The sequence below is a fragment of the Macaca thibetana genome, chromosome 9 (genome assembly GCF_024542745.1).
Source record: "Macaca thibetana thibetana isolate TM-01 chromosome 9, ASM2454274v1, whole genome shotgun sequence".
Lineage (NCBI taxonomy): Eukaryota > Metazoa > Chordata > Mammalia > Primates > Cercopithecidae > Macaca > Macaca thibetana.
The window spans coordinates 90,395,685-90,467,773 of NC_065586.1; the positions used below are offsets into that span (position 1 = coordinate 90,395,685).

Below are 72,089 nucleotides of genomic sequence, written 5' to 3' on the forward strand. Positions count from 1 at the left end.
GGGGGAAACTGCCGCCATGATTCAATTATCTCCCACTGGGTCCCTCCCATAACGTGGGAATTATGGAAGCTGCAATTCAAGATGAGATTTGGGTGGGGACACAGCCAAACCATATCAGAATTCAAAAGAAGGAACAAGGAAAGGTTTTTCAGCACATTAGGGAAAACCCCATAAAACGTGTTTCAAAAGTCAAAGGGAAAGAAATTTTGGAGGATAGGTTGGTAAAAGGGCAAAAAGGGCAAAAATCTTTTTTTTTTTTTTTTTTTTTTTTTGAGATGGAGTCTCGCTCTGTCACCAGGTTGGAGTGCAGTGGCACGATCTTGGCTTACTACAACCTCTGCCTCCCAGGTTAAAGTGATTCTCCTGCCTCAGCTACCCTAGTAGTTGGGATTACAGGTGTGCACCACCACACTCAGCTAATTTTTGTATTTTTAGGAGAGATGGGTTTCACCATGTTGGCCAGAATGGTCTCGATCTCTTGACCTCATGATCCACCCGGCTCGGCCTCCCAAAGTGCTGGGATTACAGGCATAAGCCACCGCTCCCAGCCCCAAAAATCTTAAGTAGAGTGAGGGTGGTGGGTAATGTGGCTCATGCTCTGACATGCCTGTTATTTCATACTCTGGGAGGTCAAGGTGGGAGGATCCCTTGAGCCCAGGAGTTCAAGACCAGCCTGAGCAACATAGCAAAACCCTGTCTCTACAGAAAAATTTTAAAAATTAGCTGGGTGTAGTGGTATGTACCTGTAGACTTAGCTGCTCAGGAGGCTGTTGTGGGAGGATCACTTGAGCCCAGGAATTTGAGGTTGCAGTGAGCTATGATTGTGCCACTGCATTCTAGCCTGGGCAACAGAGCAAGACCCTGTCTCAAAACATAACAAAGCAAATCTTAAGTAGAATGAAATGGACAGCTATGCTTTAGATTAGAAGGAGATAGGATTTAAGAGTAGCTATTAATAGAGGCTACATTTTATCTTGAAATAATATTGAATGAACTAGGAGTAAAAATGTTATCAAGCAAATGGACTCACTGCCCATTACACACAAAAGCCAATAACTATGGCACCTGCCTTTGAGAAAAGAAAGGCTTTATTGCAAGTGGTCAGCAAGGAGATAGGAGTGGGCTCAAGTCTGTCTCCCTGATTTAGGGTCTAGGGCAAATTTTAAGGGATCAGAGAGCAAGGGAAAAGATTTAGGAATGTTGGCTTGGCAGGGTCTGATTGGAGGGCTTCAAATTGTCCCATTTAACATAAGGTGCTGTTACAGAACTGAACTTTGGTCCACTCGCCTGGCTCAGAAAGACAAGACTTCCACACTGAGCTTTTGCAGCGGTAGGAATTGGGGCAGCTCATGCTTAAGACCCAAACTCCTTGCAGGTAAGGATTTTTAAAGGCAGGGGTAAATTTCAGGAAAGCAGAAATTACAGGGAAAGTCATCAATTAATACATGGAGTCTCTTTTGTTTTGACTGCCATCTCAAAGGGTAGGGGAATGGGGCTTGGGGAACAGGTCATAGATGGATTAAAAGATTTTCTGATTTGCAGTTGGTTCAGGAGGTGAAGTTTTGTCTAAAAATTTGGCGAGCTGGGTGTGGTAGTGTGTGCCTGTAATCCCAAAATTTCTTTCCCTTTGACTTGGGAGGCTGAGTGGGAGGATGGCTTGAGCCCAGGAGTTTGAGACCAGTCTGGGCAACAGAGTGAGACTCCATCTCAATTTTTAAAAATTAAAAAACAAAAATTTGGGATCAGCGGAAAAGAACGCTAGCTCTGCTTGTGTGTGTGACCTCCTCCAGGCCCCTAGGAATAAATTTAGAACAAACGAGGCAAGAGAGTGCCAGCAGATGTGTTTGGTGGGGCTTGGGGTTTCTAAAAAACATCTTAGAGACATGTGTTAAGATATTACCTCTAGTTTTAACAGAGGAACCAAACATCTCCTGAATCCAACTTCCTGGGCTATTGTTTTAGGCTACTGTTACCTTCTTCCTTATCAAGTTGCTTATTTACCTGTCAGGGCTAGCTAGGTTCCTAGAATTTCCCTTGAAGCAACTCAAGATTTTCCTTTATTCCCAACGTTGGGGGGCCCATAGGCCCCTAGAGAAAGGGATCCCTACTCCATCTCAGTATGTTGAGGACTTTTTTTTTTTTTTTTTTTTTTTTTTTGAGACAAAGTGTTGCTGTATCACCCAGGCTGGAGTGCAGTGTTACAATCTCAGCTCACTGCAGCCTCGACCACCTGGGCTTAAGTGATTCTCTCACCTCAGCCTTCCAAGTACTAGGACCACAGGCACCCGCCACCACACCCGGCTAATTTAGGAAATTTTTGTAGGGGCCAGGCACAATATGTCACGCCTGTACTCTCAGCACTTCCGGAGGCCGAAGTGGGAGGATCCCTTGAACCTAGGAGTTCGAGACCAGCCTGGATAACATGGCGAAAACCCGTCTCTAGCAAAACACAAAAACACACAAAAACCCTAAACCAACAAAAATCAGCCTGGTGTGGGCTAATGTCCACCACTAAAATGTCCCGGCGTGGTGGCGTGCACCTGTAGTCTCAGCTACTTGCTAGGCTGAGGTGGGAGGATCAACTGAGCCCAGGAGGCGGAGATTGCAGTGAGCAGAGATCGCGCCATTACGCTGCTGCCTGGGCGACAGAATGAGACCCTATCTTAATAAAATAAAATATAGAGACTAGGTTTCGTTTCTATTTTTTTTTTTTTTTTTTTGAGACGGAGTCTCTCTCAGTTGCTCAGGTTGGAGTGCAATGGCGCGATCTAGGCTCACTGCAACCTCTGCCGCCCGGGTTCAAGCGATTCTTCTGCCTCAGCCTCCCGAATAGCTGGGACTACAGGCGCCTGCCACCGCGCCCGGCTAATTTTTGTATTTTTTAGTAGAGACAGGGTTTCACCATCTTGGCCAGGCTGGTCTTCAACTCCTGACCTCGTGATCCACCCGCCTTGGGCTCCGAAAGTGCTGGGATTGCAGGCGTGAGCCACCGCAGCCAGCCGGTAAACTCTTAAATTTTGTGCAGACACAATCATACAAGTTTTGGGAAGTCAAAATGAAGGAAACAGGTGGTTACATGGCAGGTATATTTAATGCCATACGTCCTAGGAAATTGGAGGTGGGAAAGGGAGCTCTGGAGAGGGAGACAAAGGAAATAGTTGAAAAGGAATGCAAACAAGAAAAGGAGGAATTGAAAGCTGAAGTGAAAACCAGGGGCAAGAAAAGGTCCACTCCTTCCTTCACTGCCCACTCGAATGAATGAATCCTGTTTGGTTTCCTGAATCTTCCTTCTGCTGGCCACTCCGCTTGGTCCATCACTGCTTTCAGCTCGCCCTTACCCTAAACAGCTTTCTTTAACCCAGTCATAATCTTAATATCCTGTTCCTTCTCTCTCCCGTCCCACCCACAAAAAAGCCCTCCTCTTGGTCATTTTTGGGGGATTTTCACTCAAGATGTGAGCCGCGCGCTGCGGGTGCGGCGAGGCTGGCCCTATAAAAATGTTTCTGACATCCTTGTGCGGATACGCAGACTTCTCCACCTATAGGATCACGGGCTAGGGGGTGCTCGATCACAGCTTCGTGTGAAGCCGCCTTGCAAAGTATTAACAGCGCTATCAAATTTTAATTGCGTAGTTCGGAACCATCAGTTAGGTGAGGAAACTGGGTCCTCCACGATCGGCCGCCTCGCCCAATCTCAAAGGATAATTACAGGCTGAGTTCGGCACCAGGACCCAGTTTCCTCCTGGCAGAGGTCCAGGTACAGGCTCACGGTCGCCACGGGTCAGTCTGAGGAAAACCGCAAGCTGCGCCAAATCTCGCGCAGCGGGGCTGGAGGGCGGGCGGGGAATGTAACGTATCGCGAGATGACAGGATTTTCCCGCGAAGTAGAAGCGCGCTTTTTTCCCTGGCGGGGGATTTGGCGAGAAGGCTGGGCCGGCAGAGGCTGTGAGGAATTAGCTCGCGGCATTGCAGGCGCTGAGTGGAGGGGACCCGGTTCCCGGGTGCGTGTCGAGGCATGCCAGCGGAACGGCCCGCGGGCAGCTGCGGTAAGTGAGGAGAACCTTCTTTCGGGCGCGGGTGGCGGCATGCGGGGCTGAGGTGGGCAAGCATGGAGACTGCGGCGGAGCTTGGGGGAGGGAGCCGACCCCGGGCAGGGATTGAGGAGGAAGAGAGGGTTGGGAAACTGCCACGGTGAGTGGAGGAGACCCCGGAATTGCACATATTAGCATGCCGGTGAAGATTTCACATAGGGAACTGCATTTTCCGAGCATCCCGAGTTGTAAACTGTGGTCCAGGCACTTGTAGACTTTGCGAAGACCTACGGTGTCTTCTGAGAGGTGATGCTGGCGTCCCCTGGGTCTTCACCTTGTGCTCCAGTGCATCTCGGGTGGGAGAAGGGCTGTTTCATGTTGGAGTTGAGTAGTTAGTAATTTTTTAAAAACTGCAATTTGGAAGCTTTCTCTCCCGTCAGGCTCCCAGGCTCCAGCAATGGTTGAACAGCTGGACACTGCCGTGATTACCCCGGCCATGCTGGAAGAGGAAGAACAGCTTGAAGCTGCTGGACTAGAGAGAGAGCGGAAGATGCTGGAAAAGGTAATTTAGGCATCAGGTTCGTCGTCGTGAAAGCCCGTGGTAACCTCGGCTTTTACCCGGAGGTGTGGTTTGTGTTCTTTGCTTTCCTATTTAGTGGGCTTTTTCGTAAACTTGAATGAAAACAGCTTTATTACTTGTCGTTTTTGTGTGTTTACAGATACTGCCTTTGAGAATCCTTTCGCACGTGCTTTGAATGGTGTGTTTCTATGAGATGTAGTCTTCGTAGTCCTATCTATTTTAAGGGAGAATTTCAGATTGCTTGTTTAGCCATGAAAAGTCTTTCAAAGTCGATAGTGAGTTTTTTCCTTTGCCATCCTTATTTCCTTTAAAAATTACCTTAAATGTATGTCTAATGGCAAACAGGAATCGCCAAAACCTGCAGAAGTGATGTACTAGACTGAGGGCAGGAGAAGTTAGCATCAGTCAAAGGCTGGGCTGAAATCCAAGTCTAATGATTTCCTTTTAGTGTAGTGCTGTTTTCCACCTAAGTGATCAACTTGCTGTTTGTTTTCCTTTTGGTTTCATGGCCTGTGTATTGCTACATAAGATTCTTTAGCTAAAAATGTGCTGTACTTTTTCAGTGACAAGTTGCTGTAGTTTTCTTGTAGAGAGTATTTTGTAAATTACTAAAAGCAATGTTTAACCTGAAAAATTCTTGTTTATTCTAAAGTCCTACCCTGCTGCTTGATTCAGTCATATGCAAGAAAAAGAATGATAGTTGAGTCTTTAAGTACTGCCTAATAGGTGGTTTTCTTGTGCTTTATTAGCTTATTAAACTCTACCGATATTATGATATAGGTTATTTTTTGTTATCTTCTTTTATATAAGAGGAAACTGAGGGAGAAGGGCACATAGTAAGTGTTGACATCAAATTTCAACTCAGGCTGCCTCCAGAATTTCTGTCCTTAATAATAGTGAATTAACTCATGATTTATAAAACTACTTAAGTTGGAAAATAATGCAGTCCAAAAACGAGTAATGAGGCCGTTGGTTCCATTATCTCAACAATAATTTTTTTGTCAGCATTGTTAATACTTCATGAACATCTATTAGGAGTCATGCATTTTGAATGCTTTATATGTATTTACTCATTGAATCCTCAACTATTCTGTGAAGTAGATGTTCACTATTACTATTACTACTATTAAACTTACTAGTTGAATTACTAGTACAAACAATTGCTATTATTGAACTGCACAACCAAATAGGTTTTATTAGTCATCTTATTTTATAGATGAGGAAACTGAGGCACATAGAAGTTGTTTGGGAGCTACAGTTAGTAAATGGCAGAGCTAATATTCCAGTGTAGGTCATGTGGTTCAAGAATGCACATTTTTTAACTACCATGCTATGCTTTCACTCCAGTAATACTCCTTCTGTTATTACTGATGCTCTCTGGTTGGCTATAACCAGCTAAGGTAATATATTAACACATTTTCTTTTAAGTAAAATCAATACTTTTTGCTTCAGGGTAGATGTGAATTAATAGAATCGAGAGGTCTGACCTGAACCACCTTTGCTCATTCTTTGAATTTTCATAGTACTTTATTACACAGAATTTACCATGATCAAATAAGTAATGATAAATACTTCATATTACTTTTTATTCTTTCTCACTTTGTTTCTTAAGGATGCATCACTTGCTGTTTTGTTTTTGTAGGCTTTGCTCCTGGCACATAGTAGGCAATCAGTAAATGCTTATTGAATAGCTAACGATGATAAAATAGTATTTTATAATATACAAGATTATATACATACACTAAATATACTTATTAGCTATATAACCAGGTGAATTATAAAGTATAGATTCTGGGGCAAGTGACCAGAATGGAATCAACTGAAGAGGTCTAAGATGGATGTGATAATTTTGTTTTCAGTAATGTATCTTCACTTTTATCTTGTTTCTTCTTATATCCATGATGAGTGTTGGGTAGGGAAATAGCATTTAAAGAAAGATATGCCTGAGATTTGACAACAGTACATTTTCAGAAGGCATTATTAGTTCAAGGGATGAAACACTTCATTCACATAATTATGCATCATAGAACCTAAAGAGTAATTTTTAATCCATGTTCAATCCTTCCATTAAAAAAGCATATAGCTGTTTTCGTGGCCTGGCGTGGTGGCTCATGCTTGTAATCCCAGCACTTTGGGAGGCTGATGAGGGTGGATCACCTGAGGTCAGGAGTTCAAGACCAGCCTGACCAACATGGAGAAACCCTGTCTTTACTAAAAATACAAAACTGGCCGGGTGTAGTGGCACATGCCTATAATCCCAGCTGCTAGGGAGGCTGAAGCAGGAGAATCGCTTGAACCTGGGAGGTGGAGGTTTCGGTGAGCCGAGATCATGCCATTGCACTTCACCCTGGGCAACAAGAGTGAAACTCTGTCTCAAAAAAACAAAAAAGTGATTGCCTAGGTGACACTAGAAAATTCTAAGAAAAGTTTTCAGTCTCTCACTACTTGAGATTAATAAACATGTCTTTGGAGGCCAAACAATTCACTATGCAAAGGTAGAGATTCCTTTTCTTTTGGGAGAATGCAGTCTGTATGGGCATGTATTTAGAAGTACTTAACAGAGGAAGAGAGCTATCTTAAGTTCCTTAATGAGAAGCATTTGGCTTTAGGAAATCCTAAGTTTTGTGAGGAGCCTAGAAAATGACTTTGACATTCATTTGCTACAGTTATTTTCTTTGACTTTTCACATGTATTTCCCTTTAAAAGAAGTCATTGTTAGTCTAGGAGATTTGAGTACCGATAATGCCTGTGAAGTGGCGGAGGGGGAAGGCTGGAGTCAGGAGATTTCTTAGAGAGGTAAAAGGATCATAATACGTGTAGGCTAAAATAGAACTCCTCCCACCCCCCAGTAAAAAATCTGGGACTGGTGTTGGGAGAGATAATGGGGTAGATAATGAGGAATTTCTGCCCTCGGTGTCCATTGGCATACTCTGTACTGTAGTTACCCAGAGTTGTTTCCTGCCAGGCACTCAGTGCTTTCAATAGATGAAGTTGCAGTTTGCCATAATATAATAATCAAATTGATAAGAAAAAACAGTGATAGGAAGATATTGAAATACAGACCAGGTTTAAGGATTAACCACTTATATGGTATTATTCTAATATTAATTGTATATTATTGTTCCATGATGGCATCTTAAAGCCTTAGTGATTTTTTTTTTTTTTGAAACAGAGTTTCACTCTTGTTGCCCAGGCTGGAGTGCAATGGCTCAATCTCTGCCTCCCGGGTTCAAGCAATTCTCCTGCCTCAGCCTCCTGAGTAGTTGGGATTACAGGCATGTGCCACCAAGCTTGGCTAATTTTGTATTTTTAGTAGAGATGGGGTTTTTCCACTTTGGTCAGACTGATCTCGAACTCCCGACCTCAGGTGGTCTGCCCGTCTAGTTCTCCTAAAGTGTTGGGATTACAGGCATTAGCCACCATGCCCGGCTGGTTTTTTTTTTTTTTTTTTTTTTAAGAAAAATTTTCTCAGGACCACCAGGCAAGTATTTAGGGTTTGTTTGTTTGTTTGTTTTGAGACGAGTCTCCCTCTGTTGCTAAGGCTGGAGTGCAGTGGCATGATCTTGGCTCACTGCGACCTTCGCCTCCCCGGTTCAAGCGATTCTTCTGCCTCAGCCTCCCAAGTAGCTAGGACTACAAGCACGTGCCACCACGCCTGGCTAATTTTTTTTGTATTTTTAGTAGAGACGTGGTTTCAACATACTGACCAGCCTGGTCGCAAACTCCTGACCTCGTGATGTGCCTGCCTCGACTTCCCAAAGTGCTGGGATTACAGGCGTGAGCCACCGTGCCTGGCTGTATCTAGTTATTTTAAAAATATGTGCTGGCCAGGCACCGGCACATACAAAAATTAGCTGCGCATGGTGGCAGGCGCCTGCAATCCCAGCCTTACTAGGGAGGCTGAGGCAGAGAATTGCTTGAACCCGGGCGGAGGTGGGGGCGGGGGCGGAGGCGGGGGCCAGCCAAGATTGCGCCACTGCACTCCAGCCTGGGCAGAAGGAAAATGTAAGGCAATATAAAATGATATCTTAGAGATATTGACAAGCTGGAGCAGCAAAACTACCGAAGTGCTAGGGCATCATTTAGAGTATAAAAATGAGCTTATATCCCGCATTTCAAACACTCTGTAAATGCTCAGTTACTTTTCTCTAAGTTGAAACCACCAATTACTGGGGAAAGGGGCAGTTAGATTTTATTGGTTGACTTTGTGTTTTCATTTATCCTTGTTGAAAAGTAGGGGAGTTGGTTTAGTTGAGAAAACAAAATACTAAAAAATCTGCCACTAAACTCTTTTAAGAGTTTGTCTAGACTGTATAAAATGAAAGATATCTACTATGTAATCTCTGAAAGTATTTTTAATTCTAAAGTTAAGTGTGATTTTTAGTGCTGTTGCTGAGGCCAATGTTGCTGAATTCAGGAACTTCTACAGTAATTGACAAAACTTGAGTTCTTCTGCTCTCATTTATCTAATCCTTCAGACCCCTCAGATGTTATCTATTTCCTGAAATCTGACTTCTCTGATCTTAGTGATTCTTAGACTTTTCCAGGATTTAGATAGTATTGTACAGTTTGCTGCTATGTGTATCTGTCTTTAATACTTGTTGTTTTCAGATATATTAATGCCTCATTTGTTGTATAAATCAGACTTTCTGTCTTCTACCAGTTATGTAATTTATATAATTGTTGCAGTACATGTTTGTTGATTTACTAGGCTGGATTGATGTTACAGAATTGGTAATCTTGGTTGGGCATGGTGGCACATGCCTATAATCCCAGTACTTTAGGAGGACAAGGCAGATGAATCTCTTGAGTTTAGGAGTTGGAGACCTGCCTTAGCAATAAAGCGAAACCCTGCCTCTACAAAAAAAAATACAAAAATTAACAGGGCATGGTGGCATCTGCCTAGAGTCCCAGCTACTTTGGAGGCTGAGGTGGGAGGGTCCTTTGATCCTGGGATTTCAAGGCTTCAGTAAGCTGCAATTGCACCATTTACAGCATGAGACCCTGCCTTAAAAAATGGGGTGCGGATGTTTTTTTTTTTTTTTTTTGAGACGGAGTCTTGCTGTGTCACCCAGGCTGGAGTGCAGTGGCGCGATCTCGGCTCACTGCAAGCTCCGCCTCCCGGGTTTACGCCATTCTCCTGCCTCAGCCTCCGAGTAGCTGGGACTACAGGCGCCCGCCACCACGCCGGGCTAGTTTTTTGTATTTTTAGTAGAGACGGGGTTTCACCATGTTCGCCAGGATGGTCTCGATCTCCAGACTTCGTGATCCACCCGCCTCGGCCTCCCAAAGTACTGGGATTACAGGCTTGAGCCACCGCGCCCGGCCTAGGGTGCGGATGTTAATCTTGGCTAGATGTCTGTTTTGATTGTTAGGATGAATTGTGTTCATAGTATTTTTCTAAAATGTTCTATCCAGATAAACTTGTTTATTCATCTCAAACAGGGAGAGACTCTGAAAACTTGTCTTAGAATTTCCTAGTGTCACCTAGGCAGTTACTTTTTATGAGGGTCAAGTGCAAAATTAATCAAAAATTTCTCTTCTCTGTACGTAACAAGGTAATGTAATAACACGGAACCACAACATCAGTGTTTTAGCAAATTACACACTTAAGATTGAAAATGGCTACATTTTTTTTTTTTTTTTTTTTTGAAATGGCGCCTCTTTCACCCAGGCTGGAGCGCGGTGGTATCATCTCAGCTCACTGCAACATCGACTTCCCGGGTTTAAGCAATTCTCCTGCCTCAGCCTCCTGAGTACCTGGGACTACAGGCATGTGCCACCACGTCCAGCTAATTTTTATATTTTTAGTAGAGATGGGGTTTCACCATTTTGGCCAGACTGGTCTCAAACTACTAACTTCAGGTGATCCATGCTCTTCGGCCTCCCAAAGTGCTGGGATTACAGGTGTGAGCCACCGTGCCTCGCCCCAATTTTTTTTTTTTTTTTAATTGATATAGAGTTTTGCTCTTGTTTGGAGTGCAGTGGTGTGATCTCAGCTTACTGCAACCTCTGCCCCCTCCCCGGGTTCGAGTGATTCTCCTACCTCAGCCTCCCAAATAGCTGGGATTACAGGCATGCGCCACTACGCCTGGCTAATTTTGTATTTTTAGTCGGGACGGAGTTTCTCCATGTTGGTCCGACTGGTCTCGAACTCTCGACCTCAGGTGATCCTCCCGCTTTGGCCTCCCAAAGTGCTGGGATTACAGGTGTGAGCCAGTGAGCCACCGGACCCGGCCTTCAGTTGTTTTTTAAATAGACCTTCCAACTCAGTAGATGCCAGAAACCATGTGTTCAATATTTGAAATTATAATATTTTGATATACAAACTGCATCTATCAGATTGCCTGTTGAACCCAAAAACTTTTCTTTTTAACAGTTATTCCAGTTTTTGGTTTGAAAAAGTGTTTGGTTTAAAAGTTACTTTAGCCATTTTTATTAAACTTTATGCCAAAAAAAATCAATGTATGTCAGAAAGTGTTCATAATTATGGAAGTTTTCTCTTTGGATAGGCTCGCATGTCTTGGGATAGAGAGTCGACAGAAATTCGGTACCGTAGACTTCAACATTTGCTTGAAAAAAGCAATATCTACTCCAAATTTTTGTTGACGAAAATGGAACAGCAACAATTAGAGGTATGTATATGTAACTGACTATAAGTGAAAGCTTAAAAAAATTTAAAAATAGCTTTATTGAAGTGTACATTATATACACTAAAATATACAGATTTTAAGTGTACAGTTTGCTGAGTTTGACTAGTAAATATATAGATCTGTGTAACCACCAGCACAATCAAGACACAGTGCATTTCCATGAACTCCAAAAAATTGTCTTGTGCTGATAGTGATCCCAATGGCTGGTGTCCAGCAACCACAGTGCTTTCTGTCACTATAGACCAGTATTGTTTTTTCCTAGAAAATTGTATAAATGAAATCATGGTATTGTGCTTTTGTGAGTAAATAGTTGGTCTTCATCACCATTTGCTGGTATACAACTCTTAAAATCCTTGGAATCTTCAACGTTGTGTTTTTTTTTTGTTTTTTTTTTTTTAATGCTAATGATCAGTGGCTAGCAGCCCTTAGGTAGCTTCAGGATGGAAGCCTATGAAAGAGAAAGCCTGGATTAGAGGGTTGGGATTTAGCCTCACCCTCAACCTTGAGGGAAAAAAGGGGGACTGAAAGTTAAGTTGTTCACCAGTGGTCATGATTGAATCAATCATGTCTATGTTATGAAGCCTTCATTAAAAACCCAAAAGGGCTGGGCGTGGCTCATGTCTGTAATCCCAGCACTTTGGGAAGCCTAGGTGGGTGGATTTCTTGAGCCCGGAAGTTTGAGACCAGCCTGGGTAACATGACAAAACCCTATCTCTGATAGACAGATTAGCTAGGTAAGGTGGCATGTGCCTCTAGTCCCAGCTACTTGGGAGGCTGAGGCAGGAGGAGGCTTGAGCCAAGGAGATTGAGGCTGCAATGAGCTGTGATGGCACCACTGCATTCTAGCCTGGGTGACAGAGCAAGACCCTGTCTCAAAAATAAAACACAACAGGCTGGGGGCTGTGGCTTACCCCTCTGATCCCAGCACTTTGGGAGGCCATGGTAGGTGGATCACTTGAGCCCAGGAGTTCGACACCAGCCTGAGTAACGTAGTGAAAACCCGTCTCTGCCAAAAATATGAAAATTAGCCGGTCATGGTGGTGTGTGCCTGTGACCCCAGCTACTTGGGAGGCTGAGGCAGGAGGATCGCTTGAACCTGGGAGGCGGAGGTTGCAGTGAGCCGAGATTGTACCACTGGAGCACACCATCATGTCTGTCTTATTTTTGTATTTTTGGTAGAGACACAGTTTTGCCGTGTTGCCAAGGCTTGTCTAGAACTCCTGGGCTCAAGTGGTCTGCTTACCCTGGCCTCCCAAAGTGTAGGATTACATGTGTGAGCCACTGCGCCCGGACTATCATATTCTTTATAATAAACCAATAAACTTTAGTGTTTCTTTGAGTTCTGTAAGCTCCTCCAGCAAATTAGTCAAACCCAAAGAGGGGCTTGTGGGAACCCTGATTTATAGCTGTTCAGTCAGAAGCACAGGTAAAGTGACTTGGGCCTTGTGATTGGCATCTGGAACTGGTAGGTAAAGTCTTGGGGACTGAACCCTCAACCTATGGGGTATGGTGCTGTCACCCGGTAGATGATGTCAGAATTTAATTACAATAGAGGACACCTAGCCGGTGTCACTGCAGAAATGCTTTTTGGTGTATAGGGAAAACCCTCACACATTGGGTCACAGAAGTCTTTTGTGTTGATTGTTGAGTGTGTAGGGAGAAACTGAGTTTTTTTTTTCTCAATATTCTTGCACATATGCATTCTTTGTCTTGTTACTTTTGCTCAGTGTATTTTTGAGATTAATTCATGTCATGTTTTTCTGTAGGTTATTCTTTTTATTCCTGAGAAGGATTCCATTAAGAAATGTCGTTATTGGAGTGTAATTGACATACACTAAACTGCACATATTTAAAATGTACAATTCCCTAAGTTTTGATATAGGGATATACTTGTGAAGACATAACAATCATGATAGTGGACATACCCACTGATTCCAAAGAATTCTTTCGGCTCATTTATAATTCTTCTTTCCCATCCCTACCCCATGTTCTATCCACAGATAGCCAATTGATCGGTTTTCTGTTATTATAGGTTCATTTGCATTTTCTGTTGGTGATGTGTTCTTTTAGCTTTCATATATCTGAATGTCTTCACTTACCTTCGTTTTTGAAATACATTTTTACTGGTAAAGAATTGTTTTTCTTTAGTACTTTATTTCTTAGAGTACTTTAAAGATGTTTCACTGTCTCCTAGCTTATGTTGTTTCTGAAAAGTGAAAGTCCTGATAATATCTATATGTCTGTAAGCAGTTTGATTGCCTCCCTCAATCCCATTACCTTTCAGACCTGTCTCCAGATGTGTTTCCTGTCTTGGGCTTTTGCCCTTGCTATTTTATGCCTGGAACCTTCTTCCTCTAAATAACTGCATGGCTTAACTTCATCTTCAAGCCTTGACTTAAATGGTTTCTAGATGAGACCTGCCCTCACAATTTTAAGAAAGTTGCTGACACACCTGATTCTCTTTACCTTGTTCTGTTCTTCCCATTGCACTTTTCATCTGATATACATCTTTTTTTGTATTTATTGTTTGTCTTTCTACTAGACTGTTATGAAGATTTAAAAACTTGTGCAAATTGAGAGAATACAGTAAGTCCCTGTGTTCCCATCACCCACATTTACCAATTATCAGTTTCAATTTTGCTGTGTTTATAAAATCTCCTTTTTCCTTTGTTTGAAACCCTTTTATTGCTTTTTTATGATAAAGTAAAACAAATGGAAAAACAAATATTCAACTTAATGAGTTACACAGCATCTACCCCTTTCATCACCTCTTGGAAATGGTTTGAATTTTTGGTGTCTTTTAAACATTTGTAAGAGTATGTCTAGAATAGCTTTTAGTCTAGGAATAAGTTGATCCCTTTCTTGAGCACTCTACTTGATGCCCTTTATATTAAGAGGACTTTCCACTTTGGCTGAGAGAATGTGAGGTATACCTTATTATGCCTGACCCCTTGGAACATGAGCCTTTCCACCTACTTCTTTCTGGTGACTTTTCTCCTGGCCTTGGTTACCATGCACTTACCAGTAGTCAGCCCGAGAGAGAGGTAACAGTAGTCAGCCCGAGAGAGAGGTAACAGCTGCCTTTGTGCAGCTCTGTCCTCTCTGGTACTTGACCCTGGGAATGCTACTGCTTTGTTTTTTAAGTTTTTTGTTTTTTAAGTTTTGGGTTCTGTCTCCTCAACACAAAGAGACTGTTGGGCTCTGTTTGGAGTTTTCTCCATTATTTGTACTTTAAAATTGTATCAGGCAGTAAGCTGGGCAGTCAGAAGATTAACCTTGTTTCCCTTTTGTCAATGTTTATAGTTCGTTACTGCATGTTGTCTGAAAACCACTGTTTAATAAATTTTATCTGGATTTTAGTTTAAGGCAGGATGGTAAATCTGTCCCATTAGTCCATAAAGGCTTGTTGAAGTACAAGTTCCTCCCTGTTTTTTAATTATGATAGACCTTAGTTTCTCATTGTAAACATAAGTTATTTGATAATTGATACGCGTTTTTTTTTTTTTTTAATGGTGCACTTCCCACTTGTGACATAAGAAAAAATTATCTTACAGGAACAGAAGAAGAAAGAAAAATTGGAGAGAAAAAAGGAGTCTTTAAAAGTTAAAAAGGTAATATAACCAGCCAGAATATTTTTTTTTTTTTTTTTTTTTTTTTTGAGACGGAGTCTTGCTCTGTAGCCCAGGCTGGAGTGCAGTGGCCGGATCTCAGCTCACTGCAAGCTCCGCCTCCCGGGTTCACGCCATTCTCCGGCCTCAGCCTCCCGAGTAGCTGGGACTACAGGCGCTGCCACCTCGCCCGGCTATTTTTTGTATTTCTTAGTAGAGACGGGGTTTCACCGTGTTAGCCAGGATGGTCTCGATCGCCTGACCTCGTGATCCGCCCATCTCGGCCTCCCAAAGTGCTGGGATTACAGGCTTGAGCCACCGCGCCCGGCCCAGAATATTTTTTATGTCATTTAAATATTGAAGAAATACTTTTGTATTCTTCTGACTTTTTTGATCATCTGTTTAACTTTAACTTTTTTTTGGTTTTTTTTTTTTTTTGAGATGGAGTCTCGCTCTGTCGCCTCATCTCACTGCAAGCTTCGCCTCCTGGGTTCACGCCATTCTCCCGTCTCAGCCTCCCAAGTAGCTGGGACTACAGGCGCCCGCCACCACGCCCGGCTAATTTTTTGTATTTTTAGTAGAGACGGGGTTTCACCGTGTTGGCCAGGATGGTCTTGATCTCCTGACCTCGTGATCCACCCGCCTCGGCCTCCCAAAGTGCTGGGATTACAGGCATGAGCCACCACGCCCAGCCTGTTTTCTCTCTCTCACAACAGTTCTTATTAGGTAGAGGTACTTTTCTCCCCCATTTTACATAAATAGGCTGATGCAAGGAGATAAAGAACAGTCATTCTTCATTATTCAAGGATTCTATGTTTGTGAATTTGCCAACTCACTTAAATTTATTCGTAACCCCAGAGTCAAGATTCCTAACACCGTCATGGTCATTTTTGGACATGCTTATGTTCAGAGCAGCAAATAATTTTAGTCTTCCAATACATATGTTCCAAGCTCAGCTCAAACATGGGTTGCTACTGTATGTATGTCAAGCATATGTCCTTCTCATGGTCTTCATTTAGCACCATGATTTTTGCATTTTTGTGTGCTTTTCCTGGTGATTTTGCTGTTAAAATGGCCCCCAAGTGTACCAAAGTGCTATCTAGTGTTTCTAAGTACAAAAAAGCTGTGCCATATGGAGAAAGTGTGTCTTGGGTAAGCTTCATTTAGGCATGAGGTACAGTGCTGTTGGCCATGAGTTCAATTTTTATTTTATTTTATTTTTATTTTTATTTTTATTTTTTTGAGACAGAGTCTTGCTCTGTCGCCCAGGCTGGAGTGCCGTGGCGTAGTCTCAGCTCACTGCTACCTCCACCTCCTGGGTTCAAGCAATTCTTCTGCCTCAGTCACCCGAGTAGCTGGGACTACAGGTGTGTGCCACCATGCCTGGCTAATTTTTGTATTTTTAGTAGAGACGGGGTTTCACCATATTGGACGGGCTGGTTTCGAACTCCTGACCTCGTGATCTGCCCACCTCGGCCTTCCAAAGTGCTGGGATTACAGGCGTGAGCCACTGTGCTTGGACATAATATGTTCAGTATTAATCAACATATATATTAAATAAGATATCTTTAAAAACAGAAACACAAAGAAAACAGGGTTGTGTATTGTTGGTTGAAAATGTCATAACCAGAGTCAGGAACCCAATTGTATTTTTCCTAGGGGCAATAAGTCATTAGTCATAGTGATTTTATTGAACCACAAGTACTGCAGATAATGAGAGCTGACTCTCATTATCTGAAATGAGAATTGCTGAAAATTATGGATTTGAACCCAGGATTAGTTTAAGAACTTCTACTTAGCTTCTATGCTAAACTGCCTTTATTTTTATTTATTTATTTTTTTGAGATGTAGTCTCACTCTGTCACATAGGCTGGAATGCAGTGGCGTGATTTCGGCTCACTGCAACCTCCACCTCCTGGGTTCAAGCAATTTTTTGCCTCAGCCTCCCAAGTAGCTGGGATTACAGGCGCCTGCCGCCACACCTGGCTAATTTTTGTATTTTTAGTAGAGACAGGGTTTCACCATCTTGGCCAGGCTGGTCTTCAACTCCTGATCTCATGATCCTCTTGCCTTGGCCTCCGAAAGTACTGAGATTAAGTCCAGTTATTTGATTCTTAGGCTAGTTAATGGTGATGTTAAAATGCCTGATAAAGTATTTTGCAGACTATTTTGCAACAAAACCCATTATTTAAAACTGGTAATACTGCTAGGTGTGGTGGCTCACGCCTTTCCCAGCACTTTGGAAGTCTGAGGCAGATGGATTCCTTGAGGCCAGGAGTTCGAGACCAGCCTGGTCAACATGGTGAGACCCTGTCTCTGCTAAAAATACAAAAAATTAGCTGGGCGTGGTGATATGTGCCTGTAGTCCCAGCTACTTGGGAGGCTGAGGCACGAGTATCACTTGAACACAGTTGGCAGAGGTTGCAGTGAGCCAAGACTGTGTCACTGTACTCTAGTCTGGGCCATAGAGGGAGACTCTGTTCCTAAATAAATAAATAAATAAATAAAACTGGTAATACTGAGTCTACTGAGAGAGAGTATTAAAAAAATAAAAATGGGCTGGGCATGATGGCTCATATCTGTAATCCCGGATCACCTGAGGTCAAGAGCTGGCGACCAACCTGGCCAACATGGTGAAACCCAGTCTCTACCAAAAACACAAAAATTAGACGGGTGTGATGGCAGGTACCTGTAATCCCAGCTACTTGGGAGGCTGACAGGAGAATCACTTGAACCTGGGAGGCGGAGGTTGCAGTGAGCTGAGCTCATGCTACTGGACTCCAGCCTGGGTGACAGAGCAAGACACCATCTCTAAAAAAACAAAAAACAAAAAAACCGCTGATTCTTGACTCACTTGCTAATTTCAGAGACCTAGAGCTTTTCAGATTTTTATTTTCATAGAGACAAGGCTTCACTGTGTTGCCCAGGCTGGTCTCGAACTCCTGGGCTCAAGCTGTCCCCCACACCCACACCTTGGCTCCCAAAGTGCTGGGATTACAGGCATGAGCTAGCACAACTGGCCTTACCTAGGGGTTTTGAACAACATGTTTTTATTTATATGATAATTTTACTGGCTTAGTCATTTATTCCCTGCTCTTGAACCTGTTAATTTTAATATATCCTTCACTTAATTCCACCTAGCTGTTTATATAAGGGTTTTGATTTTTTTCCCCTCTGCTTTTTTCTTAAAGGTGTCAACTGTTCTGCCTACTCTAATGGCACCAGTCCTTTTTCGGTATTTTCTTGTTTAATCTTCAGACTTTGTAACTTAATTTAAAAATTCATTATATATATATTTTTGTCATTTTATCATACATATTGTTCACCTATTCTTGATATAATAGTTTCCCAACTCTTATTTTGAAACTTAAAAAAATTTTTAGAGGCGATGTCTCAGTAGCCCAGGCTAGAGTTCAATAGCTCCATAGTAGTTCACTACAGCTTTGAACTCCTGGGGTCAAGCCATCTTCCCACCTCAGCCTCCTGAGTAGCTGAAACTACAGGTGCACACCACCATGTTCAGCTAATTTCTACATTTTTTAAAGAGATGGGGATCTTGCTTTGTTGCCCAAGCTGGTCTTGCACTCCTGACTTCAAGCAGTCTACTACCTAGTCCTTCTAAAGTGCTGGGATTATAGGCGTGAGCCACTGCACCTGGCCAGAAACTGTTTCTTAACATCTCATTTCCCTTACCTTCCTCACTAATAATTTTCAGTTAGTATTCTCTTTTATTTCTGCTTTGGGTTATATTTAATGTATGAATTTCATTCACAATGAATATTCCTTCAATTCCCTACCTATTGAATATCTTTAGCGTAATGTATAAAGATGTACATGGTATTTCTAAATAAAAATGCCAACTGTGGGCTGAGCGCAGCGCCTCACGCCTGTAATCACAGCGCTTTGGGAGGCCTAGGCGGGTGGATCACCTAAAATCAGGAATTCAAGAGCAGCCTGGCCAAAATGGTGAAACCCCATCTCTACTAAAAATACAAAAATTAGCCGGGTATGGTGGCAGGTACCTGTAATCCCAGCTACTCGGGAGGTTGAGGCAGGGGAATCTCTTGAACCTGGGAGGCAGAGGTTGCAGTGAGCCGAGATTGTACCATTGCACACTAGCCCGGGCAACAAGAGTGAAACTCCGTCTCCAAAAAACAAACGAAATGCCAGCTGTGTTTAATTTTGAAATTTCTCTTCTAAATGGAAAAATAATGGACAGAAGTAGAACCGTTGGGAAAAAGCAGAGATTATGAACAAGTTGTAGTAGGGAAATACCGAAAATATTACATGTAGGTAAGTATAATAGTGAAAAACTATATGTGAATGTGGCTCAACTGCAAGAAACATTTTTTCCTCAAGTTAATCAGTGCCTTTTAATGTATAATATTATAAAGTTCATTAGTAAAATCAGTATTCTGAATCCTTGTTTTGTAGGGTAAAAATTCAATCGATGCAAGCGAAGAGAAGCCAGGTAAACATCCTTATTCTAGTTTTGAATAATACATGTTTATATTTCTATTTTAATTGCTATCAAAAATAAAATTTTTTTTTATAGTTATGAGGAAAAAAAGAGGAAGAGAAGATGAATCATACAATATTTCAGAGGTCATGTCAAAAGAGGTAAAAATAAAAGGGAGAGGGTACCTAACATTTGATGTTGAGTAAAATGTAGGTTTTAAACTACCTTAAAGCTGTAAGGATTGAATATTCAATATCACATCAAATATGTTTTTAATTTAATATTATATATCATTTATAGATGAAGTTGCCAAAATGTTTGAAGCTATCTACCAACCTACAGTAGACTTGAGACTAATCTGAAACTAATGTCATCTGACCTTCATAGACTTTTTTTTTTTTTTTTTGAGGTGGAGCTCTGTGGTCCATGCTGCCTTGGCTCACTGCAACCTCCACCTCACGGGTTCAAGCGATTCTCTTGTCCCAGCCTCCCAAGTAGCTGGGATAACAGGTGCCCACCACCACGCCTGGCTAATTTTTGTATTTTTAGTAGAGATGGGGTTTCACCATGTTGGCCAGGCTGGTCTTGAACTCCTGACTTAAGGTGATCTGCCCACCTCGGTCTCCTAAAATGCCAGATTACAGGCGTGAGCCATTGCGCACGTCCTCACTTAAGTGGCAAATAGATTTACACCTTTAGGTTGTTCTGGTTTTCTTTTCTTTCCTTCTTCTGTTTCCTTCCTTCCTTCCTTTCTGCCTTTCTAGCTTCCTTCTTTTTTTTTCTTCTTTTCTTTTTTTGAGACAGGGTATCACTCTGGGACTCAGGCTGGAGTGCAGTGGCACAATCATGGCTCACTGCAGCGTCAACCTCGGGCTCAAGTGATCCTTCTACCTCAGCCCCCTGAGTAGCTGGGACTACAGGTGTGTGACACCATGCACAGCTGGCTAATTTTTACATTTTTTGTAGCGATGAGGTCTCATGTTGCTTAGGCTGCTCTTGAACTCCTGGGTTCAAACGATCCTCTTGCTTTAGCCCCCCAAACTGCTGAAGAGTACATGTGTGAGCCAGTGTGCCCAGCTTTATGCTGGTTTTCTTTTTTTTGGGGGAGGCGGGTGGGGGTGAGACAGAGATTTACTGTTGTTGCCCAGGCTGGAGTGCAATGGTGCAGTCTCAGCTCACCGCATCCTCCGCCTCCCAGGTTCAAGCGTTTCTCCTGTCTCAGCCTCCTGAGTAGCTGGGATTACAGGCATGTGCCACCACGCCCAGCTAATTTTGTTTTTTTAGTAGAGATGGGGTTTCACCGTGTTGCCCAGACTGATCTTGAACTCCTGACCTCAGGTGGTCCGCCTGCCTCGGCCTCCCAAAGTGCTGGGATTACAGTCATGAGCCACTGCTCCCGGCCTATGCTGGTTGCTTTATTTGGGTTATTATAGAAAACAGTAATAGCTTTGACTCTACCAATTATCTTGTGGTTGTAAAGTACCTAGTAGACTTGTATTTTGCAAGGAACAGTGGAAACAACAGGCGTGGCCATACAGCTTAAAATTACATATAATATGTTGTGGAGAGGTGGGGGAAAAGGGTAGGGTAGTAAAGACACTGACCAGAGCAGAGAAGTGTTTTAGGGAAAAAGATGGTATCTTGTTAAAGGAGTCTGAGCCTGGCCTAGTCAGAAATTGTTACTATAATTTAACTTTTTGTAACCCCTAACCTTGTCTTAAGAACTTTATTCTTGTTCTTTGTTGAAGACTTTTACGAAACTGAAATCATATGCTCATTTCTAAAACCAACTTCTTTTTTTCATTTCTCACTTTTTGCTTCAAAATATGAATGAATTAGAGCATCTTCAGTTCTGACAAACCAATTCCTTAGCATGTTTTTAATGTGTCACATTCTCTTTTTTCTTGGAGACAGTCTTGCTCTGTCCCCAGGCTGGAGTGCAGTGGCACGCACGATCTAGGCTCACTGCTGCAAGCTCTGCCTCCCAGATTCAAACAATTCTTATGCCTCAGCCTCTGAGAAGCTGGGATTACAGGCGCCTATTTGTATTTTTAGTAGAGACAGGGTTTTGCCGTGTTGGCCAGAATGGTCTTGAACTACTGACCTCAGGTGATCCTCACGCCTTCGTCTCCCAAAGTGCTGGGATTACAGGCGTGAGGCACCACTCCCGGCCACATTCTTATATTTAATAAAAAGCACAACTCTATTGTCTACTGTTGTTCTTTTACCTGAAGTTCAGACTTTTTAGCTCTTCATAAGAAAAATTTACATAATACTTTTCCTTTAGGGATGCAGCGATAGTTTTTCATTGAAAAATAATTGTCAGGGGGCTGGGAGCAGTGGCTCACGCCTGCAATCCCGGCACTTTGGGAGACTGAGGCGGGTGGATCACGTGAGGCTAGGAGTTTGAAACCTGTCTGGCCAACATGGTGAAACCCCATCTCTACTAAAAATACAAAAATTAACTGGGAATGGTGGCTCGCGCCTGTAGTCCTAGCTACTCAGAAGGCTGAGGCAGGAGAATTGCTTGAACCTGGGAGGCAGAGGTTGCAGTGAGCTGAGATCGTGCCACTGCACTCCAGCCTGGGCAACGGAGCAAGACTCTGTCTCAAAAAAAAAAAAAAAAAAAAAAAAAAAGTTAGGGCCCACCGAAATTGATTATGGTATCCATTCAACTTGCAGTTTAAAACACTTTTAGGTTGGGCGCAGTGGCTCATGCCTGTAACCCCAGCACTTTGGGAGGCCAAGGTGGGAGAATCACCTGAGGTCAAGAGTTCCAGGCCAGCCTGACCAACATGGAGAAACCCCATCTCTACTAAAATTAGCCGGGCGTAGTGGCACATGCCTGTAATCCCAGCTACTCGGGCAGACTGAGGCAGGAGAATCGCTTGAGCTCTGGAGGCGGAGGTTGCGGTGAGCCAAGATGGCAGGTACCATTGCACTCCAGCCTGGGTAACAAGATTGAAACTCCTACTCATAAAAGAAAAACCACTTTTAATATGCCATACTGAAGTTTAGCCAGTCATACAGCTGTTTATTTAATTTGTTAAATGGTTGTGGAATATTGGTTTGGAGCAAACTTTGTCATAGGTGGATGAAATCCATTAGTAAAGAAAGGTAAACGCTGTCTTCACCTTAGCCTACATACAGAGAGATATATAGGAGTAAGTAGTAAATGAAATTGAATTTTTTTTTTTTGAGACAATGTTTCTATTACCCTGGCTTGAATGCAGCTGGCATAATCTCAGCTCACTGCAGCCTCAACCTCCCAGACTCAAGTGATCTTCCTATCTCAAACTCCCCAGTAGCAGGGACTCTGTGCATGTGCCACCAGGCCTGGCTGAGTTTTGTATTTTTTGTAAAGATGGGGTTTTGTCATGTTGTTTACGCTGGTCTTGAATTTTTGGGCTCCTGCCTCGGCTTCCCAAAGTGCTTGGATTACAGGTCTGAGCCACTGTGCCCGGTTGGTAATTGGATGTTTATATACCGTATTAGAGGGCCTCTTCACTCAGGCATGCAGTTCCTGAACGTTTTCATCTAGGAAAAGGAAATGATATCTATGTTGTGACTTGAAGGATAAAAGTTAAATTATTTAAAGGTGGGATTAATAGGGAAAGAGTAAATTAAAGGGAAGATAGTAGGGGGGGCGTGTTTTAGGAAGAAATTAAAGCATTGAACAAATGTCCAGGGTCAAGAGAGACTGGCAGTTTAAAAAAACTTGAAGGAAATTATATTTGCCTCCAATTTGTATATAAGTGAAAAGAGTGATGAAGGAAGGATGAAGCTGTAGATGTAAGCATGGTCAGGAGTTTAAGGCTGCCCTAAGTAAAGTAGGAAGCTATCGAAAGATTTTAAGCAATTTTCATTTTGGTGAATCACTTGGCTAGTGTGTTCAGAGATCTGTGGGCATATCAGTTTTTCTTTCTTTCCTTTTCTTTTTCTTTTTTTTTTTTTTGAGACAAGGTTTCACTGTGTGGCCCAGGCTAGAGTGCAGTGGCGCGATCTCGGCTCATTGCAACCTCCGTCTCCCAGTTCAAGCAATTCTGTTACCTCAGCTCCCTGAGTAGTCCAGCACCTGGGACAACAGGCACGTGCCACCACGCCTGGCTAAGTTTTTGTATTTTTGGTAGAGAGGTGGTTTCACCATGTTGGCCAGGCTGGTCTCAAACTCCTGACCCAAAGTGATCTGCCTGCCTCTGCCTTCCAAAGTGCTGGGATTACAGGTGTGAGCCACCATGCCTGACCCTATACCAGTTATTCTTTCATTTACTGTTATTTCTTTCTTCTGTGTATTTACTGAATTTCCTGCTCTCTTTTCCTCTTTGCCTAAATTCTTTTCATTGTTTGCATCTCATGTTACTTGCTGAAGAATCTCTAAATCTACGAATACATTTGGAGATGTGTTACCCCTATTGAATGTTCTGTCACTGTGAACCCTGCTCCTCCAAATTATCCCATCTATTTATTCACCTTTTCCTTCCTCACTGGGTCTTTGCCTTTCAATTATAGATACATTGTTTTCGTGTCTGCAGAACAAAAATTTTTGAACCAGTCTTTCTAGATTGTCCTGTTTTCTATTCTTTATTTCCAAGTTTTTTTTTGAGACAGAGTTTCGCTCTTGTTGCCCAGTCTGGAGTGCAATGGCACCGAATTGGCTCATTGCAGCCTCCGCCTCCCAGGTTCAAGTGATTCTTCTGTCTCAGCCTTCCCGAGTAGCTAGGATTACAGGCATGTGCCACCACGCCTGGCAAATTTTGTATTTTTAGTAGAGATCGGGTTTCTCCATGTTGGTCAAGCTGGTCTCAAACTCCCGATCTCAGGTGATCCACCCACCTTGGCCTCCCAAGGGATTACAGGCGTGAGCCACTGCACCACCCTATTTTTAAGCTTTTTAAGAGTAGGCTGGACTGGACATGATGCCTGACACCTGTTATACCAGCACTTTGGGAGACCAAGGTGGGAGGATCACTTAAGCCCAGGAGTTTGAGACTAGTTTGGGCAACATGGTGAAATCCTGTCTCTACAAAAAAAAAAGAAATTAGCCAGGCGTGGTGGCGTACAGCTTTGGTCCCAGCTGCACAGGAGGCTGAGGTAAGAGGATCACCTGAGCCTGGGGAGGTCAAGGCTGCAGTGAGGTGAGAATGTGCTACTGCACTGCAGCATGGGCAAGAGAATGAGATCCTGGTTTTTTTTGTTTTTTTTTGTTTTTTTTTGGAGGCAGAGTCTTGCTCTGTTGCCAGACTGGAGTGCGGTGCTGCAATCTTGACTCACTACAGCTCAACTCCGCCTCAAGCGATTCTCCTGCCTCAGCATTCCGAGTAGCTGGGACTACAGGTGTGTGCCACTACACCCAGCTAATTTTTGTAGTTTTAGTAGAGATGGGGTTTCACCATTTTGGCCAGGATGGTCTCAATCTCTTGACCTCATGATCCGCCTGCCTCAGCCTCCCAAAGGGCTGGGATTATAGACGTGAGCCACTGCGTCCGGCCCTTTTTTTTTTTTTTTTTTTTTTTTTTTTTAAAGAGTAGCCTGTACATATTTCCTTACACATTGTGCAGTTGAGCAGTTTTACGTCTGTCAGTTGAATTTATTGGGATCTTTGAAATTGATAATCTAGCCCAAAGCAAGCAATTTATCTTTTCCTCTCTTTCTTCCCAATCTTGCTCTTTTGTTTTCTCTTTGATGTTAGTGTCAGAACCAGTATCTACTGTGTCATTCAAAACAGAATTTAGGAGGTTATCTGAATTTCCTTATATATCTAGATTTTTATCGATTTCTGTGAGTCATTTCATTCGCTGCTACTCTGGTGTTTATGCCCTTACTCTGCCCTATTGTTAGTAGTTTCTTAATTGATTTTTATAATCCTAGTATAGCTCTCATTCATTGTCAAGAGTACCAGATTGGTTTTTCTGAAGCAAATTTAATCACTCATAACCTCCATTACTTTTTATGGTTTCACAAGGAATTGCATTTTCTTGTAGAAAAATTTGAGACTAAACAAAATACAAGAAAATCACCTGAAAAGCTGTCAAACAGATAATCACTAACATTTTCGTATATGTATATTCTTTTTCTTTGTATTATGGAAAATCTGAAAAATTACAAATATTTAGAGGATAGTAAATTGAATGTCACTTTTTTTTTTTGAGATGGAGTTTCCCCCTTCTTGCCCAGGTTGGAGTGCGATGGCATGATCTCGGCTCACTGCAACCTCTGCCTCTCAGGTTCAAGCAATTCTCTTGCCTCAGCCTCCCGAGTAGCTGGGATTACAGGCATGTGCCATCACACCCCGCTAATTTTATACTTTTATTAGAGACGGGGTTTCTCCATGTTGGTCAAGTGGGTCTCGAACTCCTGACCTCAGGTGATCCGCCTGTCTTGATCTCCCAAAGTGCTGAGATTATAGGCATGAGCCACCCTGCCCAGCCAATCACTTTTTAATTCTGGGATATTTTTAGAAAAAGCTGAGCAAGACTTTTTTTTTTTTTTTAAGATGGAGTCTCACGCTGTCACCTGGGCTGGAGTGCAGTGGCGGGATCTCAGCTCACTGCAACCTTCGCCTCCTGGGTTCAAGCGAGTCTCCTGTCTCAGCCTCCCAAGTAGCTGTGATTACAAGTGCCTGTCACCACGCCCAGCTAATTTTTTGTATTTTTAGTATTGACACCGTGTTGGCCAGGCTGGTCTCAAACTCCTGACCTTGTGATTTGCCCGCCTTGGCTTCCCAAAGTGCTGGGATTACAGGCGTGAGCCACCGTGCCCGGCCAAGACTTTTGAACCATAACCACAATACAGTTATCACACTTTTGAAAGTCAATGGTAATTCCTTAATATTTAAATTTCTCAATAGGCTAATTTTTGTTTTTAGGGATGGGGGCTTGCTGTATTGACGAGACTAGAGTGCAGTGGCTATTCCTGAGTATTGTCATAGTGACTACACCTCAAATACCTGGGCTCACATGATCCTCCTGCCTCAGTGTCCCGAGTAGCAGTACAGGGAGTATAGGCACTTCCCACTGTGATCTGCTTAGCTCATACCTTTTTAAAAAATGATTGGTTCAAATCAGGATCCAAAAAAGTTACATAAATTGCGTTTGATTAATGTGTGTCTTAGTTCTCTTTTAGATCTAGAGTGTCTCTCATCTTTTTTAAGAAACATTATTTGTTGAAGAAAATGAGTAATTCTGTATAATTCCCCACATTCTGGACTTTACTGATTGTATCCCCATGATTTCTCTGCCTCTTGTGTTTCCTGTTAACTATAGTAACTATAAGTTAAATACAGAAGTTTGTGATTAAGGTTTTTTTTAATTTTTGTTTTTTTTTGTCGAGGGAGGTAGGGTCTTGCTCTGTTGCCCAGGGTGGAGTGCAATGGTGCCATCTTGGCTCGTTGCAACCTCTGACTCCTGGGCTCAAGCAATCCTCCCACCTCATCCTCCTGAGTAGCTGGGACTACAGGTGTGCACCACCAAGCCCAGCCAACTTTTATATTTTTTTGTAGAGATGGGATCTCACCATGTTGCCCATGCTTGATTTTTAATAAGAATACTTCATTGGTGCTATTTATAGATTTTGATTTATTTCTAAATTGTTCTTTCAAGTTTCATTTTATCTAGTCATTTTACAGGACAGCTTTATCAGTTCCTGGTATAAATTCCTTTTAGCCTCAGCCTTAGAATATGAATATGTATACGTACATAATACTTCATATGCACACGATATACACATATTCCCGTGTGTATATATGTGTGTGTGTCACCTACTTACATGTCCTGTTACTCTTCTGTGAATCTTAAATTTGATAATGCTGTTTTGAATCTACTTCATCCCCTATACCTTCTGTATTCTCTCTGCTTGAAATCTACCCTCACTATCTTGAATGATGAAGCCTGGTGACAACTTTTTAGATCATTTTATGTAAGATAATTATTTGCTAAGCCACCCAGTGACACACTCAGGTATTGTCTCCTTACCACCAGCATCTAGTAGGTACTTCAAAATCAGAGTACTTTATTCTGTATTTTTAATCTATCTGTCTTTGCCTCTAACCCAGGAATGCAAACTCAGATGTCTATCCACAGAGGTCTAAAGTGGGCTGTAACATGGTTTGCCAGACTTTTTCTGTAAATAGCCAGATAGTAAATATTTTTAGCTTTTGAGTAGTTTTGTGGGCAACTACTTAACCCTGTACTTTGCTATTGTCGTTTGAAAGCAGCCATACACAAACCGTAAACAAGTGAGGCTGACTTTGTTCCAATTTATCCCATTTCTTTGCTTTTAAAAAAGTACCTATGTATTCGCTTAGCTGGAGTTGGTGTACAGGCTGTAGTTTGCTGACCACAGGACTAGAGGTTTGTTGCCATGTGTGAATTTGTACTTAATCTCAGACTAAAAGAAAGAAAAGCTGGAAAACCACTGTATTTGATGAAATATCCCATTGTATAAATGTTCCCAAATTAGCTTAGAATGTTAGGAAATATTATGAGCCAGTAATGTTTATAGGCTTATTTCTGCCTGAAGACCACTAGTTTTAGATCTCTATATTTTAATTATCTTGAGAATCTCATCCTCATTGCCTGGCAAAATAAGCACAGAACAAATGCTTGTTGAATAAATAAATAAATGAACCTCATACATTATTAATTTGTTTTTGTTTTCTCAAACTATTAGGAAATTTTGTCTGTGGCTAAAAAAAATAAAAAGGAGAACGAGGTAAGAGATTTATGATTAAGTTTAGAAGTCATATTTACTCCCCAGTTATTAGTCCTTTTTCTGTAATCACCAGTGTACGTTTTTCTCACTTTATCCCGTTTCTTTGCTTTAAAAAAATACCTATGTATTCATTTCTTCCATATCCAACATTTTTCTTTTTTATGTATCAACTTTAGTTAGGTATTTTATTGCATGATTATTGATGTATAAGTGTTAATTTATGGGTCTAGCAATGTTGCTTTTAACTTGTGAATCTGGCAGTGATACAACTGCTCGTAGCCATGTGGATATAAACCATGAGTCATCTTATGGAAGCTGTGAGGGGTGCCTTTGATGAGGGATGCCTTAATCTTGCTTCAGACCTTAAAGATTTTTTAAGTTTCTTAAAAGTTCTGTTTGAGAAGGCTTGATTTTCGAGCCACCTCTTCACTTATCCCATTTTATGTAGAGAGGTTCCTTGTTATCTCACTTTTTTATTGCTCAAGTACTTAAAATTACCAGGTTGCATAGGGAAGCAAAATAATCATGACGTGAAAATATTCGTGAATGGATGTGAACTTCAAGTAGTTAATTTACATATTAAAAATTTTTAGGCCTTTGAGAAATTAATGTAATGTTTATAAAATGAGAGATACTCTATTTGGTCATACAATTTTGTCCAAAATTTATACTATAAAACTGTCTTGATTTTTATTCTTTTGTTAAGTATAAGGACTGGTTTATGGGTGCAATTTAATTGGATTTTTCAAGATTTAGTTAGATAAATATTTAGTTGGATTTTTAAGATAAAGTCTTGATGTAATCTTCTATAATTTACCATGTGATTTTGGCTTCATTTTATAACTTACAGTCAGTCAGGAAGAAATAATTGTTAAGTACTGTATTTTAATGAATTTTGACACTTGCGTACACTTGTGTAACTGCCATCCAAATGAAGGTATAGAACATTTCCATTGTAGAGGGATCTCTTCTGTGTTTTTCTAATTCTTTTTCCACCCCTAAACCTAGAGGAGGCCACTTTGTACACCTTTTATAGGATAACTTATTATTTCCTTTCCACTCAACATGTCTATGATACTCATTTATGTTGTTGAGCATTTTAGTGACTGGTTTCTTCTTATTGTTGACTAGTATTCTGTTGAATGAATGTTACAATTTTCTCATCCATCCCCTTATTGATGGGCATTTGGGTTGTTTGCAATTTGTGACTTTTATGAGTAAGGTTGCTATAATAATTTGCATGCAAGTCCATGTGTAGACATGTTTTCATACTTTTTGCCTGTGTACCTGGGAATGGAATTGTTGTGTTACATGGCAAATGTATGTTCATAAGAAAGTACAGATTTGTTCCCCCCAAGGTAAATGCATCATTTTATTCTCTTGCCAGCAATGTTTGAAAATTCCAGCTTACATTATTGTCAGCATTTGATAGTCTTTTTAATTTCAGCTATTTTATTAAATGAGAAATGGCAGTGTGTGTGGTTTTTAACTTGCATTTTCCTAATTACTACTGAACATAAAAATATGTTCTTGATGACTGTATGTTTTCTTTCTTTTTCTTTTTTTTTTTGAGATGGAGTCTTGCTCTGTCACCCAGGCTGGAGTGCAATGGTACGATCTTGGCTCACTGCAACCTCTGCCTCCCGGGTTCAAGCGATTCTCCTGCCTCAGCCTCCCAAGTAGCTGGGATAACAGGTGCACGCAACCACGCTCAACTAATTTTTGTACTTTTAGTGGAGACAGGGTGTCACCATTTTGGCCAGGATGGTTTCGATCTCTTCACCTCGTGATCTGCCCGCCTCGGCCTCCCAAAGTGCTGGGATTACAGGCGTGAGCTGCCATACCTGGCCTATATGTTTTCTTTTGTAAAGTATCTGTTAGTATCTTTTGCCCGTCTCTTTTGCCCGTCTTATTTATGCATACTGTATTTTCTGTGTAACAGTTCAATAAATTACTGAGTGTCACAATATTAGAAGTTTGGAAGAAAGGTATAATTCTAATGATCTTTTCAAAAGTATGTGCCTGATTTTAATTTGTAAGGGTTATTCTCAGATTTTTTATATTTTATTTTATTTTAGTTTTTTGAGGCAGTCTCCTGTCACCTAGGCTGGAGTGCAGTGGTTGTGTTCTTGGCTCACTGCAGCCTTGACTTCCTGGGTTCGAGTGATCCTCAGCCTCCTGAGTAGCTGGGATACAGGCAGTTGCGTGCAACCACACCCAGCTAATTTTTTGTATTTTTAGTAGAGACAGGGTTTCGCCATGTTGTCCAGGGTGGTCTTGGACACCTGGATTCAGGTAATCCTCCTGCCTCAGCTTCCCAAAGTGCTGTGATTATAGGATTAGCCACTGTGCCAGCCTGTTATTGTTTTTTTTAGTAGCTTTTCATTTGTAGAGGGATGGAGATGTCTGCAGTTTTTTAATCCAGATGTAATCTTAGTCTTCTGTACTTAATGATTATAGGACTCAGTAGGGTTTGTTAGTTCCATTTTCTGATAAATGGTGGCATACAGCAGCATTTTGTATAACATCTTATTAAACTTTTTTTCTCTACAGGATGAAAACTCCTCTACTAATCTCTGTGTAGAAAATCTTCAGAAAAATAAAGATTCGAATAGTATAATTAAAGATAGATTGTCTCAAACGGTTAGGCAGAATACTAAATTCTTTTTTGACCCAGTCCGGAAGTGTAATGGTCAGCCAGTACCTTTTCAACAACCAAAGCACTTCACGGGAGGAGTGATGCGATGGTACCAAGTAGAAGGCATGGAATGGCTTAGGGTAATGAATTGTAATTTTTAATACAACATATTGGTTTTATTTCTATAGTAGCCTAATAATGTGATGTACCACAAGTGGAGTCATTTCTGTCATGTTTCATTATTATACATTTGTGTGTGAATACCTACTTTCTGATTTCTTTAACCTGAATTTTTAGACGTGGAAATTACCTTGTTATTGACTTCCAACACTTTTATGGCTTTAATAAAGGATTTTCCACAGTGTTGTTATAATTTATGGTGTGAATATATCAGTTTTAACATAATTCTCATCTTTGGGTGTGATTTTTTTTTAAAGAGAAGAAATGAAATATTGTAACCCTGTAGTTGCTTATATCCGAGTTTAAATACAGTATCTATTATTTCATCCAGATGCTTTGGGAAAACGGAATTAATGGCATTTTAGCAGATGAAATGGGATTGGGTAAGACGGTTCAGTGCATTGCTACTATTGCATTGATGATTCAGAGAGGAGTACCAGGACCTTTTCTTGTCTGTGGCCCTTTGTCTACACTTCCTAACTGGATGGCTGAGTTCAAAAGATTTGCACCAGATGTAAGACATGCTTCCTTATGTTAAAATTATAATTTTACATGTTTTTTTATGCTTCGTTGTTGTAGGAATTAAATTGTAGAACTCCTATAATTATATTGGTTCCTGTATAAATATTTTGTCTGATTTGACTTAATCTGTGGAGTGCCCTAATTTAAATTTATATAGTATAGGTTTTGGAAATCCCTGACATCTTTCCTAAAATATTTCAGAATGATTTTCATTGCATTGGTTAATTTGATTCAACTGAGACAGACTTAGGTAGAGATTTTATTAAAAATTCTGCTTATTCTTCACTTGATCTTTGCCAAAAGGCTGAGAAGAGAGGAAGAGAGTTTTCTGTTTTTTGTAACTTTTTTTCTATACACGTTACCTTCTGCGTTTTTTTTTTTTTTTTTTTTTTTTTTTTTTTGAGATGGAGTCTCTCTTGCCCAGGCTGGAGGACAGGGACGCAATCTTGGTTCACTGTAACCTCTGACTCCCATGTTGAGTCGATTCTTGTGCCTCAGCCACTCGAGTAGCTAGGACTACAAGCATGTGCCACCATACCCAGCTAATTTTATGTTTTTAGTAGAGACGATTTCTTGCTGTGTTGGCCAGGCTGGTCTTGAACTCCTGGCCTGAAGAGATCTGCCCACCTTGGCCTCCCAAAGTGCTGGGATTATAGATGTGAGCCACCGTTACCCCGCACCCAGCCCTTCTGCACATTTTTGCCTTATGAGAAATTCTAGAAGTAGTGTCACCATCTGCCTCATTTTTTATATATATATATATATATATATATATATATATATATATATATATATAAAATTTATTTATTTATTTTGAAATGGAGTCTCTCTGTCACCAGGCTGGAGTGTAGTAGCTGGGACTACAGGTGTGCACCAGCACACCTGGCTAATTTTTTGTATTTTAGTCGAGACGGGGTTTCACCATGTTGGCCAGGATAGTCTCGATCTCCTGATCTTGTGATCCACCCATCTTGGCCTCCCAAGTGCTGGGATTACGAACGTGAGCCACCGCGCCCGGCCTATATGTATTTTATGTATTTATGGGTTTTTGTTGTTGTGTGTGTGTGAGAGAGAGAAGAGTTTGGCTCTTGTTACCCAGGCTGGAGTGCAATGGCACTATCTCGGCTCACTGCAACCTCTGCCTCCTGGATTCAAGCGATTCTCCTGTCTCAGCCTCCCAAGTAGCTGGGATTACGGGTGTGCACCACCACGCCCAGCTAATTTTTTATTTTTAGGAGAGACAGGGTTTCTCCATGTTGGTCAGGCTGGTCTGGAACTCCCGACCTCGGGTGATCTGCCTGCCTCAGCTTCCCAAAGTGCTGGGATTACAGGCATGAGCCATCCCGCCCGGCCCTTGTATTTATTTTTATGACTTTATTATTTTTATTTTTTCTTCAGACAGGATGTTGCTCTGTTGCCCAGGCTGGAGTGCAGTGGCGCCATTCTGGCTCACTGTGGCCTTCACCTCCTAGTCTCATGTGAGCCTGCTATCTCACACCTGAGTAGCTCATGTGAACCTCCCATCTCACTCCACTGGGTGAGTAGCTGGCACTACAGGTGCGTACCACCACACCCAGCTAATTTTTGTATTTTGTGTAGAGATGGGATTTCTCCATGTTGCTCAGGTTGATCTTGAACTACTCGCAGACTTTAGAGATCTGCTTGCCTTGGGTTCCCAGAGTGTTGAGATTAGAGGTGTGAGCCATTGTGCTCGGTCTGACTTTTTTTTTTTTCCATTTTTCTCCCATAGTAGTTCAATGATTTGTTAGAATTGCTTGGCTTATTTTGCTATAGAAAAATAGAACTGAAATTTTAAATTATATTTTTTCCCTCAGAATGATTTATATTCTCTAAATAGTCAATTTTTACATTTTGTTCTTAAGTTTGATATAAATCAATATAAAATTTTTCAGATCCCTACAATGTTATATCATGGAACCCAGGAGGAACGTCAAAAATTGGTAAGAAATATTTACAAACGGAAAGGGACTCTGCAAATTCATCCTGTGGTAATCACGTCATTTGAAATAGCCATGAGAGACCGAAATGCATTACAGGTACAAATGATCTTCATTGGTTTCTTTGTAATACATAAAAGATGTTTTTCTTAATTTATAACACTTTCTTACCATCTGGGAGCATTTGTCTAATTTGTTGTTGAAATTATAGATTATATTGTGCATATACCTGTAGAATCTGGAGACTTTTATTAACAGAATGATTGAGATGAAGGCCATCATTTGTAACAATATAATTAAAGCTTATGGCAGTTTAACATATGGCTTAGAATCATCCAGAAATAGACCTAATCTCTGAATGTATTACAGATATATTTGTGACAGTTACTTTGAATATACAGAATTTACCTATCTATTGTATTTTAATCAAATAAGAGTATTTGAAGACAAGTTATTTTTAGAGTATCTTATTGGACTATTTGTTAACATTTTCATTTGTTTTCTTGATGTTGTAGCTACTTACTTAAATAATTTCCTGTTAGCATAACACAATTGAAAAATTGTGCCTTCTTCTTTTGTGCCTTCTGTTAATTCATTTATTGATGTTTTGAACTTCTTCCTCAATGCTCTACCTCATTCATTTATAATTCTTGACTGCTTTGTTTTTCCTTTCTCTGGCTGTGTGAGAACCCTCTTAGTGCGGTACCCTGAGGTTTATCTAATTGCTTGGAAATAGGAAAGTACTTAATGGTTTCAACATAAAATTAAAACACATAAGTCGTAAGTGGAATAATTATGACTTGCATAATTATGACGAGTATTGTCAGGTTTTGTGTGTGTGCTGGTAAAACTTTGGAATATGATTTGCAGAAATCTTAGCTCAAGAGTTTAGCAAAGTTGACACGTGTACAGCATTAAAAAGTATTTAAACCAGGCTGAGCTTGAAGGCTCATGCCAGTAATTCCAGCACTTTGGGAGGGTGAGGCGGGCAGATCGCTTGAGGCCAGGAGTTCCAGACCAGCCTGGCCAACATGACAAACCCGTGTCTCTACTAAAAATACAGAAATTAGCTGGGTGTGATGGTGCACATCTGTAATGGCACGAGGATTGCTTGATCCCGGGAGGTGGAGTGCAGTGCGCCACTGCACTCCAGCCCGTGCTACAGTGAGAGTCTGTCTCAAAAAAAAAAAAAAAATTCAAACCAGCAGTCTGCAACCATTTGGCACCAGGAACTGGTTTTGTGGAAGACAAGTTTTCCATGGACCATGGGTGGGGGGTGGTTTCAGAATGATACAAGTGCATTACAATTATTGTGCACTTTATTTTTATTATTACAAAATTGTAATACATAATGAAATAATAGGGCCGGCCGTAATGGCTCATGCCTATAATCCCAGCACTTTGGGAAGCTTAGGTGGGCAAATCACTTGAGGTGAGGAGTTTGAGACCTTCCTGGCCAACATGGTGAAACCACATCTCTACAAAAATACAAAAATTACATGGGCACAGTGGCCCAGCTCCTTGGGAGGCTGAGGCAGGATAATTGCTTGAACCCAGAAGGCAGACATTGCAGTGAGCGGAGATCACGCCTCTGTACTATAGGCTGGGCAACTGAGTGAGACTGTGTCTCAAAATAATAATAATAATTTTATAACTCACCATAATGTAGAATCAGTGGTAGCCCTGAGCTTGTTTTCCATCTAGGGATGATGGGAGACAATGACAAATCATCCAACATTAGATTTTTATAAGGAGCGCACAACCCAGATCCCTTGGATGTGCAGTTTGCAATAGGGTTCATGCTCCTTTGAGAATATATTGTCTCCTGATCTGACAGGAGATGGAACTCAGGCCATAATGTGAGCAGTAGGGAGTGGCTGTAAATATAAATGAAGCTTCCCTTTGCTGTAAATACACATAAAGCTTCCCTCCCTCACAGGTGCTTACTTCCTCCTGTGTGGCCTGGTTCCTAACATGCCATGGACCCCTACAGGTCTGTGGCCTGGGGGTTGAGGACCCCTGATATAAACCATTTCTTTACAGTAAAAGTAATATATACCAATTTTTTTAAAGGGTAGTGTACAGGAAGATGTAAAAGCACCTGTAATTCTACCTGAGAACTACTACTTTTTTTTTTTTCCTTCCTGTTTTTGAGACGGAGTCTTGCTCTGTCGCCCAGGCTGGAGCGCAGTGGCGCGATCTTGGCTCACTGCAAGCTCTGCCTCCCAGGTTCACGCCATTCTCCTGCCTCAGCCTCCCAAGTAGCTGGGACTACAGGCACCCCCTGCACGCCCGGCTGATTTTTTTGTAATTTTAGTAGAGACGGGGTTTCACCGTGTTAGCCAGGATGTTCTCGATCTCCTGCCCTCGTGATCTGCCCACCTCAGCCTCCCAGAGAACTACTTTATACTCAATAATTATAGCTAACATGTAGGTATAATTTACACATATGATCATACTATACATTCATTTTTTTTTGGTCCGAGACAGGGTCTCACTTTGTCACCCAGGCTGGAGTCCTGTGGCACGATCTCAGCTCACTGTAGCCTGAACCTCCTGGGCTCAAGTGATTCTTCTACCTCAGTCTCCTGAGTAGCGGGGACTACAGACGTCTGTCACCACACCTGTTTCTTGTATTTTTTTGTAGGGACAGGGTGTCTCAAGCCATCCACCTGCCTAGGCCTCACAAAGTGCTGGGAGTACAGGTGTGAGCTACTGCTTCCGGCCTGCATTCACTTTTGCAATTTGTGTTTTCTACTCAGTAATATAACATGAAGACCCTTCTAATCTGTTTTCCGTACCCGTCCTGTAATGAAATAGTTAAGCTTCCATGTCCATTTCATTTGCTAGTGGCTAGAAACTTTCGAGGTTTCCATTTCAGTGAGCTTATGTTATCATTTCAAGGATCTTAGCTTACTCTGAGTGTGAGGTTCCAGGGCTTTTGTTGCTGAGTGCTAGCGGAAGTGACTGAGTTCACTTGCTAATTTGGCTTTCAGATTGCTCATCATTTGTTTCCTTGTTTTTTTTTCCCTCTCACCCATTATAAAAGGATATATATACATATACATTTTTTTTTTTTAAATTGGAGACGGAGTCTCGCTCTGTTGCCCAGGCTGGAGTGCAGTGGCGCAATCTTGGCTCACCGTAACCTCCGCCTCCCAGGTTCAAGTGATTCTCCTGTCTCAGCCTCCCAAGTAGCTGGGATTACAGGCACTCACCACCACGCGTGGCTATTTTTTGTATTTTTAGTAGAAACGGGGTTTCACCATGTTGGTCAAGCTGGCCTCGATCTCTTAACCTTCTGATTCCCCTGCCTTGGCCTCCCAAAGTGCTGGGATTACAGGCATGAGCCACCATGCCCGGCCCGATTTTTTTTTTTTTTTTGAGACAGTCTTACTCTGTCACCCAGGCTGGAGTGCAGTGGCAGGATCTCGGCTCACTGCAGCCTCCGTCTCCCTGGCTCAAGCAATTCTCCTCCCTCAGCCTCCTGAGTAGCTGGGATTACAGGCATGTGCCACCACGTCCGGCTAATTTTTGTATTTTTAGTAGAAATGGGGTTTAACCAAGTTGGCCAGGCTGGTCTCAAACTCCTGACCTCAGGTAATCTGTCTACTTCGGCCTCCCAAAGTGCTGGGATTGCAGGCCTGAGCCACTGCGCCCGGCAAAGGATATTTTATATTTTTATCTGGCATTTTTAGATAGCTGTCTTACAGTGAGAGATAATTCAGGTTTTCCGGTTTTACCATATTGCCAGGAAAATAAATCTCTTCCTAGTTATTTTAATAAAGAAGACACAATACTATAAACTGTTTTGATTCTTTTGGGATATATAAAGCAAAATGCAAAACATTCTCTATACTCTTTCCTCAATTTGTCAGTCCCATTTTTTAAGGGTACCTATATTTTTCAGATTGTTATTTATATTTCCAGAAATACTTTGTATTTCTGTATGTTAATATAAATTAGATTAATTATAAATTTTCCTGATAAAGATACCTGAGAAATCACAGATATTAAAATGAGAAAGTTAAAACATTTTCATGATAACTTTGTGAAAGTAAATGGGTGACTTTCTGTGAAAATATGAATTGCTTAAATAAAGAAGGGAAAATTCTAGTGCTATTTGATGTTTCAGCACGTATGGAACTAATAAAAACTCAATTTTTAGTAGTCTAGCATAACATTAATATCAAAACTTGGGAAAACATTAGAAAAGAAAGCTACAACTGCGTTGACTAAGGTCTGAATAGGGAAATCTTAAATTCAGAATAGGTGGAGTTCAAGCTTTATAGCGTATTTTAGTAGATAACTCTTCCAGGAACTGAAATTATCAATTTTAGGAATCCTTGTAAGTGGATCAAATGAAAACATGATCATCTCAGTAGTTACTGAAATTACATTTGATAAAATTCAACATCCATCCTTCATAATAGATGTTTTATTTTTAGAATTCTTGTTAGAAAAATTGTGAGATCATTGTTTAAAAATCTTTTTCCTCAATTCATTTTCTAGCATTGCTATTGGAAATACTTAATAGTAGATGAAGGACACAGGATTAAGAATATGAAGTGCCGTCTAATCAGAGAGTTAAAACGATTCAATGCTGATAACAAACTTCTTTTGACTGGTACTCCCTTGCAAAACAATTTATCAGAACTTTGGTCATTGCTAAACTTTTTGTTGCCAGATGTATTTGATGACTTGAAAAGGTGGGTAAGCCAGTTATTTAATGATTTAACCTCAAAAATCTGTGCTGTTAGTTAAAATTACTTTCTTTTCAGTAACTGAATTAAAATGCCAAATATTTGGCAAGTTCTTTTTGGTATAAATTGTATGTTCTACTCCTGTCACAAATTATGTGAGAGCAGATTAAGAAAAGATTATTTAAAACTTACTTGCATTGGTTAAAGGAAGACTGCTGAATGCTACTTTAAGATAATATTTTTATAATAAGGTTCTTTTATGTGTTACCTTTGTAAAACATTTTTTTTTTGAGACGGAGTCTCGCTCAGTCGCCCAGGCTGGAGTGCAGTGGCCGGATCTCAGCTCACTGCAAGCTCCGCCTCCCGGGTTCACGCCATTCTCCGGCCTCAGCCTCCCGAGTAGCTGGGACTACAGGCGCCCGCCACCTCGCCCGGCTAGTTTTTTGTATTTCTTAATAGAGACGGGGTTTCACCGTGTTAGCCAGGATGGTTTCGATCTCCTGACCTCGTGATCCGCCCACCTCGGCCTCCCAAAGTGCTGGGATTACAGGCTTGAGCCACCGTGCCCGGCCTGTAAAACATTTTAAGACGGATTTTTCTCATTATATCCTCATGAAACAACCAGGGACAATAGAGTTGTTAAATTATTCCCTATCTCACATAAAAGAAAACCTAGGTGTAGAGTTGTTACAAGGTAAGACTAGTTAGCCCCAGAGCCAAAGTTAAAACTGAGGTCTCCCAATGTAAACATAGTGTTTTAATTCTCGAAACTATGTTTGAATCTTAGCTTATATAATAAAATCAGAAATAAAAGTAGTTTCCAGAAAGTAATTAGTAACTTCAGAATGGAGGAGGAGGTAATGTTAACATAATCTAAAACTGATTACAACGGAAATACAACCTGGGCAAAAAAGGTAATTTATACTTGTTTTGGCATCAGTGAAGGAAGTAAGCTAATTGGATGTGGAAATATAATTTTAAATTATGGGAATTTATTTCAAATCTGGTTACTGAATGGTGTCTCAAGGTAGGCTACCTTATTGTGACTCTAGGCGCTATTATTGAAAGACAAGAATTCCAGGTACTGTGCAGACATACTGAATTACAGTGTCAAGATAGGAGTTGAGAATCTGAGTTTTTTGAACATCTTTCTGGTGATCCAAGTTTGGGAACATCTAGTCTACTGCATAAATGTTACTAGCATTTTCCACAGTTGGATGTAATGTTACCTATTATATATTATTAATCTGCATGCTCATACTTAATTGCTCATTGTAATATATATATATTTAACAGTGGGAAGGAATAAGCATGTATAATATTGTCAAGTTATGTATATGTTGAATTTTAAAATATTGTAGTGGGCCATACTTAAGACTGGTGGAGAAAATCATATGACTTTGGTTTTCAGAGATAGTTCTCACTTTTGTAAAGTAAAATTATAAATATATACCTTAATCTTATTTGATTTTTATACTATTGTATGGTTGTTAATCTATTTATAAATCAGAAAAGTGTTCCCTTTAAGCTCACAGTTCTTGATGGTTCAAAAATCCAATCAGTTTATCTTTGTTGTTTGAATGTGTTCTTTTCCATTATAATTTTTAAAAATTGCACCTAAGGATTTGGTGCAACAATACTGTTTCAGTATCACAGATTATTACTGTAAATAATCATGTATCATGTTGACATAACTGAATTTATGTGGTTAACTTAAACATTTTTCTCTTCCAGCTTTGAGTCTTGGTTTGACATCACTAGTCTTTCTGAAACTGCTGAAGATATTATTGCTAAAGAAAGAGAGCAGAATGTATTGCATATGCTGCACCAGGTTTTCTATGTTTTCTTATTCTGCTTAACCATAGGCTCAATAGAGTATAAAAGGAACTCTGGAGATCACCTGTCTAATCCTTTGTAGTGGAGATTTGAAAAATGAAGGTCCTCCTACATTTAAACGACTCCTTTGTTTTTTCTTCTCTTGAGTTTTATGACAGAACTCAAGTGCTTACCTAAGTTTTGTCTTTTTCAGATAGTATACTCATTTTACCCCAATGGTTACGGAGAAGTTTGTCAAGCACAAAACAGAAATTTGTGGTTTTTATGGAATGGTTTTTATGGAATGCTTGCCAATAATACTTTTACAATTTACATCCTTGCATGACTGCTGTCTCATCTATTTTTATTGCTTTCTGTAATCCCTACCCCATCCTACCTATCTTTAATTTAGAGAAACATTATCTTTCAAAGGTAATCTAGTCACATGAGCCTGAAAAGCTTCTCAGTTGTGGTGTAGCAGTTTTATTTGAAGTCTATCATTTTTTCTGATATTAAAGTTTATACATGTTCATGAGAAAAATGTGAAGCAGGAGAGAACTGAAAAGTAAAAATATCACTTCCTCTTAAAATTGTACTTCCTAGCAGTGTATGTGGAATGATTGTGTTGTGTTATATGACAGTCCAGACTCTTTTCTGTCTTTGTGTAAACGTGTGTGTTTTATCTATATTTTATGAAGAAAAAGATTGTAAAAATAAAATTCCTTAAGATATTCTTTTAAACAGTTACCAGAAGATTATTTTCCTTTTACTACATGTAGATTTAAATCAGTGGTTTTTAATAACTGCTTATTATCCCATTGTCCTGTTCTACTATAATTAATTATACCTATATCTTCTTCTTTTCAAAATTTTCTACAATATAAACAAGGTTGTAGTATCTCTACTTAACACTACACCTTTGCCCATTACTGGCTATTTCCTTAGGAAAGAATTCCTAGAATGTATGTGTTAGAATTTGCAGATGATGGCTTCTTTGAAGGCAAATTGCCCTCCAGAAAAGATTTATATGACATACGTCCATATGAAAATACTTATTTACTCAAGCTTCATACCAATTTTGAGGTTAGAAGTCCTTTACAGTGTGTTGCAGAGATTAAAAAGGATGATTATTGCTGAATTGAGATGTTTATAGATAGTTCCTTGTGACCATATTCCAACATATGTTGGAATAGTTATTTCTTAATGGTTTATAATAACTATGTTAAAAATAAGTTAATGGTCTGTATGTTGTGAAGAATTTCTTTCCCCTCCTCACTTTTTGGGATAAACTTTGTTTATGGTGTCTTTTTGTGTGTTCATGTGCACAAGTGTGTGTGTTTATATTTAAAATTTTCTTTTTTTCCTGCTGTGACTAGCCAGTGATCGAAATTTCAATGTGCCAATAGTTATAGAAGTTTTTAAATGTCCCACTATGAATTATTGGGGTAAATGACTTATTTAGGAAGAGATGTGTTTCGACATCACATCCTCATCAGTAGTTAAATCCATATAGTGTAGCAAAGGATTAAGTTTCTCTTCTTAGGAAATTTAATTAGAGAGTCAAGACAATGAATATTTATAGAATTGGTCACTTACAGGTTACCTCACAGAGTATACAGGTAGATAGATATTCCTGAGAAATGATAATCTGCCTTTTGATTGAACATTTGTAGTGCTTGTCGTAGTTGATAATTCACTGGAATTATCCAGTGAATAATTGGAATTGAAGATAACTTCAAATTTCCATTAATACTACGATATGATAATGGACTTTTATTATATCTATCCAAATTCAACAGTTTATCAAAAATAGGGGCTGTTTTTGAATGTTCTAGCAATAAGAATATTCTGTGCAATACTGTGCTTAAATTTGAGTTGATATTACTTTTATGCTTTGTCCTAATTATGTTTTAATGCATTACTGGAGGAAAAAGTTTTCATTCAAAGTGAATTCAGATTAGTTGGAGATAGTTTTAAATTGCTAGTATATTTTCTTAACTATTTTCTATATGCAAGAATTCTTTCCTTTTTTTAATGCAATGTTTGCATAGAGACGGGGTTTCACCATGTTAGCCAGAATGTTCTCCATCTCCTGACCTCGTGATCTGCCTGCCTCGGCCTCCCAAAGTGCTGGGATTACAGGCGTGAGCCACTGCGCCTGGCCGGAAGTATTTTAACATGTTTATGAAACATTTACATACTTTTCCTGATTTGCCTGTGGGCATATTTGTTTTTGGATTGATGTCTGTAGATAAAACACTGGTAATGTGTTTACTGTCTCTGTCAATAGTCTGGTAATAGTTTGTATAAACATTGCATAGTAAAAAATTTTTTTTTTTACTTTCCATTTAAAGTTATCTAAGCTTGCTACTTTTCTATTTCCGCCCCATATAGAAGGCCAAAAGCAGTATAACTTTTACAAATTATGTATTTAAAATTTTTTATTTTAAAATTGTGTGTACACAGTAAGATATTTTTAAATATAAAAATTTAGAAAATAAAAAGTAAAAAGCAACACTTTCTGTTTTCCTTCTGCACTTACTTTCTTATCTCCAAAATATAACTAATAGATTTTTTTTTTTTTTGGAGACAGAGTTTCACTCTGTGCCCAGGCCTGGAGTGCAGTGGTGCGATGTTGGCTCACTGCAACCTCTGCCTCCCAGGTTCAAGCGATTTTTCCTGCCTCACCCTCCTGAGTAGCTGGGATTACAGGCATGTGCCACCACACCTGGCTAATTTTTTTGTATTTTTACTGGAGATGAGGTTTCCCCATGTTGGCCAGGCTGGTGTCAAACTTCTGACCTCAAGTGATCTGCCCGCCTCAGCCTCCCAAAGTTCTGGGATTACAGGTGGAGCCGCTGCACCTGGCCAACAGATTTTTTTTTTTTTTTTTGGGAGACTCTGACATCCAGGCAGGAGGAGAGTAGTGGTGCCATCGTTGGTCATTAGGTTGGTATCTGCAGCCTCCGACTCGTACTTCTGGGTTCAAGTGATCCTCCTGCCTCACCCTCCTGAGTTGCTGGAACCAAAGGTGCATGCCACCAGGTCCAGCTAATTTTTGGTTGATGGGTCTTGTATAACTCTTACTTGTTTCTGTCTGCTTAGAAAGCTTGTATACTAGGAAAAACATATAAATACTTTTTTTATACATGTGTTTCAGCGGTATGGTGTGCCCCTTCTTCTACATATTTGCCATTTCAGTTAACATCAAACTATAATATTTGTCAGTGGATGTGGTAGAAAAATATCTTGTTATTTCATGTTTTTCTTAAAGACGTGGACATGTTTTATTTTTTTTTATTTTTCTGAGATGGAGTCTCGCTTCGTTGCCCATGCTGGAGTATAGTGGTGTGATCTCAGCTCACTGCAAGCTCCGCCTCCCGAGTTCACGCCGTTCTCCTGCCTCAGCCTCCCAAGTAGCTGGGACTACAGGCGCCCGCCACCACGCCTGGTTAATTTTTTCTATTTTTTAGTAGGAGACGGGGTTTCACCGTGTTACCCAGGATGGTCTCCATTTCCTGACCTTGTGATCCGTCCGCCTCGGCCTCCCAAAGTGCTGGGATTACAGGCGTGAGCCACTGCACCTGGCCGGACATGTTTGTGGGCATATTTATGAAACATTTATGTATTTTTCCTGATTTGCCTGTGGACATATTTGTTTTTGGATTGGTATCTGTAGTTACCAACACTGATGATGTGTTTACTATCTCTGGTAATAGTCTATGATTAGCCCTATACCTGTTGGGTATTTAAATCCAGAGTCCTGAAAATGAGCTTTATTATATATAATTACTATATGTAAACCATTGTTAGTATTTAAAGGCAGGGGTATAAAGAGTATACAATTTTTTATTTTTTATTATTATTACTTTTTTTGAGTCGAAGTCTCTGTCGCCCAGGCTAGAGTGCAGTGCCACGATCTTGGTTCACTGCAACCTCCGTCTCCCAAGTTCAAGCCATTCTCCTGCCTCAGCCTCCGAGTAGCTGGGATTCTGTAATCCCCCCACCACACCTGACTAAATTTTTTGTATTTTTTTTAGTAGAGACCGGATTTCACCATGTTGGCCAGGCTAGTCTCAAACTTCTGACCTCAGGTGATCTGCCCACTTCTGCCTCCTAAACTGCTGAGATTACAGGTGTGAGCTACCGCGGCTGACCTAGAGTATACAATAATTTTAAACAAGTGTTTGTTCTCTTTTAATGACCCAAATATTTTAATAATGGCATAATTGTCTGTTGCTTCTCTGTTCTCTTTATAAATGTGATAATCATTTGTAACCACCTCAGCTAATGAAAGAATAATTTTAAACCTGAAACTTTAGAACTTACAGAAGGAACTTGTATGTCTGCATCACTAGGTCAGCTGGCTTTTTACTGAGTAAAACCTCATTCTATTAAAAAATTTAAGTTTTTTTTAAAGTTTTTAGTTTTTTGGGTACATGGTAGGTGTATATATTTATGAGCTATATGTTTTGATATTGATACAGAAATGTAATGCATGATAATCATCTCATGGAGAATGGTGTATCCATCCCCTCAAGCATTTATTATCCTTTTTTAATTTTAATTTTAATTATCCTGGATTAGTGATCCAGTTACACATGATCCAGCTATATACCTTTTTTTTTTTTTTTTGGAGAGACAGAGTCTTGCTCTGTCACCCAGGCTGGAGTGCAGTGGCACATTCCTGGCTCACTGCAATCTCTGCCTGCCGGGTTCAAACAATTCTCTTGCCTCAGCGTCTTGAGTATCTGGGATTATAGGCACCCACCAGCAAGCCCAGCTAATTTTTGTATTTTTAGTGGAGATGGGCTTTTACCATGTTCACCAGGCTGATCTCAAACTCCTGACCCAGGTGATTCTCCTGCCTCAGCCTCCCAAAGTGCTGGGATTACAAGCGTAAGTCACTGCACCTGGCCTCCAGTTATACTCTTCCTTATATTTTAAAATGTAACAGTTAAATTACTATTGACTGTAGTCACCCTTTTGTGCTACGAAATACTAGGTCTTATTATTTCTACTTTTTGTACTCATTATTTAAAAAAATTTTTAAAAATTTTTTTCATTTTTGTTTCCCCTTTTGTATGGTGCTGATAAAATCTAATTTTAAAAGTTGTGGGCTATAACTGAAACTTTAACCCTAAGAAATACAAATGCTACCTTTATATTTTTACTTTTAAAATTATTTGAGATAGATTCTTAACAGTTTTTAAGAGAAAAGTAAATTCTGAAATGCTGCGGACAAATACTGTGAGTTTACCATTTGGTCTGGTCTGGGAAAATCTCAAGAAGATATTTTCACCTTTTGAGATTTGATATTACTTATATAGGAAGTCAAAAGATAAGGTAAAGGAGTATATGGGGACAGTATTCCTTGAAAAAATAAGAATGTTTAGTACTCATATTTTTCTGTTCATGTTTTAATTTTAGATTTTAACACCTTTCTTATTGAGAAGACTGAAGTCTGATGTTGCTCTTGAAGTTCCTCCTAAACGAGAAGTAGTTGTTTATGCTCCCCTTTCAAAGAAGCAGGAGATCTTTTATACAGCCATTGTGAACCGTACAATTGCAAACATGTTTGGATCCAGTGAGGTATAGTGGTTTTGAAGTGTATTGTAAAGGAAACTTGACATAAAATTTCTCTTTTTTCCCTTTTTTTTTGAGACAAGATGTTGCTTTGTCACCCAGGCTGGAGTGCAGTGGCACAATCGCTGCTCACTGCAGCCTTTACCTACCTGGCTAATTTTTTTTGTAGAAACTGGCTTTTTGCCATGTTTCCCAGGTTGGTCTCAGACTCCTGGGCTTAAGCAGTCTGCCCACCTTGGCCTCCCAGAGTGCTGGGGTTACTGGTGTTAGCAATTGTGCCTGGCCTAAATTCCAGTTTTAATGGCCCCTTGTTTATTTTCAGGACGTGGGTGAATTTGTATCTGGGGTATAAGGCATAAGGCCAAGTGGCAAAAGTTGTTTCCTAGTATCTGCAGTCCTGCTAAAATGTAAGTGATAATCCTTGTATTAATTACTTTGCAGTCATCTGGAATACTTATTAAAAATTTAGGCCTGGCACAGTGGCTCATGCCTGTAATCTCAGCACTTTGGGAGGCCGATGCGGGCAGATCACCTGAGGTCGGGAGTTTGAGACCAGCCTGACCAACATGGAGAAACCCTGTCTCTACTAAAAACACAAAATTAGCTGGGCGTGGTGGCACATACCTGTAATCCCAGCTACTCAGGAAGGCAGAGGCAGGACAATCGCTTGAACCCGGGAGGTGGAGGTTGGAGATGGAGGTTGCGGTGAGCCGAGATTGCACCATTGTACTCCAGCCTGGGCAAGAAGAGCGAAAATCCGTCTCAAAAAAAATAAATAAAATAAAAATTTAGATTTCCGTGCAGATTAACTCTAAACGCTTTCTGGGAATGAACTTGGAAATTCATTTTTAACAAGCACACAGTTATTTGAGAATCCCTGTACTAAGGACTTGGCAACTAGACTAATCTCCAAATATACAGCATCCAAAATCTGAGTTGCTCCAAAATTTGAAACTTTGTGAGTGCTGATACGACACTCAAAGGAAATGCTTATTGGAGCATTTCTGTTTTCCCGTTAGGGATGTTCAACCTGTACAGTTTCCTTGCTGAAGGTTATTGAGAACCAAAAGGATTAATAATCACTTTGATGATGATGATGATGATGATTAGGGATGTTCAACCTGTACAGTTTCCTTGCTGAAGGTTATTGAGAACCAAAAGGATTAATAATCACTTTGATGATGATGATGATGATGATGATGATGATTATTTTTTTTTTGAGACGGAGTCTCGCTCTGTCGCCCAGGCTGGAGTGCAGTGGCTGGATCTCAGCTCACTGCAAGCTCCGCTTCCCGGGTTTACGCCATTCTCCTGACTCAGCCTCCCGAGTAGCTGGGACTACAGGCGCCCGCCACCTTGCCCGGCTAGTTTTTTGTATTTTTAGTAGAGACGGGGTTTCACCATGTTAGCCAGGATGGTCTCGATCTCCTGACCTTGTGATCTGCCCATCTCGGCCTCCCAAAGTGCTGGGATTACAGGCTTGAGCCACCGCGCCCGGCCGACTTTGATGATTATTATCACCCACCATATTATAGGAGATAGAGGTAGGATGTTATTATCATTTAACTCAAGGAGACCCTTAAGTTTTGTTTAACTGTCCAGATTTTTTATTGTCGACTGTGGACCTATAGATTTTCTTTTCAAAATGTTTATTGTCATGCATTTTTAAACAATAGAACCACCAGACTCTCTTCTCCCCCTTTTTTTTTTTGTTTTTCTTTGAGACAGAGTCTTGCTCTGTTGCCCAGGCTGGAGTGTAGTGGCATGATCTTGGCTCACTGCAAGCTCTGCCTCCCGGGTTCACGCCATTCTCTTGCCTCAGCCTCCCAAGTAGCTGGGACTACAGGCACCCGCCACCATGGCTGGCTATGTTTTTCTATTTTTTTAGTAGAGATGGGATTTCACCATGTTAGCCAGGATGGTCTCGATCTCCTGACCCAGGTGATTCACCCGCGTTGGCCTCCCAAAGTGCTGGGATTACAGGCGTGAGCCACGGAGCCCGGCCTCTTCTCTCTTTTTAATAATTAATTATAATTAAAGGAAAGGTCTAGCTATTTACAAATTTACATTATTTGTCTGTTAATGAGCAATTTCATGCAGTGTTAACCAGTCTGAAGAAATATCCTCTGTAGTGCAAATTTCTGGAGCCGTATTTCATCTTTAAGGTATTGAATCCTTTTGTGTAAGTTCAAAGTAGTTTTATTCGCCCTTCATTTTTCCCTATTGAGATATGAAGGCCCTTCCTCTTACTTTCAGATATTATCGTCCATGTTAAAATTAAACTAATTTCCTACAACATTTGTATTTGTCTATAGATTGTCATTGTGTACATAAAGTATGCCTTATTTTGTTTACATTTAGAACCTAAGGATATAGCTTTATAAACTGGCTTTCCTTTAATTCGTTCCCTTTCAGAAAGAAACAGTTGAGTTAAGCCCTACTGGTCGACCAAAACGACGAACTAGAAAATCAATAAATTACAGCAAAATAGATGACTTCCCTAATGAATTGGAAAAATTGATCAGTCAGATACAGCCAGAGGTGGACCGAGAAAGGTTTGAATTTGAAAATGAATTTAAGTATTCTTTAAACTGGGACCATTTTTTGTGTTTCTCATGTATATGCATTATTTGTTTTGGTAGAACTGTTGTGGAAGTGAATATCCCTGTAGAATCTGAAGTTAATCTGAAGCTGCAGAATATAATGATGCTACTTCGTAAATGTTGCAATCATCCGTATTTGATTGAGTATCCTATAGACCCTGTTACACAAGAGTTTAAGGTGAATACTATTTAATTCTAATTTACTGTTTTGATTTATATTACTTTATATTGGTGGAAAATGTTACTTTGTTTTGATTATAATTATTAAAAATAAGTATGGTGCTATTTGTCATTAAGATTGTAATCCTTCAGTAAGCTAAGACAATCTTCTCTCCGAAATTTCAGAGAACCTTTTCAGGGTTAGAGAAATGGTCACTTTCTATGAGCAATTAGTTTTTTTTATTTTTTTATTTTTTATAGAGACAGGGTCTTGCTGTGTTTCTCAGTCTGGTCTCAAACTCCTGATTTCTCAGGCAGTCCTGCCTCAGCCTCCCAGAGTGCTAGGATTACAGGCAAGAACCACCATGCCTGGCCTCTATGAAACTAATATTTTTATTTACATGTTTTATGTGAACAGCTAATAATTCTAAATTTAGTAATTGATTTGTACTCTGCATATTTACTTGCTATATTTTAGAGAGAGTGGTCATCTTTTCACTGTTTCTTTTATTATTAATATGTGGCTTATCAAAATCAGCCTTGTTGCTCATTACTTAAAGATCAACAGATAGCCATAGAATAAAACTAATTTTTATTTGGAGGTTTTCACATTAAATAAATGAAGTTGCTTTCTTCGGTAGTTGATAGAAAGATAGCATAATATTAATAGAAATCAATTCTTAGTAACCCTCAATAACCCTTGTTTTGAAGTAGTTTACAATAGACTTTTCCACTTCTGGCAATATTGACATTTTGGGCCAGATAATTCTTTCTTAGGAGGTAATGTTCCGTGCACTTAGGACATTTAGCAGCATCCCTGTCTTCTACTCGTTAGATGCCAATAGTATTCACTTTCCTCAGTTATGACAACTAAAAAGTTTGCTGCCACCACCAAATATACCCTGGAGATCGGTGGAGGGCAAAATTGTCCCCATTTGAGAGGTGCACTGCTTTACATCTTTATTAGAGTAAGAAAGAAGACAAAACTTTCCCACTCAGATGGAAGTAGCTCTCTCATGAAGTCATTTCACCAGAAGGTGAAAGAGTGTTTATCCACAGTATTTGGATTACTTATCAGCTCCTGTATTTTCTCTAATTTCTGGTAAGAATTCTAGCAGTAGTTTACCTATACATTTAGTTGGAAATAATTCAATTATAAAGAATAAGCCTGAGTATGTACCCATTAAGTTTGACATAATTGTTCTCTTTCACAACGTCTTGGAGGGAGGAGTGTTGAGGTTAGATCAAAGTTATATTTGTATTTTATTTTGTTTTTGTGAAGTTGCTGGTTTTACGTTCTAGAGTACGTCTTTGAGTAATAACTATCTTCTGATTTACAAAGATTGAATAACAGGTCAGTTTTTAAGTTTTTTAAGTGACTTGGCATTGAAAATTGAACTTTCCAAATGGCTTTTGTTTTAACAAAGCAAATGACATTTTTCTCTCAATTTTTTCTCTCTTTGCCCATTTTTAAGATCGATGAAGAATTGGTAACAAATTCTGGGAAATTCTTAATTTTGGATCGAATGCTACCAGAACTAAAAAAAAGAGGTCACAAGGTGATACTTTTGATTGGAATTTTGGATTGTTCAATTATTTTTTTATTAATTGGTATAAATATTAAGATGTTTTATTTCAGGTGCTGCTTTTTTCACAAATGACAAGCATGTTGGACATTTTGATGGATTACTGCCATCTCAGAGATTTCAACTTCAGCAGGCTTGATGGGTCCATGTCTTACTCAGAGAGAGAAAAAAACGTAAGACTACTTATGTCATACATCCCAAACGATTCTTTTATAATTCCTATCTTGATTTCTGAAGTAATATTCTGAATAGACCCACAAATTGATAAAAAGATACAAATGACCAGAAACCCTGTGGTTTTATCAAAAACAAACATTTTGATTTAGTACTAAGAAGTCTTAATTTTTGATTCAAGCATATATATCTTCTGGCACAATCTTAATAATATCCTACTTAACCATCACTGTAAGAATATTGGGATAGTAGGAAATTTTTTGTCTTTTTGCCCTGTTCTTAACTTTCTCTTGTGAAAATATCAACTGTATGGCAAAGTTGAAAAGAAAAAAAGCAACTGTAAATCCGCCTACAGTCTGCTGCTAACATTTGACTATACCTTTTTAAAAACACGTTTCCTGTAATAGCAGCGTTGCTGTATCCATTCAACATTTAATCCTGTTTTTTTTGGTGCATTTTAAAATAAATTATAGATGATACTACCCTTTTCTGTAATAACTTCAGCATATTTTATCTTTTGGGGTAAAATTTACATATACTGAAGCAAATAATGTATACATTTGCTGAATCTTTCTGACAAATGGCGTATGTAAATTTATACCTAATCCCTATTAAGATATAGATGTTACCATGAGCCCAGAAAGTTTCCTGTGCCCCCTTCTAGTCAGTTCACCCTCCTAGTCACCCCATGTGTAAAGACAACAACTACAATTTTTTCGTCATTTTTTGATACTACCTTTCTTATTTAAACATTGTTGTGATACATGGTTTTTAACAAAATTAAGGTCTCTTTAATATAGGTGCTTGGATGATAAAAGGTAACAGCACAGATTTTGTTAACATAATTGTTTTATAGATCTGAATGATTTGTTTGGCCTCCTTTAACTCTTTAATAGTTGTAACAAAACATTTTTCTCCTTCAGTCTTGTTGGTAGATTTCTTTTAATCTGTTGTATTTACATCCTTTTTGCTTTTAGATGCACAGCTTCAACATGGATCCAGAGGTATTTATCTTCTTAGTGAGTACACGAGCTGGTGGCCTGGGCATTAATCTGACTGCAGCAGATACAGTTATCATTTATGATAGTGATTGGGTAAGTTGGATGTACAGAAAGGAATATGCTGATTATATTTCCATTTAGATTTTTTTTTTTTTTTTTGAAATGGAGTCTCAGTCTGTCGCCCAGGCTGGAGTACAGTGGCATGATCTCGGCTCACTGCGACGTTCACCTCCCGGGTTTAAGTGATTCTCTTTCCTCAGCCTCCCAAGTAGCTGGGACTACAGGTGTGCACCCCCATGCCTGGCTACTTTCTGTGTTTTTAGTAGAGACAGAGTTTTGCCATGTTGGCCAGACTTGTCTCGAGTCCTTATCTCAGGTGATCCGCCCACCTCGGCCTCCCAAAGTGCTGGCATTATAGGCTTGAGCCATCAGGCCCAGCCTGCATTCTGAATTTTAAAAGTTTTTTGAGATGGAATTTCGTTCTTCTTGTCCAGGCTGGAGTGCAATGGCGCAGACTCAGCTCACTGCCTGCGCCTCCTGGGTTCAAGTGATTCTCCTGCCTCAGCCTCCCAAGTAGTTGGGATAACAGGTTCCCGCCACCATGCCCAGCTAATTTTTGTATTAGAGATGGGGTTTCACCGTGTTGGCCAGGCTGGTCCCGAACTGACGTCAGGTGATCCACCCTCCTCAGCCTCCCAAAGTGCTGGGATTACCAGCATTACCAGCATGAGCCACCACGCCCAGCCATTCTGAATTTTTAATTTTTAATTGTACATGTTACAAATTTACTTATCTATTTTGAAAAGATACCCATTTTCAGCTAAGAGTTATTTCTTCATAAAGTTTTCTGCATGTTAAAATTGAATTTTTTTTTTTACTTTTGTTTTTAGAGACAGGATCTCACTTTATCACCCAGGCTTCAGTGCAGTGACACCATCACGGCTCAGTAGCCTTGACCTTTTGGGTTCAAGTGATCCTCCCACATCATCCTCTTGAGTAGCTGGGTTTATGAGTATGTGTCACCATGCCCACAAAAAATGTAAAAATTAGTGAGACCACGCCTCACTGTTTTGCCCAGGCTGGTCTTGAGCTTTTATCCTCACATGATTCTCCTGCCTTGGCCTCCCAAAATGCTGAGATTACAGAAGTGAGTCATTGTGCCCAGCCTGAAATGTTTTCTTTGGGGTATTTAAACTTTTTTGTTAATATTGCCAAGGATCCGTGGAATGATAATTTTATCTATGAAGCCACTCTGGAAGTTTAAATTAAGACACCACTATTTAGAAGTTCGTGACTACATTATTCATGTTGAGTTTATCCACATGAGTTTACGTTAATTTTAAGCTAATACCGTTAAATGTTATTTTTCTTTTTAACTTTAAGAACCCCCAGTCGGATCTTCAGGCCCAGGATAGATGCCATAGAATTGGTCAGACAAAGCCAGTTGTTGTTTATCGCCTGGTTACAGCAAATACTGTTGATCAGAAAATTGTGGAAAGAGCAGCTGCTAAAAGGAAACTGGAAAAGCTGATCATCCATAAAAGTAAATAACACTTACGTAGTGCTTTATTGTTTAAATTGTACATTATGTGTTGTGGATTTTTGTAATTGTTTTTATTTTCTTTATGAAGTGTTACAGCCTGGGCTGGGTGCTGTGTCTCACACCTATAATCCCAGCACTTTGGGATGCCGAGGTGGGTGGATCACGAGGTCTGTTTAAGACACTGTTTAACTTTTTTACCCAGGTTGTTCTTGAACACCTGGACTCAAGTGATCATCCTGCCTCAGCCTCTCCAAGTGTTGGGGTTATAGATGTGAGCCACTGTGCTCAGCCTTATTGTCAGTTTTTTAGTAGATTAATTTTGTAGAAAATTTTGAAGGGATTTTTTTAATGCTGACATTTTTCAGTTATTACATATATAAAGCAAAATGCACAGATACTAAATGTACAGGTTAATGAAGTTAGACCAGATGTATGTACTCATACGTAACTATCATCCAGATCAGGGTAGCATTTTCATCATCCAAGAAATTTTCTTTGTTCACCCTTTCCTGTAATTCCTATGCTCCGCTTAACATCACTAGGAAGCAACCAGTATTCTGATTTTTTTCACATTGTTGAGTCTTTTCTTTGTTTAGCTGTTTCGTTGAATATATTTTTTCAGAGTCATCTGTGTTGTTTTTAGTAGAATTTTTTTTTAAATTGGTGAATAGTTAGTTTTTTCCATTCCCTTGTTGGTCGACATTTAAATTATTTCTAGATTCTGGTTATTATGAATAAGCTGGTCCTGTACAAGTCTTTGTGGACATATGCATTTTTTGGTCCTTCATCTTAGGGAGGGTGTGTGTTTAACTACTGGAAACTACCAACCTTTTCCAAAGTGGACGTACCATTTTCCACTCCTACCAGCAAAGCCTGAGAGTTTTATTTGCTTTTATTCTTTATCAACACTTGTTTTTTGCCATCCTTCTTAATGCAAGCCGTTGTGATTGGTTTGTAATATGTTGTGTTGTAGTTTTAAAAGGAATTTTAATGTTTTTAATTTCTCATTTTTTTTAGATCATTTCAAAGGTGGTCAGTCTGGATTAAATCTGTCTAAGAATTTCTTAGATCCTAAGGAATTAATGGAATTATTAAAATCTAGAGATTATGAAAGGTGAGTTTTTAATTTTAGAAAGATTTAATTTGTAGCTTTGAATTATTCACATATACTTGAATATTTTGTTTTCTATAGGGAAATAAAAGGATCAAGAGAGAAGGTCATTAGTGATAAAGATCTAGAGTTGTTGTTAGATCGAAGTGATCTTATTGGTAAGTATCATGCTTTTTCTTAATGGAAGCTTCGAAACATATAGATAATTAGCATAATATAATGAACCCCTTTTATAATTCATTCAGCCACACATATCTAATCTTGTTTTATTGTCATTTTTCTTCTCAGAGTATTAAAATCAAATCTCAGACATAATGACATTTTGCCCATAAATGTCATTGTCTTTAACTTTTTCCGTAATTCAGATATTTTCTGTAAACTGGTAAATAACACTTTTGGAAATATATTCAAGTTCCTGTTTTAGTTAAGAATACCAGTGCTTTGTTTTCGTATTTTTCATCATACCAGGAGGCACATCATGTCTGGGTTTCTTATTTCCAGTGAGCTAAGATTAATCAAGATAATATTACAAAATGTCTTGTCAGCCTTCATCCTTTATTTAATATGATGGTTTAGTTTAGTTTAGGTTAGTTCAGTTCAGTTCAGTTTATTTTTGGAGACGGAGTCTCACTCTGTTGCCCAGGCTGGAGTGCACTGACACAATCTCAGCTCACTGCAACCTCAGCCTCCTGGGTTCTAGCAATTCTCCTGCCTCAGCCTCCCCAGTAGCTAGTATTACAGTCGCCTACCAGCACGCCTGGCTAAGTTTTGTATTTTTAGTAGAGACAGGTTTTCGCCATGTTGACCAGGCTGGTCTTGAACTCCTGACCTCAGGTGATCTGCCCACCTCAACCTCCCAAAGCACTGGGATTACAGGCGTGAGCCACTGCGCCTAGCCTAACATGATTTTTAGTATCCTTTAAAAATGGTTGATTAGAACCATTATTAACTAAATCATTACAAAGTGATGATTTTCTTGTTCTGTTATTCTTTTATTAGCTGGGTTATTTAAGAACTTTCCCTTACAGTTTTCCTGAGATAGAAGAGAGGCAGGATATATTGCTTCTTTTTTTCATCAGTTTTTAGAATACCACCTTATGATCTGACACCTACAGTGATGACCATGGATTATTTTGAAAACAAAACAGTTTCTTATTCTCTGTGGCCTTTCTCTTCACTTTCTTGCTTTGGTATCTTCTGAAGAGCAAAATTTTTATATTTTGATGAATTCCAGTTTTAACGAATTTTTTCTGTCACTCATAAATTTTGTGTCGTGTCTAATTACTCTTTTCTTAATTCAAGGTGTTGATATTTTCTTTTAACAGTTTTATAGTTTTTGCTCTTACATTTAGGTCTATGATCTATTTTCAGTGAATTTTCATCTTTTTGCATGTTAATATCCATTTGTTAGAAGTTGTTCCTTTTTTTGTTGGATTGCCTTGTCATCCTTGATGAAAATCGTTTGATCATAAATACAAGGTTTTACTTCTGTATTCTCAATTCTGTTCCATTGATCTCTGTGGTATTCCTATGCCAGTATTGCACTGATTTAATTAAGGTAGGTTTATGGGAAGTGTACTTTCTCTGGTTTTGTTCTTTTTCAAGATTGTTTTAGATATTCTGGATTATTTGCATGTTTATTTGAATTTTAACTTTGAAATGGTTTAGGGAGAAATATGAGAAATACAACATTATGGTCAAATCTTAAATATATTAAAAAACAACATTATATGAGGTATGTAAGGGCTGTTTAACATCTGATAATATTAATACAATCCATATTAATTAAATAATGGAGAACTAGATGATCACCTAATTAGATACCAAAACCCAACTTGTCATCTTCATAATTTTTTTGGTTTGAGACAAGGTCTCGTTCTACCACAGAGGCTGGAGTTCAGTGGTGTGATCATGGCTTACTGCAACTTTAACCTGCTGGGGGCAGTCAATCCCTACACCTCAGCCTTCGGAGTTAATGGTACTGCAGGTGTGATTACTACACCCTGCTAATTCTGTTTTGTGTATTTTGCCATGTTGCTCAAGATGGTCTCACACTCCTGGGCTCAAGTGATCTGTCTCCCTCGGCCTCCTAAAGTGCTGGCATTATCGAAATTGCTTTTATTTGCAAGTTTTCTGGTTTGATTATCTTCATTGGAAGTCCAAGGGAATCCAGAATTTTTTATAACAGAATTTAAGAAGATTGCTTATTAATAATATGTGTAACAGCAGTAATTGTTCAATAATGAGGGTTTTTACAACAGCTACAAAACTACCATGCCTACAATTAAAGTTTAACAGTTTTTAACACGTTCATGTAAGGACAGAATTATGCAACATTGAAAGACATTAATAGAAAGACTGAGTAAACATACAGATTTAGCTGTATTTGTGGATATGAATGGTTACTACAAAGTATAAGTCAGTGTTCCCCAAAACTAACTTATATTCTTGAATTTTTCTTCTAATTAAAATCCTAGAATGACGACCGGGTGCGGTGGCTCACGCCTATAATCCTAGCACTTTGGGAGGCTGAGGCAGGTGGATCGCCTGAGCTCAGGAGTTCGAGACCAGCCTGGGCAACACGGTGAAGCCCTGTCTCTACTAAAATAGAAAAAATTAGCCGGGCATGGAGGCATGTGCCTGTAATCCCAGCTACTCGGAAGGCTGAGGCAGGAGAATTGCTAGAACGTGGGAGGTGGAGGTTGCAGTGAACGGAGATTGTGCCACTGCACTCCAGCCTGGGTGACAGAGTGAGACTCTGTCTCTTAAAAAAAAAAAAATCCCAGAATGACTTTTTGTAAGACAGACTGTTAAAATTTATATGAAAGAGTAGTAAAGGGCCAGAACCAAGACAGTTTTGAAAAACAAGGTATTCTATACCGGGTATAAAGTCTTATTAAAAATTAAATAGTCATAATAATCAGATGGTAGAATTAGCACATGGTGTGATACATTGGCTAGAAGTACAATATGGTGAATCTAGAAGGGCAACTTTCGTGAAAAGCTGGTAAATGTCAAATGGAATTTCATACCACTGATAGGAAATTCCAATTAATCAATAGATGATCTGGGGAAATAGTAATTAATAGGGGAAAAATTAACTTAGATTCTCCTCACCTCACAATACACTTACAGACTTCAGATTGAGCAATCCATGTGTTCAAAACCTAAATATTAAAGGTAGAATTTAACCAAAAATATAGGAAAATATATTTATGATTTTAGAATTAGAAAATAATTCTTTATAATACAGAAATCACAAATTATAGGATAGGTTTCATAGATTTTAATTACATTAATAGGAAGGACTACTATAAAACAGATGCCACCATAAAGAGATAAGAGAGAAGCCACAAATAATATTTGCAACATATAACAAGAAGTGTTTAGGATATGCAAGTAAATACAAGTTGATAATAAAAATGGATAATATAAGAGCAGGCTGTTACCAAGAGAGAAAGAAATGTCTAATGAACATACAAGGATGATTAGAAATCAGTAATACAAATTAAAATCAGAGATTTCATTTCACAGCTGTCATGTTGATAAAAATTTAGGAGACTTCATATTGTCATTGATTCAAAATGTTTCTCAAGGTAAGCTTTTCATACTGTGTTTTCAGCTTTTAAATGAACCATAAATGGGCCTCTTTTTAAAACATTTCTGAAAGCATGATTCAAATTGATGTTGTTTATTGCTCTTTAACTTGTTTATCTTACCTTAAATTCAGCAAAAGAGATTTTGACTAGCAAACTGATGCTTTAGATTGTATGCTCCCAAGAGGCTGATTCTAGTTGTTGTATTAAGAATAGGGTACCTTTTTGCTTTCACTGCTATTAAATCTTGGTGATTAAGGAAGATAGTACCCTATATTACTGTGAGTTTTGTAATTTTGGATAGATGACTCACTTCTGATAACATTATATTGGATGTTTCTTTTACTATTTCTTCTTCTTATACTTCTAAAATGTACCTGTTTTAATATTTTTCCCTTAGATCAAATGAATGCTTCAGGACCAATTAAAGAGAAGATGGGGATATTCAAGATACTAGAAAATTCTGAAGATTCCAGTCCTGAATGTTTGTTTTAAACTGGAGCTCAAAAATAGATTTTATGTTTACATCTAGTGATTTCCCTGTATTGGGTTTGAAATACTGATTGTCCACTTCACCTTTTTTATTATATCAGTTGACATGTAACTAGTACTATGCGTACTTAAATCGATGGTAATTTTCTGAGCCTTACCAAGAACAAAGAAGTACCCATATTAAGTTTAGATTTTCAGTTAATTTTTGAGACTGAGTAGTATTCTTGGATACAGGCCGATGTGTACTTAACTACTTCCAGATTTATACAGTCTTCCTGTGGAAGTTTAGTAAATGTCTTTTTCCCTCCTTTCTTCTAGTAATGCAGTTTATGGGTACTTCATTTATGAAGTAGGCTTTTCATGGGGAGAGATTGGGATTATGCTCTCTATTGTTTAAGACATTGTTTGATTTTAGAGTCTATTTCTGTGAGATAGTTTACCAAATAAATGTTCCTTATAAGATGATCTCATTAAATTATTTTTTCAGGAATAGCTTAGGTGCAATAATAGCAAAAGACTTGACTGTCGGTAGGATTTGATTATTTTGCTTTCTTGGTTTCATTCACTAGTACTATAGGAGTGTGTCATATAAAAGATTTCAAGTGGACGTTCTGTTAGCACAAGAGAAGTTTCTGAATGAAACTTTAGGGCGTTGACAAATGACTAGAAATTGGAAATGGTAGTATATCGTGCAAAACAAGACAGATCCTGAAAATTTATAGTGGTTAACTAGAACCAAATAGAAGAGAACAGGCCTTAGGAGGATGTAAGTAATGCAAAATCCGTAATAGAACAGCATAAAGGCCAAAAGGGGTACAATTTAGACCCTGTGTGAAAGGATATCAGGCAGTGAGGAAGAGAAATCCTGAATGTACCCTGGAGAGGGGACATACTCCATGAGCCATACATTTCTGTGCTGGTGTTTATGTCATGGAAAAGTATTGCTGTTGCCATCCATATTCAAATGTAGATCAGATGATCTGTTTGGGATAATGAAACTGTCACTTAAGAAAAACTTAAATTGTTTTTTTCCTGTGTCCTGTTTGCACAGGTCTTTTTTCTTTAAAAGTTTTATTTCAGTAGTTTTGGGTTACAGGTGGAAAGTTTTGGTTATATGAATAAGTTCTTTGGTGGTGAAGAAAAACTTCAGGTAGAACATTTGGTTAAATAAAAGACTATAGAGCGGGTTTATTTGTTTTGTAAGTGAAAATGTTAACCCGTCACATAAGCATGCTGACCTAGGCTTGCTTGAAACTCGTGATCTTGTCCTTAGCGACCCAGTCTTTTCTGTTACATTGTCCTAAATGACTGATTTCATAGTTTTACTCTGTCATTGCATGTCTCATATCTTCTCCCTCTCACTTTGCTCCCTATTGCCCTGAGAAAATAGACACAATCAGAAAAGAATCTTTAAAAGTTGTCACCATTGCATCTGTAAACCTAGCATCTATGCCCATCTGTCCTATGGATATATTGTTTGTCCTAGCTTGAGCCAATTGCAATGTCTCATTTCTTTCATACCAAAACTCCTTGAAAAAGAATTCTATTATCGCAAAACTCCTTGCCTGTATTCATTGTTTTTAGTTTGTTCTGTTTTTTTTCTGAACCAATTCCAATCAGATATTCATTTCCATTGGAGCCGTTTTTTTTTTTAAGGTCTCGTGACGTCAGTGAATTCATTTTACTTGTTCTATTAGCAGCATTTCATACAGTTGTTGACTCTTCTCCATTAAAACACTTACTTTATTTGGCTCCTAGCAAACATATTTGCCTGCTTTTTCTTCCTATTTCTCTGACTCTTTTCTCAGTTTCCTTTGCTGTTTCCTTTTCTGTCCTCTAAATATTGGAATATCCTAAGCCTAGTTTGGGATTCCCTTGATGGTCTTCATTTCTTTAATAGGAGCTGTGCTGATGACTCAAATTTGTATCTCCAACCAGAACCTTTCTCCTGAATTCCAGATTCACATATCCAACTGTTTACTAGGTGCTTGATAACTATATCTGTACTTTTCATCTTGTTTAATCCGAATTTACTTCTTTTGCATTTTCCTTAGTTCAATAAATGACAACTTTATTCTTCCAGTTGTTTAAACCAAAAATCTTGTCTTCTCTTTCTTCCCTCACATTTCACATTTCACATCTGATTCTAAAGGAAATCTCGTTGTCTATACTTTTTCTTTTTTTTTTTTTCCTTTTTTTGAGTCTCGCTCTGTTGCCCAGGCTGGAGTGCAGTGGTGCAGTCTCGGCTCACTGCAACCTCTGTGTCCTGGGTTCAAGCGATTATCCTGCCTCAGCCTCCTGAGTAGTTGGGGTTATAGGCGCATGCCACCATGCCTGGCTAATTTTTATATTTTTAGTAGAGACTAGGTTTCACCGTGTTGGTCAGGCTGGTCTCAAACTCCTGACCTTGTGATCTGCCCACCTTGGCCTCCCAAAGTGCTAGGATTATAGGCATGAGCCACCGCATCTGGCATTTTTTTTTGCATCTGGCATTTTTTTTTTTTTTTTTTTTTTTTTTTAAATAGAATCTCAGTTCGTCACCTGGGCTGGAATACAGTGGCGTGATCTTGGCTCACTGCAACATCTGGCTCCCGGATTCAAGTGATTCTCATGCCTCGGCCTCCCGAGTAACCGGGACTAGAGGTGTGCGCCACCACGCCTGGCTAATTTTCTTATTTTTAGTAGAAACGTTTCACCATGTTGGCCAGGCTGGTCTCGAACTCCTCACCTCAAGTGATCCATCTGCCTCAGACTAAGTGCAGGGATTACAGGCGTGAGCCATTGCGCCCAGCCTACTTTCTATAAATATCATCCTGTCCGCGCCCCCCCCACCGCCCCCACCTCCCGTACCCTGCATAGTCTGTTTCATTTGATTCTTCCCTTAGTTTGGTGTTTTGTTTTGATGTGTCTTCTTTAGATGCCTTGGGATCATTTACTGTTCCTCATATTTAAGAGCAAATGCTTAAAAGTTCTTAGAAATACCTTCTTGAAAAGCCTGCATTCCTACCATCTCTCACCACTTCAACATGAAATAATGATCCCTTACATCTTTTTAGTGTAGTTATATAATAATTTTTGATTGACTCAGTTTTATTATGGCTCTGTAAGTATTATTAAAGCTTTAGATAAGCCATGAAATATGCTATGGTTTTTTCATTCTTGTGCAGCTTTTTTTTTCCTCCTTGAAGTTAATACTTACTTTTTTTTTAACCTATCAGTAATTTATATCTAATTTCTCTGGAAGTATAAACCTCTTATTATATTAAAACAGATCTCGTGATTCAGTAATAAACCTCCCCCTCCAAATATATCCCATCATCTCTACTCCCTGGAACATTCTTCTAGTTTGGACTGTAGAACTGATTCCATCTGCAACCTTCGTTTACCATCCTGTTGGGTATTCCTGTTGGCTGTTTCATGTTTTGGAACTACTGTTTGCTGCGTCTCACTTTTGTTTTCTTTTTTTTTTCCTTTAAGATGGAGGTGCACTCTTGCTGCCCAGGCTGGAGTGCAGTGGCTCGATCTCGGCTCACTGCAACCTCTGCCTCCCGGGTTTAGGCTATTCTCCTGCCTCAGCCTCCTGAGTAGCTGGAATTGCAAGTGCCTGCCACCATGCCCAGCTAATTTTTGTATTTTTAGTAGAGACGGTTTCACCATGTTGGCCAGGCTGGTCTCGAACTCCTGACCTCAGGTGATCCACCATCCTCGGCCTCCCAAAGTGCTGATATTACAGGTGTGAACCACCGCTCCTGGCTGGATCTCACTTTTTTTCCTCCTTGGTTTACTCCTTCATTTTGATGGATTGTATTTCTTGTGTTTTCCTGAGAAAAGGATTCAAGAGAAATGAATATTTTGAGAACTCAGAGAAAATCTGGATGTAGTTTTGTTGAATTCCTACATTTAATGGATAGTAGTTTTGGTTTGAGATTTTAGATTAGGAGTTATTGTCTTCTCAGAATTTTGAAAGTTACTGTGTTGTCTCAGAACTTCCAGTGTTGTGGGAGAGAAAATTAATGATACTCTTTTTTTTTTTTTTTTGGAGACAGGGTCTCATTCTGTCACCCAGGCCTAAATACAGCTCACTGCAGCCTTGACCTCTCAGGCTCAAGTGATCGTCCAGCCTCAGCCACCAGTTTAGTTTGGACCACAGCCATGCACCAAATTCCCTGCTAAGTTTTTAATTTTTCTGTGGAGACAGGGTCTTGCCATTTTGCCCAGGCTGGTCCTGAACTCCTGGGCTCAAGAAATTCCCCACCGCTTGGCCTCCTAAAGGGCTGGGATTACAGGTGTGAGCTCCTGCACCTGGCCCCCGAATGCCCCCTAATGCCACTTTGATTTCCAGTCTGTTGAATGTTGGGAGAATCTGCCTTTTGTTAATGTGAGCTTCTAATGTTAGTCTTTTGTATTCTAAATTAATAATATGTGTCCTTGATATGGGTCTTTTTTTTTTTCTTTTTTTTCAAAGAGACTTCTGCTATGTTGCACAGACTTGATTTGAATTCCTGGTGTCAAGTTATCTCCTTCTCAGTCACTAGAGTAATGTGGACTACAGACATGTGACACCATGCCCATCTTTATGTTGTGTATCTTATTTTTGTTTTGTTTTACTCTTGAAAAAGCTCAGGCTGAAAATCTGTCTTTTAATTCATGGGAATTTTTTAGAATGACTTCTTGGAGGCTTTTGTCTTTTGAATGTGTGATCCCTTCTCTGCCTGTAACTTTTTTTTCTTTCTTTTTTTTTTTTTATGAGACATGGTCTTGCTGTTGTCCAGGTTGGAGAGCAGTGGTGCAATCATAGCTCACTACATTCTTGAATTTCTGGGCTCAAGCCATCTTCCCACCTCAGCTTTCAGAATATCTGGGGCTACAGGCATGTGCCACTATGCCCAGATAATTAAAAAAAAATTTGTAGAGATAGGGTCTTGCTATGTTGCCCAGGCTGTTTTTGAATTCCTGTCCTCAAGAGGATCCTTCTGTTTGCTTCCCAAAGCCATTGGTATTATACGTATGAGCCACCACCACCAGCGCTTCTGCCTAGAACTTGTAGCAAACTTTCTTTCCCCCGTCTGCATAGTCTGTTTCATTAAATGATTCTTCCCTTTTTTTAGTCTTTTATTTTGATGCTTCTTCAAATGCCTTGGGATCATTTACTGTTCCTCAAATTTAAGAGCTAGAAGAAATCTCTCTAAGCTCCATGCATGAGGGTTCTCAACAGGTGGATTTTACTCCAGTGTGAATTCACTAGACCATTTATTTGAGGGTCACTGAATTGTCAGTATATGTATATGAGAGAGAATATGTACATCTATATCTGAGAGAAATTCTGTAATCACTTGTCCTGTGTGAGTATATGTACTTTGCCAGTTTTCTTTTGGGGTGAGGAGGAGGGACGGTATATTAGAGAGTTCACTATTCAAAATGTGGACCTCCTCAGTTTTCAGTAAAATACTGTACCCTGTTTATATCTGGATTCCCCTATTCCAGACATCCTCTGATTCACCCTTTTCAGGGAGTTAATAATGACATTTCTTCCATTGTGAGGGGGAGTGGTAATCACTTCACAGGGAGGTATGGGGCCAGTGTTTTTTAGTGAAAACCTCTATCTAACACTGAGACTTTCATTTCTCGTCTATTGAGTCAATTAACACTGATACATTTATTTTTCAGTTCCCAAAATCTTACTTTGCCTTTGCTTCTATTTTATTGTCTGGGGGTGTTTAACACCTGTTTCATTTTTTATAGTCATTTTAGTTTCCAGATTTTAGTAAGGGACAGAGGGGAAGGAATAGATAGACTCATTTCATGATATAGAAACAAATACTCCCTCTCTTGTCTTACATGAAAAATTATTCTTAAACCAGGCCTTGTCTTTCAGAACCTGATCAAAGTATAAAAAATACTTTTTAGCTTTATTTCTTTAATGAGTCACTATTCCATATTTTGAAGGTGTTAAGAGGTATGGTGAAGGTGGTACTTGAACATTTCCAAGCAAACGTGTGATGAAATCTTTCATCAATGTCTTAGCAATTGTATATGATTTTTTTAGTCTTAGCAATTTGAGGTAAGTTTTTGTGTTTTTGTTTTTTTGAGATGGAGCCTTGCTCTGTCGCCCAGGCTAGAGTGTATTGGCGCGATCTCGGCTCACTGCAGCCTCTGCCTCCCAGCGGGGTCCAGCGATTCTCCTGCCTCAGCCTCCTGGGTAGTTGGGATTACAGGTGCATGCCACCACACCTGACTGATTTTTGTATTTTTAGTAGAGACAGGGTTTTGCCATCTTGGCCTGGCTGGTCCCGAACTCCTGATCTCAGCTGATCCGCCCAACTCGGCCTCCCATAGTGCTGTGATTATAGGCATGAGCCACTGTGTGTGGCCTGAGGTAAGATGTTATAAGAAGCCTACAAAGCCCTAATTTTAACATTAAGAACATTAAGTGCTTCTGATAGTTTTAAGTTCTGTAGTCTTTATTTCAAAGAATTATTTTGTTCTGAATTTCTGTTTAAATTAGTCTAGAATATGTTTATAAATTTATTTACATTTGGTTGAAATATATTCTTAAAACTTATTCCTGAGCTTATGTCCACAGGTTCCAGTTTGAGGATAAACGAGGTCTAAAGATGGAATTAACTTGTTCATAATTTTTCCTGTTCTTTTTAGAAATCCTAGGTATCCTTAGGCTAATGAATCTATAGATTGGCCCTGCAAGCATGTCACTGGATTTTTTATGTCTTCTTGAGTCTTAGCACTTTAAATTCCTCTATATCCTTTACTGTCTTTCTTACAGCACCCTAAAAGAGTAGCATGTGAACTATTGCTCTTCTCTAAGGTATTTTAGGACATTTAAAAAATAATATATGATTGGTTCTCTTCATGCTAAATACTCTACCACAACTCATACAATTAAAGTGGTCAAAGAAAGGTCTCTTTCATTTCTGTTTTCAGTTTAAAAAGAAATGTTATTTGTAAAATAGTATAGTCATAACACAAATATGGCAGTTTTTTAGTGTTTTTTTTCTTTTTCTTTTTTTGTGAGACGACTTCTCGCTGTCATCCAGGCAGTAGTGTGATTGTAATTCACTGCAGTCTCCAACTCCTGGGCTCGAGGGATCCTCCCACTGAGCCTCCTGAGCAGCTGGGACTGCAAATGTATGCCAGTACCTGGTTAATTTTTAAATTTTTTTGTAGAGCTTAGGTTTTTTTTTGTTTGTTTGTTTTTGTTTTTTTTAAAAAGCTTTGTTTGCACAAACTGTTATCCAGGCGTCTCCAATTTCTGGCCTCAAACAATCTTCCTGCCTTGGCCTCCCAATTGCATAAGCTACCACACCCAGCCCACAGTTTTCTTTTAGTACAATACAAAAATCTTGTCAGCGCTAGCTTAATTTATACTGTATCCAACTTTTTTTTTTTTTTTGAGCTGGAGTTTCTCTCTTGTTGCCCAGGCTGGAGTGCAATGGTGTGATCTTGGCTCACTGCAACCTCCGCCTCACAGATTCAAGCGATTTTCCTGCCGTCTTCTGAGTAGGTGGGATTACTGGCATGTGCCACCACGCCCGATGAATTTTGTATTTTTAGTTAGAGACGAGGTTTCTCCATGTTGGTCAGGCTGGTCTCGAACTCCCGACCTCAGGTGATCCACCCACCTCAGCCTCCCAAAGTGCTGGGATCACAGGCGTGAGCCACTGCGCCCAACATATATCCACCTCTTTACCATCCACATTAGCATTTCATAAGCTTCTGTTTGCCCTCTTAGTTAATAACCCCATCCCACGGTGAATCACTTTAGTAATCCGTATTACAATGGATTAGTTCTGCATAGCAAAAACTATGATAGGTGTGTTAAATAATGAAGTTTAGGGAATGTTAATAAGACGATTTCTCTTACTATAGATGAAATACTTGGTAAGAGAATCCCTGGTGAGATCAGATCAGTTACATGTATATCTTGCCTCTCTTAAGTCTCTACTATTTATTACTAGACTTGAGTTAGGATTTGGGAGTGCCACTGAACACTAAAATTATTCTGAGTACATGAATGGTATGAGAAATCCATTTTAATATTTTATCAAGTTGAGATGTCTCACGTGAATAGTTAGTGCTGAGAATCAGACACAGGCACATTTGGGAGCATGGGGTGGCAAGAAGCTTTGGTTTGTCCTGTTCATGTTGTACTCATACGTGTTTCTACATTTTTCATTGATGTCTCTTCGTACTAGCACTAGGGCACAGAAGAAGCTGTACTGGAATATTACACTGCTCAGCACGAGACAGGTTTAATCTTTTCTTGGGGTACAAGATTGGGAAATTGAGTTCTGAGCAGACCTGAAGAGAGGTCTGCAACTCAGATTAAATTCATCATTGATTAATTCATTGTTGTTTGGAATTGACGTTTAGCTGTGTTCCTCACTCAGATACGTGCATTGATAGCTGCTTGCTAATTTGGTCTTAGCTCACATTTAACCTAGAATGTATGATCTCCCTCTCCCCCCTCTGCCTCATAATTTCCGTGAGATTGAGCATCTTGTCTGTTTTGTCACCACTATATAATAGCCTGTTGGAAACAAAGCAGTAATAAAGCTAGAAAAACCAAGCGAATACACTGGATTTAAAAAAATACTGTTTCCTAGAATTAAAAAAATAAATGAGGCTGGGCCCGGTGGCGCCTGTAATCCCAGCAGTTTGGGAGGCTGAGGTAGGTGGATCACGTGGCCAAGATCGTGCCACTGCACTCCAGTCTAGCGACAGAGCGAGACTTTGTTTCTTACTTTAAAAAAAAAGACCTCATTGGGATAGTTTATTAACTGTTAAACAGAAAACTTAAGAAATTCCCCACACATGTATGCATTATAGAGCAAATAAGAGCATCAAAGACAATCTTCCAGATCTTTCAGAGAAAGGTCACCTACAAAGGAACATCGATCAGATAATAGATTTTTTGTTTTGTTTTGTTTTCAGATGGAGTTCCACTCTTCTCGCCCATACTGGAGTGCAATGGCGCAATCTTGGCTCACTGCAGTCTCCGCCTCCCAGGTTCAAGCAGTTCTGCAGCCTCAGCCTCCGAGTAGCTGGGATTACAGGCGCCCACTACCATGCCCAGAATTTTTGTATTTTAATTAGTAGAGACGGGGTTTTGCCATGTTGGCCAGGCTGGCCTCGAACGTCACCTCAGGTGATCTGCCCGTCTAGGGCCTTCCAAAGTGGTGTGATTACAGGGCATGAGCCACCGCACCTGGCTGATAACAGACGTTTTAATAGTAAGATAAAAAGTAAAATTTCCAATGTGTCGAAGGAAGAAAATTACAGCCTAGAACTTTTATCTTCATGTACATTATTTAAGTGTGAGGGAATAGTTTCAGTGACATTATGTCACTGAAGACCTTAGAAGATTCTCTCGCTAAAGAAGATAAAGTGACTGACACAACATGTATTTCTCTGAGTAATTAGAAGTGTTCTTTTCTGGCTGTACTGAAGAGACTTTAATGATTTCTTCATGTTTTTCTACTCTTAGTTTATAATACTGCATAGTAGCTAAGGCCTGGCTCTAGCAATTATAAATTGTTCTGCATGTGCGGGCAGTAATAGTTAATCCTGCCTCAAGGATGTGGGGTTTATATGGGTTAGTGCACAAAAGGACATTTATTAAATTTAGTCATAATCATCTCAAAGACATGGTAAATTAAAGAGTGTACGTAAAGTACTTCATGTAATGTCTGCCACTTAATGTTCAATAAGTCAAAGAGACCACCACCACTACTACATTTTACTTTTATTAGTAATTAATAGTAATAATTAATAATTAGTAATTCAGTGATAATAGGTATACTACCAAAGAAAGTAAACAGAGCCAAAATTCAAACCATAGAATCATTTTACTGTGCTTTTATTCCACCTCAAACACTAATCTCCAGTCCTTGGATAAAGGCATTATTTCTCTGAAGGGGAAAGGTATCCTCTTTTTGCCCAAGTCACACTTGTCTCATTTCTTATACTGTAAACATGTGGTTCCAATTCTGAGGTATTTTCCTGACTTGTAGGACCCAAAAAGAAATTAGGCTTGAGAAATTTTAAGTGAAGAGAACAATTCTAGTTAAGAGTGATTGGATCTTCCTAAAAGCTGACATTGGACTGAAAATTTTGAGGGGAGGGAAGACCCTTTATGGCATGTAATAGGAAGAAGACCTGGATTTTAGTTGCTGCTCTGTCTGATGTCCCAACTTGGGTAAGGCAACATATGTAAATGTCAGTTTCTTCGAATCTGTGATGAAGCTGATAATCCATGCTCAGCTTCCTTTATGGGTCTCTTGCCTATCAAGGTACAGTATGTGAAGATACATTGCAGATTATTTCATGCATTGCTTCAGGGGATGATTAAACCATCCTTTATTACAGCCAGAGTCTAGTCTAAGGGAAGAAGGTTATTCTCTATACCAGTGAAGGATCCATCCAAACCAGTGTTTGGAGGCATAGTCATAATTGAAAATCGATTATTTTCGTTATCTGTAAAACAGGTAAATAGTATGAATCATCAGGTGGTTGTGAGGATTAAATGATACATGTAAAAAAAAGAAAGCTTTGGATAGTACCTATTATAAGAAACTCAGTGTTGCTACAATGTTTGTATTATAATGGAATTTAAATTTACGCTAACCAAGTATCACAGGCAGAAAGAAAGGAAGTTAATGTATCTCTTGATCACCATCTTGATGTGGTCTGGAAACCTCAAGATCCTTTTCAGAGAATATGTGAGATCACAATTTTCATACTGGCACTATGATGCTATTTGCCTTTTCCTCATTTTCACAAGTGAATAGTGGAGTTTTCCAGAAGCTACATAATGTCATGACATCACTGATGGGTAATAGAATGTGTGCTTGTATATTCAGAAACTTTCAGCTCCAATTTCTTCGATCAATATAATCCTCATAAATAAAAGTTACTTGAGGACCTCAGACATTTTTAAAAATGTAAAGGGGGTGTGGTCAGGCATAGTGGCTCATGACTGTAATCCCAGCAGTTTGGAAGGTTGAGGCGAACGGATCACTTGAGGCCGGGAGTTTGAAACCAGCCTGGTCAACATGGTGAAACCCCATCTCCACTAAAACATTTTCTGGGTGTGGTGGCACACATGCCTATAATCCCAGCTGCTTTGGTGGCTGAGGCACGAGAATTGCTTGAACCCAGAAGACAGGTTGCAGTGAGCCAAGATTGTGCCACTGCACTCTATCCTGGGCCACAGTGAGACTGTCTCAAAAAATAAAGGTGTACAGAGATTGTGTATTTGACAACTTGATATGTAGGATGTGCTACCTCTAATGTTCCATGCTGTTAGTTTTCACTCACTACTGTATTTTGAAGATTTGTTCATATTGCTCTGTGTACATTTAATTCTATAGTGTATATCCACCACATTTAACTTACTTACAGAAGTATGCAAGAATTTCTCTGGTAAATTTCACTAAGTACTTACGAGTGTCTTTTCAGAACGATTGTATGAGTTTATACCCCTACCAGCAGGACTGAGTACCCATTTCCTCACATCCTTGCTAGTACTTAATTTGACTTTCTAATTTTTACTATTCTCGTAATGTGGCATATTGTTCAATTTTGTATTTCTTCCATTTTATTTTTTTGCATCTCTGCTTTTCTTTTGGTCAGTTTTGCCAGTTCTGCCTATTATATTAATCTCCCAGAATCAGCTTTTAGTTTTGTTAAATCTCTGACATGTTTCGTTGATTTCTGCTTTCATCTGAAACATTTCTTCGTTGTTAATTTGTTTCGTCTAAAATAAGCAACATCTTAAATTCTTGATTTGCTTTTGATGTTTATTCTCTAATAAGATATTTAAAAATACAATTTTTTCCCTAAATGCTCTATTAGACTTTTCTCTTAAGTTTTGACTGGTAGTGTTTTTTCATCATTGTTTAATTTTGTGTTTTTTAACTGCTTTCATGATTTTCTTTTAATCAAAGGGTTTCTTAGATATTTAGTTTGCTGGTATATTCTTTTAAAATTGTCTCATTGCTTGCTTTCTATATTGGATTATTGTCAGAGAACATAATTTGCATGATGTTAACTTTTGGAGTATATTGTTGCATCTTTGTGGCCTAGTACATGGTTAACTTAGTGAATGCTTCCATTTGTCCTTGAAAAGAATGTATATTTTCTGGTTATTGAGGGTGAATTTCTCTTTTCCTGTTTAATAAATACATAGCTATATATTTGCTTATGTTTTGACTGCTCAGTTAATTATTTTCTGAGAAATATGTGTTAAAGGCTCCATATTTCTGTACACAACTGATATTTGCTTATTTCAAGGTCTTTTTAGTAATGGGTGATGTACAGAGAAAGTAGAGCTGGCTCACCCATCACTTGGGTCATACCCTCTATCTTTAAACAGTTGCTCATGTGCAGGTGGACGCATCATTGAAGCTTTTCTTTCTTTGGGCACCAGAGTCACGGATAGATTCAGGCCCCAAAGGACCCCTTGGTACTTCCTGGGACCTTGGGCTCTGTCCTGAACTTCTGTGTCCTGAAATCCTGCTTGAGTCTTGAGTCATGGGACTCAAGTCCCAGAGGTCCCCTCCCCAGACAACCTCCAGTTCCTGACATCATAGGAGACCATCACTCCCTCCAGCCCTCAGTAAGTGCATTTTCAGTGTACAGTTACATGAATTTTGACAATTTTTTATATCTATAAACTACTTGTAATTTTACTTATCTATAAAATATCTTTATATATCTATAAGCTACCTATAATTTATATTTACTTATGTATATATGTTTGTATAACGACTGATAAAACCTAGATACAGATCATTTCTGTTATCCCCAGTTGTTTCCTTGTGTTGTAACCTAGTCAATCCCTGCCCTACCTCCAGCTTCAGGAGCAACCACTGATGGGATTCTTTTCCTCCAGTATAGATCAGTGATTCTCAATTGGGTGATTTTGTCCTCCAGAGGACATTTGTCAAGATCAGGAGACATTTGGTTGTTAAAACTGTAGAGTGCTGTTGTAATCCAGTGGGTAGATGCTAAACGTAAAGCACAACCCCTCACAACAATGATGCAGTCCAACAGGGTGGTTTGAAGTCACAGAAAGGTGTGAACACAAGGAGGTGGGAATCACGGAGGCCATCTTCAAGTCTGTTTGCCATGTACCGCATTCTCTGTCTCCTTTCAGAGATTCTAACTTTAGATCTTTTGGATATATCTCATTCACTACTTTAGTCTTCTCATTATTTTTTTTTTCTCTGTGCTCAGTTTGAGATTTTTGACCTGTTTTCTAATCTCATATATAACTGGAAATTATATAATCTTCCAGTTTGTTGGTAAAATCCATTCAATGACTTCTTATTTTCAGATGTTTCATTGTTCAGTTCTAGAATGCTTATTTAACGCCTGGTAATATTACCAGCTGAAATTTTTTATCTTCTAATTGCTTTTCTTTTTTTTTAAAACAACATATTACTCATGAGGGGTGGGTGTCTTCAATCCCGTCAGGGTTATTGGGTTCGGACTAGGTTGAAATCTTGGTCAAACTCAGTTCACCTCTAGTTTATCTCTTTTTTTTTTTGAGACGGAGTCACACTCTGTCGCCCAGGCTGGAGTGCAGTGGCGTGATCTGGGCTCACTGTGAGTTCCGTCTCCCGGATTCACGACATTCTCCTGCCTCAGCTTCCTAAGTAGCTGGGACTACAGGCACCCGCCACCACGCCTGGCTAATTTTTTGTATTTTTTAGTAGAGAGGTGGTTTCACCATGTTAGCCAGGATGGTCTTGATCTCCTGACCTTGTGATCCGCCCACTTTGGCCTCCCAAAGTGCTGGGATTGCAGTTGTGAGCCATCGCGCCTGGCCTAGTTTATCCCTTTTCTATGAGCATGGTTCTCCTTGGCTTTTGATTTATAGTCTTGTGAGTCTCTGGCTCCTTATCCCTGAAGGACTAATTTAGTTTTGCCATTTAGAGGTTTTTATCTAATTGGCTCTTGAGCCTTGGGTTTCCCTGCATCTTCAAAATCTGGCAAGTGTCTTGAGGTGGAGGACTCTTAGTAGAATCTTGTTTTCTAAGTAATTTGAGATTATGGGAAATTTCACTCTTTTTAGAGGCCACCAGTCTCACTTTTTCATTTGTAGCCACAGAATTCAGCAAATGTCCTGTGGAGAAAACTATATGTATTACGAATTTGTCAAAGTTTAAATTTGTCATGCCAGACTCAGAAGCAGCCAAAAACCCTGCTGATCTTTTTTTCTCTTCTAGAGATCCTCTCTCTGGACCAATCCTGCCTGATCTACACACACACACACACACACACACACACACACATGCATGCACACACACGCACATGTTCAAACTTACTCAAATCGTTTATATCATTTCTTTTTTTTTTTTTT

At 39.5% G+C, this 72,089-nt stretch overlaps 1 protein-coding gene across 2 annotated transcripts; it reads left to right on the plus strand.

Moving 5' to 3' along the window:
• The first annotated feature begins 3,859 nt into the window (after positions 1 to 3,859).
• Positions 3,860 to 58,168, plus strand: HELLS (helicase, lymphoid specific). Of its 2 annotated transcripts, XM_050802772.1 has the most exons (23): positions 3,883 to 4,045; positions 4,471 to 4,592; positions 11,123 to 11,245; positions 14,818 to 14,874; positions 19,306 to 19,342; positions 19,427 to 19,491; positions 27,998 to 28,039; positions 30,593 to 30,817; positions 31,189 to 31,371; positions 33,293 to 33,436; positions 37,850 to 38,046; positions 39,775 to 39,871; positions 40,801 to 40,938; positions 45,286 to 45,447; positions 47,857 to 47,996; positions 48,084 to 48,222; positions 49,679 to 49,762; positions 49,843 to 49,962; positions 50,941 to 51,057; positions 52,348 to 52,507; positions 53,525 to 53,621; positions 53,700 to 53,776; positions 57,615 to 58,168. In XM_050802772.1, the coding sequence occupies exons 1-23, from the start codon at positions 4,015 to 4,017 to the stop codon at positions 57,707 to 57,709; spliced, it is 2,652 nt and encodes an 883-aa protein (XP_050658729.1). In that variant the 5' UTR covers positions 3,883 to 4,014; the 3' UTR covers positions 57,710 to 58,168. The 2 variants fall into 2 exon arrangements, with proteins under 2 accessions (XP_050658728.1, XP_050658729.1); XM_050802771.1 differs by lacking the exon at positions 40,801 to 40,938 and having other exon boundaries at positions 3,860 to 4,045.
• Positions 58,169 to 72,089: the final 13,921 nt, after the last annotated feature.

What these genes read in the sequence shown, in the direction of transcription:
- HELLS (XM_050802772.1), top strand. Translation starts at nt 4,015, where the DNA reads ATGCCAGCGGAACGGCCCGCGGGCAGCTGCG. An exon ending in TCAAAAGATTTGCACCAGAT is followed by an intron (nt 31,372 to 33,292) that starts GTAAGACATGCT and finishes AAAATTTTTCAG; the next exon opens with ATCCCTACAATGTTATATCA. An exon ending in CCAGAGGTGGACCGAGAAAG is followed by an intron (nt 47,997 to 48,083) that starts GTTTGAATTTGA and finishes TTGTTTTGGTAG; the next exon opens with AACTGTTGTGGAAGTGAATA.